The sequence below is a fragment of the Macrobrachium rosenbergii genome, chromosome 53 (assembly GCF_040412425.1).
Source record: "Macrobrachium rosenbergii isolate ZJJX-2024 chromosome 53, ASM4041242v1, whole genome shotgun sequence".
NCBI lineage: Eukaryota > Metazoa > Arthropoda > Malacostraca > Decapoda > Palaemonidae > Macrobrachium > Macrobrachium rosenbergii.
The window spans coordinates 32108750-32180838 of record NC_089793.1 but is presented as its reverse complement, the minus strand read 5'-3'; the positions used below and the strand labels follow the sequence as shown (position 1 = coordinate 32180838).

At 37.5% G+C, this 72089-nt stretch overlaps 1 protein-coding gene and 1 pseudogene across 1 annotated transcript in view; one reads left to right on the top strand and one right to left on the bottom strand.

The window, feature by feature from the left end:
* The window catches only part of LOC136834401 (serine-rich adhesin for platelets-like), a 79830-nt gene extending 70855 nt beyond the window's left edge, over window positions 1–8975 (top strand). Inside the window, 4 exon segments of the mRNA XM_067096962.1 lie at window positions 2059–4195; window positions 4197–4575; window positions 7441–7539; window positions 8715–8975. Of these exon segments, the coding sequence (XP_066953063.1) occupies window positions 2079–4195; window positions 4197–4575; window positions 7441–7539; window positions 8715–8906 (2787 nt within the window). The 5' untranslated portion in view covers window positions 2059–2078 and the 3' untranslated portion in view covers window positions 8907–8975.
* An 11306-nt stretch (window positions 8976–20281) lies between these two features.
* LOC136834105 (F-box only protein 30-like) lies at window positions 20282–62286 on the bottom strand (annotated as a pseudogene).
* Between the last annotated feature and the right edge of the window lie 9803 nt (window positions 62287–72089).

The following is a 72089-nucleotide window of genomic DNA, read 5'->3' as shown; positions in this document are numbered from 1 at the left end:
CTGGGTCTCTGTTGCATTGGCCTATATTTCTACAATTCGGCCGTTTAATCCTGAGGCTGTAGATGAACGACGCTGAGGATGAATAGTAATAATAATAATAATAATATTCATCATCATCAATATCTCTAGTGCCAATCGATGCCAAGGGCTTCAAAATAATAATAATAATAATAAGAAGAAGAAGAAGAAGAAGAAGACGCTAATTTATTCTAACCTAGATCGCTATATGATTTCAAATGATGTTCATCATCCATTTACCAACTGTTTTTACCACTTTCAGGACTTATTCCGTTGATTTTACTCAGTATCACCGGTTAACAGCAAAGTATATGAAGTAGTCAGGACATATGTATTGTGATATCAGTAGCAGGCATTTACAGGAATGAATTACAGTGATAATGAAACAGTATTCTGTTGGCAATCCGTGTAGGAAAACTGGTTTTGCAAGTCAGTGGCCATTTAGGCCTGTTCCATTTGAGTGTTTGTTTATTCAGAATAATAATAATAATAACTCAGTTGTGATTCTGAAGCAGTTAATTTTATTTATTTTTGCTAGATGTGGGAATTTTATTCCTTTAAAAACCTATCAAGGTAATATCCATTAATAATAATAATAATAATAATAATAATAATAATAATAATAATAATAATAATAATAATAATATTTACCTATCATGATTCCATACATATATTGTATGGTTGTATAGAAAGTTTAATTAGTCATTGTGACCACAGACATATTAAGAGATATCATCACTAAAATACCAGAAAATGTACGGGGTTGTTTAGGGTTCTCAATATTCCCTCCTCGTAAGTTCTACAAGATTGAATGGCCCATCTACGCTACTAGTAGTGGCAGATGAGCGATCTTACACGCCAAATTTAGCTGCTTTATGCTGGATGATGACAGTAAAACCCTGTTCTGAAACCTTATGTTGTGTTATGGACTTCCAATGTCGTGGGTAGACCTAAAAGTTCCCTTGTTTTGAAGGTACACTCTAGCTCGCTTTGCTTTTTCCGGCATACTCCTGTTTTTTGAAGCGTCACATGGGCTTATTTGAGAGCAAGTATTGCTTGTTAGAGCATTAGGACATTGCGTTCTGTAGTGAATCAGATGCAAAGTCAGTCATTATTTTCTTACTACAGTTGCAACATTTTTCGAAGGTATGTTTTACCTTGAATGGTGTACACCGGCGCTACCAAACTGAACTACTGGAATTTTTAGATTGCACTACGGGTTGGTTTTGTTTACTCTGCTAATTTGACATTGAATACTTTTATTTTGTATTATATAGTTTTTATGATTCAGCCACTCTCCAGCAATACTGAATTGAACCCTTGGTCAAGCGACGCCTTTAACAGAGAAATCTGTAAAAATCACAAGTTAGAGGTTTTGTTTTACCGCGTAGGGAATGGTTTTTTCTTTTGTTAGAATTGTTTTTCAAAGAATAGTTTACACTCTCCAAAAATGGGAATTGAGATTTATACTATGGATAGAAGATATCCTGTTTGGGCATCTTCCATATGCTGCATTTCAGCATTAGCACCTGTAGTGCTTGCAAGATATGTTTATTAAAGATAGTGAGCATGTATGCTAACTTCCCAAATCTCCCCACCTATGTAAGGCCTGGGTAAGCAAGGCAGTGGCTGTTGACGAGTCAGTGAGTAAGTCTATATGCTCCCCTAAAATCCCCATCCCGAGCTCACAGGGACAGTGAGATCTTGATCCCCAGGGATTAGTGTGTGTTCCATGGTTTGCAGAACATTTATTGTCGTTTCTGTTAAGCTGCCTTTGTTTATTTGCCATTTCTGTGTTTTTCACATAGAGAATTCTAGTCTGTAGAAGTTCTCTTTGCAGGTTAATACCCTTTTAGGTTCGTTTCATATAAGTGTTTGCTAATTCTGAGTTATAATAGGAATAAGTACTTGATTTTGAAGCAATGTTTATTTCGATATTGTCAACCACACTCATGTTTAATCTCGAAATGCCATATCATTTATTATAACCAAGCAGATTCTTTTGCATTGAAGAATTATAATTTGATCATTTGTCCACAGGTCATTGATTCTTCTCCAAGATGGAGGTGGAGTCTCGTGTCAGCGTCCAGGCTATGAGAGGGAAGTTTGAGCAGACGCCAGAGGCGATAAAGCTATGTTCGCGCACGCCCGGGTCCAAAACAGTCACATCCCCAGGAAGAGCAAGGGCTTCCTCTCTGATCATCAGTGATAAAGACAAGAGTTTTCATAATGGTGTGACAGGAGAAAGACTAGCGAATTCTGTAGACAAAGAGAATGAATGCTTTAGCAAAGCGAGGAAACTTTCTCCAAATGGTAGTGTTTCAAAGACAAAGTCTATCTTCTCAGAGATTGTATCTCCCATGCTATCAGGATCAAAGGTCACAAAGGCTCTGTCACCCAAAAAACTTTCAGTAGACAACATTAAAAGCAGGAAAATAAGTTCTGAGAAATCAGAGGTGTCTGAAGACTCACTGAAAGTAACACCAAGCAGGAAGGTTTCCGATAACTTCACCAGTGACTCAAAGCCTAGTGTTGTCAGGCGAATTCCAGTTTTTAAGTCATTCAATGGGGGAATAGGTCCTGAAGAAAGGACTATTAAAACTGAGACTGCAGAAAGTGTAGTGGATAGCCCTAGCAGGAGAGAAAAATTTCTAGGCCATATCCGCTCAAGATCTCATGGGAATGTTATGATCAGCAGAGATCCGAGTATTGAAAGAAATGAAAGCCTATCAAATAATGCAGGAAATATTGCTAAACCTGAAAATGGGAGGGTAAATTTTTTTGATAGAATGAGTCGGCAGAAAAGTAGTGACAATCTTTATGGTCATAGAGACCCAAAAAGCTCATCTCCTTTTGAAGGAAAGCAAAAAATTGTGGCGAATGTTGTTAAGAATATGAAAAATAAAGAAAAACCCAAGGTGCTCAGAAAATTCAGCTTCTCGTCAAAGCATGACAAGGAAATTAAGACTAAGAAAGAAAAGGCCTCATCAGATAAGGACCAAGATAAGCAGAGTGCACGTGTGGATCCATGTACTGCAAAGATGGAAGCTATAGCAAAATTGCCAGTAAATGAGAAACTGTCCTCTGTTACAGGCTTTCCTGTTGGAGGGTCAGGTACCGTTTCAATGGCAAAAGCTGTTGCTGACATTGCTTTAGTTAAGAGTTCTACACGGTCATCAGAGTCTAGCAGCAATGCTGCTTTAGTAAAAGAATCTTCAAGGTCACCAGAAACTAAAAGCAATGGGGAACCTACTCCTGAAGAAACTAGTCCACCTGCTCGTCCACCAAGGCGGCGATCTGCAACTACAGGCTTGATATCTCACAAAAAGGGCATTGCTCCCTCACCGCCTGGTCCTCCAGTCCTGCAGGATTCAGGTAAAAACACTACCTCGCCAGAAGATCACAGCCGAGATATGTCGGTCACTCCAACATCATCCTTTGATAATGAGGGAAGAAGAAGTCACATTTCTTTGGGTTTACACAAATCCATGGATCCATTGTTGTCACCTCAGTCATCAGATGTTTCACTGGAAAATTCACCAGCCAGTGGTTCTGTAAGGTCCCCGTTGCTAAAGAAACAAAAATCAAAGTCTAGCATTACTGTTGATAAGTTACATTCTGAAGACTACAATATCTGTGATGAACTAGACAGCAAAGGCTGTTTTACCAAACCTCCAAGTGGTAAGAGGCCAGAAAATATAGAGCATCTAGAAACCGATTCTTTGCCCATGGGGCCTCCCCCTAGAAAGCCCCCTAGAACTTTTGCCTATGATATATATAAAAGTAGTAAAGAGAACAGAAGTGAAGATGTAACACCAAGTGAAAATGGGGACTCTAATGAAAAACTGGAAATGCCAAGTCCATCAGCTGTTCCAGTATATGCAGTGCCACTGAAGAAGAAGAAATCAGAAAACAAACTGACCCCAAAGCCTCCAGTCAGAAGCAACAGTGACTTATCAAAAAGGGATCTGATTAAGCCATCTGTTGCCCCTAAGCCTCCTCATATACTTAATAAAGTCAAGCGAACATCTGTGGTTGATCCTCTTTCTTGCAATGAGAAAGGTGAAGAAGCAGCCATGACATCTGAGTTTCAGCGTCAGGCTCATATCCGATACAGTCTGCGCAGACCCAAAAAGCCCCCGCCAGCTCCTCCTCCAAACTCAGAGTCAGAAGGCAGGTCTGAACGATGCGCTTAGTAACTCAGGGGACACCAGGGGCTTGGCCAAAAGTTATACAGGACTCAACAATAACTGTGATTTTTCAGACGACGATTGCGGATCTGGCAGTAGTCCTCACTTACCTAATGACAGCAGAAGCAGCCCAACAAATTCCATGGACATGACTGCTAGTTCGAGATGTTCACCAGATTCTGTATACAGCGATGGAGATGCCAATCCTCCCACCATTCGAATAACTTCTCGATCATCTTATAACTTACATGTCCCTGGAGGTTTTAATGGTAATGAGCCATTGTCACTCGGCCACTGCCCGACAGACACTTCTGAACTTACAGGCCTGTACCGCAAAAGAAGTATGAGTGATGAAACACTTTATAAGGTAAGAATATTATTTTGTATTTCTTCGTGCCTCCTTTTTTAGTATTAATTGAAGTAATACAGTGTGCTCTGGAACATTCTCTCTCTCTCTCTCTCTCTCTCTCTCTCTCTCTCTCTCTCTCTCTCTCTCTCTCTCTCTCTCTCTCTCTCTTATGCTTTCGTCGGCGAAATCATCACTGCCTACTTCATTTTCCTGTACTAAAGATAACTTTGTCTTTGCTTTGTTGTGCACACAAATTTTTCCTATCTCCCGTTTTTGGGGTCACTCTTCCACGTGTCCTCCAATAAGAATGTTCTTTCATAATTAATACAGTAAAACTGTCGCTGTTAGTTACCTTTATCCACGGGAGATTCCATATCTTATATCTTTTTTCATCAAAAGGCGTGTTATTATATATCTTTGACCAATCACGGAAGGAAAGACTTTATTTCTTAATCATTTTTTTTTGTAAGACTATAGGACAAAATAGTCTCTCTGTTACCATATCATCTTTGACTTTCTGAAGAAAGATAGACGTCTTCCTTATTTCTTTCTTTATTTAAATCTGCAGCTGAAAACTCTAGTGGATAGAGTAAGCAGACTATAAACCCAAGAGAGCTCCAAGGGGAAGTCAACCTGCAGAGAGAAACAAGTTACAGGAAAAGATGATAAATGAATATGAGGGATTAGAAGATGAGACCAATACACCGAATTCCAGAGACGTCAGTAAAAAGCAGGAATGAGTTTGCATCTCACTTAAACATTTGAAGGTCAGAAGACTCCACAGCTGCACTGGACAAACTATTCTACGTTTTAGATGCAGCCAAACTAAAAATCCCAGCAAATTGAGTAGTAATAAACCTGATACTAGAAAATGACAGTGTTTGGAGCAGCAAGCAGCCTAGCATTGCGAGCAAAAACAGCAGAGTCAGGTGAAGAAGAGTGCAGAAGATGTTTGTGTTGTAGTACATTTTATGCAACAAACATAATGAACTCACTTTACGTCTATACCACAGGTCAACACCAAGAGTTAGCAAAAAACTTGACTGATGACATAACTCTGTCCAAGAGTTTGAGATGAGAGTCAGCACCGGAAGACCACACTGAGAACAGTACCCCAGATAAGGAAAAAGAAACACTTAGATATAGCTTCATCACGAAACATTAGAAAACATTTCTGCGAGATACCAGGTTTTTGAGAAACAGAGGAAGTAATATTTTACATACATGCTTCTCAAAAGTTAATTTCTTGTCAAAAGTTACACCTGAAATCTTAAGAGTCACGTTAAAACCATACCATTTAAATGTAAATCAGGATGCAAAGGCAGAAGTGTTTTCTAGATCGACTGATTATCATAATTTTATTTTTAGAAGAGTTAAGATTATGCTAGTCCGCTCATAAAACACATCCCAAATCTGTATTCAAGGATTCTGCAACCATAGACCTAAGGTGCAGAGAAGAAACAACAGCTAGAAGGGTAGCATCTTTGGCATATGCTATAAGTTTATTCTCCAGACCTTGCCACATGTCACTAGTATAGGTAATAAATAGCAAAGGTCCCCGAGCACTACCCTGAGGAATAATTGAAATGCCTTACCTTGAGGAATACTTTGAATGACATTACTAAACTATTATACAGGCCATCAACCCAGACCTTTTGAGTTATGCCTATTAAAAATTCATATAGAATATTAATAAAAGATCCACCAATTCCCAATAATCTAAGCTTGTAGATAAGTGCTTTGTATTTCACACGGTCAAAGGCTGCACTAAAATTTAAGCCAGCCATGTGTGCCATTGTTCCCTCATCAAGAAAACTTTGCAAGACGGTAGATATTGACAAGATCGCATAACAAGTATTAAGGCATTTGCGAAACCCCACTGTAATGCTGTTAGCAGGTTATTATCTTCAACAAACCTACAAAGGCTCCTAGAGAGCAGATTCTCAAAAACTTGAGATAAAACAGGGGTAATTGAAATAGGCCTGTATCCTGATGGGCATGAGGACAGACTTAGTCCCTTTGATGATGCAGCAATGTTGCCCGTTCTCCAAACAAGAAAAAGTTGCAAGTTCGGCTAACTCTCTGAAAATAGCAGTAATCTTAGGAGCAATGAAATGAGCAGTCTGCCAGAAAAATGGAAAAGATCCTGTTAAGATCTATGCTGTCATAACTGTCAATCCCAAGAAGCAAAGTTTTGACTTCCCTAGATCTGAAGATCAATGAACATAACTTAGGTTCTGGAAAGCATGGCTGGGGCAACATAAGAACTCACCACACTATTTTCTCACAGAGACTTGAGCCAAAAGTTGTCTTCTGTTTAGGACAATGAACAGCAGTTCCGTAAGCTACTACAAGGGGAGGAATGCTAGAATCAACTCCAAAGAGTGATGACCCAAGGGTAAACCACCACTTTGGTTACCACTGAGGAGCATAAACTTCACACCCTCATTATAAGCTCTCTCATCTCGCTCACAGACTAATGCAGTTCTAGTTGTTAGTTCATATTATTTTACTGTAGTTATTACCGATCAGTAAAGGAGGAAAGCTTTCATATCCTAATGCACTTGTAGTTATAAGGCTTTTTGCTATCTACGACAAACTAACTTCATGTATTTCTTGTCGGAAGACTGTTACCTTCTCCCAGATATCAGAGGATGGACTTCATATCTGGATGCATTTCTGATTAAAAGACCCCTAACTCCACCCAACTGTCGGATGATAGACTTTGTCTGAACACAGACACTATCTGAACGCATGTCAGGCTAGGAGACTTCCTATTATCTATCTTTGACCACTCATAGAAATAGACTCGACATCTTAATACATTCCTTCACAACTTAATCTCATGTTTATCATATGAATAACGTCTCCCTATTTTGCCAGGGATCCAAATACGGAGAGGAGCCTATATATGCCATGCCTATCTTCACAAACAGCAAGGGCACCCGTGGACATAACAGACAACGAGAACTCCACTACATGGTGAGTTATCTTCGAGACAGTGACCAAGGCTACATGCAGATTGGGGGCATGGAAGCGGGGTGGGGGGGTTGTTACATTCAGATATACTTTCTTTTACGGAACCTATTTATTTATCATCAACTGTTGTTTATTTGTTTCTCTGTTAGTTTGTTCTGTGCCTTGTCTTGTTAAAACACAGGGGCATTTTATTCCCTGGAACCTTTCTAAGCCAAATTGTGAACAATCATGATAATGATAACGGTGTAGTGATGATAATAAAATTACGGTAGTATACTATGTTATATTATTTTTTCTATTCGTCAAACCATTCGATTCACAAAAATATGATAAAAGTTGTCCTTGGTGCCCATAGACTTTGTTGCTATGCCTTATTTAAGTACTTAAATGTTTAAAACGTTTAAATGTTTTTTTTTATTTAATTTTATTTGTCACTAGATATAATGCATATTCCTTTTTCCACTGTGGCATTTTTTTAAACCAGCCATGCAGTTCCTGTAATACTATGCACCTGCTTTAATACTTATGGGTAATACATAGGGATTAGCTTTGCAGGTTCAAAATATGCAGTTGTCAACTGCATTCATAATAAGCAGCATAACTAATTATTTTGGATAAGACAGTAGCCTTCCAGGTTTGGAATACACCAAGTGGCTATTTTGTGTGTGTTTTTAGACAAACTACATAATCCTTATTAACTCGGGTAATAAAGGTGTCTTGCAATGTCACAATATTCTCAGTATTAGTTACATTTGTTGACCAGTATGAAACTCAATCCTTGTCAACTTGAGTAATACAAAGTATGAATATACAACGATATTTTTTGTGTCTGTTGCTTTATAAGCAACATAATTAATCTCTATTAACTTTGGTAACTGTAGGAGACTCACAGTGTTAACTCTATCACGTGCATTTTGCATCAATTAACGGACAAACAGTATAATCCTCCTTAATTAAGACAGCCTTAGGAGTCTCACTGGTTCATAGTATTTGATATTTATCTTTTGCATCAATAAATAAGAAGCATGATCCTTACTTTTAACCGGGTGAAGGATTAATATCACACACACACACACACACACACACACACACTCCTCCCCCATCACTTCAGCAACTGCACTAATGCGCCGACTAACCTAGACGCATTCTCCTTTTCTTTCCATTCGTTCCATTCTTAGTGTTCCGTCCTTTTCACGGATGAGGGAGCAGACGGGGGCCGGGATGGATGCCGGAGGAACGGGAGAGACGGGGAGACGGGTGACGGAACGGCCTGCAAGGCGAAGTCGAGTATCATCTCCGTGTGGAAGAGAGAGTTCCGGCAGAGTTGCAGGCAGATGCAGAACAAGATCAAGAAGACGGTCAACAGATGATGATTCGGCTGCTGGAAACGTTTAATATATATATATATATATATATATATATATATATATATATATATATATATATATATATATATATATATATATATATATATATATATATATATATAAGTGTTTTATATTCCATCATCAGTTTGATAAGGAAAACGCTATGCGATGTGTATATTTCAGTGGTAGTTTGACGATATATATATATATATATATATATATATATATATATATATATATATATATATATATATATATATATATATATACTGTATGTATATATAATTGGAAATTATACTACAATCGTCTTATTGGTAGTCTGTTTCATTAAGTAGTTGGATTATATATATATATATATATATATATATATATATATATATATATATATATATATATATATATATATATATATATATATATATATATATATATATATATATATATATATATATATATAACAATTGACAATCTTTATATATATTTAAATTCCATTTCCAAAGCCTATATGTAAATTTGAATGCAGTTTGACAATAGGAGATATATCTAATCGAGAAGTCGCCAGAATCGTCTTATGTATATGAGTTTTCGTAAACAATTTTAAAAAAATTATATACATTTCCTAATGGAAATTTTGCATAAATTTTTATGTATATGTACATTTCACTTGCTGGCAGTTACCTTGTATATATGTATTTATATTCCAATGGTAAATCGACAAGAAATTCATGTACAGTATATGCAAAAGATGTATGTATGTGTATTCTGCTGGAAAAATATTTAATACACACGCATATTCCACTGGTAAAATGTTATACACAGTATAAACATGTATATTCCGTTGAAAGAAAGAAGAAATAATGTTTTATAGGATGGCATAAACCAACACCACGAGTAGATGGGCTTTTTGATTGAAATGACGCGAAACGAAATACCGCTTCGATGAGACGAAAATTTTGCCTGACCACTTGTTACTCAGACCCCTCAGTGAATCAGTGACAGAAACCTTAGGAAGGTAACTCTGCTCTGCTGCAGACTGTGATTTAGTGCGCGTTCATTCTTCCTCCAGAGAGGTTGCGCATCGAACACGATTACAGACCAAAGTTATTGTTAGTGAATTTTATTTTAGCTTTGACCATATCCATGGCATTGGTAATAGATGAGTACTGTAGATGTACTTACAGTCAAGTTATTTACATGTATTTTCAGATAGACCTAGTCTGTAACAACAATCAGTCATTACTTAGGCTTAGAATTAAGATGCGATTTGTAAAATTTGACCATTAATATATTCAGTTCTCTCATTAAATATTTTGGGATATATCGTGATTGTTTTTTTGTGCCATTCTTGCCTATATAAAAATGTTCATTCAAAATTAACTAATCATTCAATGTATTTTGCAGGATTTGTGAAAAGACATGTTTTCAGATATTACACACTGTGTGTGTGCCTTCATTCACGCTGAATGAATTAGGGAGGATAGCGGTAAATTCCTTATTTTGAGAGCCGGTCAAATTTGGTTAGCCTGTCCTCATATTATCTGTCTTGTAATTAAAAAGAAAAAAAAACAAGTAAAAATATGCGCCGAAGTTTCTTCGGCGCAGTCGAGTTTTCTGTACAGCCGCTACAGCGTATAACCAAAGCCATCGAAGATAGATCTAGCTTTCGGTAGTCTCGGTATGAGCCGCGGCCCATGAAACTTTAATCACGGGCTGGTGGTGGCCCATGCTATATCGTTGCCAGAAGCACGATTATGGCTATTTTTAACCTTAAATAAAATAAAAACTACTGAGGCTAGAGGACTGCAATTTGGTATGTTTGATGATTGGAGGGTGGATGATCAACATACCAATTTGCAGCCCCTAGCCTCAGTAGTTTGTAAGATCTAAGGCGGACAGAAAAAGTGTGGGCGGACAGACAAAGCCGGCACAATAGTATTCTTTTACAGAAAACTAAAACTTATTAATTCCCGAAAACCATCGTTCATGGCAAATCCAGTTCTGTATTTCTGTCGCCATTTGATCAACTGCAAACAAGGTAAATTCATTGTACAGAAAGTGGTGTCATTTTGAGATCATTTTCCTAATTCCCTTTACCTGATTACCTACTAAATCAGAACTTATTGGCTAACAGTATGTTTCTCATTTGGTCCCACCTTGTAGGACCCTAGGTTAGTATTCTGTCGACGACGTTCGCATACACCGTCTTTATGATGGAAAGACTCAGTCGCGCATCCATATGTGTTGCAAGGATGTGCACTAGCATGGTATGTACGTAATTCAACGTCAGCGTCTTTCAGGTGTTGATTTTGGAGTACCTGTTGCTCTTTGGACCAAGTGGGCTCATCTCAGGTCCCTGGGTGTTCTTTGTGGATTAAGATGGCCTTATGCCAGCAAGGACTCTTATTCCAGTCCCTACTGTTGGTTTCAGTTTGCTTTTGAGGAGACATTCCCACATATTATCTTTTCACTGTTTGTTTTAGATAGCATATTATAAATATGAGGCCATTGGTAAACCATTTTAATGTGATAACTGTTCTAGACGTCATAGTATAAATATGAGACTGTTGGTAAATCATTTTAATTGTGATAACTAATTTAGACTGCACATTATAAATATTTGGTAAATCTTTTTAATTGTGATAACTATTTTAGACTGCATATTATAAATATGAGACCACTGGTAAATCATTTTGTGATAACCATTTTAGACTGCATGTTATAAATATGAGACCATTGGTAAATCTTTTTAATTGTGATAACTGTTTTTGACCATATTATAAATATGATACCACTGGTAAATCATTTTAATTGTGATAACTATTTTAGACTGCATATTATACATATGAGACCATTGGTAAATCATTTTAATTGTGATAACTATTTTAGACTGCTATGAGACGATTATTAAGTCATTTTAATTTTGGTAGGTATTTTAGACTGCATATTATAAAAATGAGACCATTTGTAAATCATTTAATTGTGGTAACTATATTTTAGGCTACATATTTATTATAAATATAAAAACAATGGTAAGTAATTTAAATTGTGACGACTCTAAATATCTTTGGAGGTGCCGTTACAGAGGCAATACCGCACACGATGACAATATTGACACTAATTTGACAGCTGAACTCGAAACTTAAAATTGAAATAAATTTCAGTTTGTAATTGGTGTGCTTATTAATAGTGACAGCGTCTCTCTCGGCCTTATTAAAATATCTGATGTCTAATCGGGAAGACTTATGTGGTGGGGAAGCATGTTATATGTAAGTAAAGAGAATTCTGTGACCATTTGTTAGCCTTTCCCAACACGCCCACATTTGTCCGGCAATATTTAGCCTATTTGATAAACCTGATGAACCTGTTAGGCTACAGTTTAGTTTTCCTGGATAACTTGTTTTTCCGTGTTGTAAATCATTTCAGTGCATGTCCTGAATTTTTAATTTGTCTTAGACGAATATCTGTCAAGTTTTCACGTCGTTTTAGTTCCCGGGCCAGTTTTATTGAAGTGTGGGTACTTTAGGTTCAGTGGCATCGTAATTCATTCAAATGCTCGTTTTCCAACAGCTCTTTTTTTTTTGTCTTATTAGACTGTCCGGTATTTCAAAGCAAGAGCTCCGCACGGAATATTACCTTGGAAATTGATTTTTCATATGCTTTTAGTGTTGCTGATGAAGGAGGTGGTGTTGTTTATTGTCGGTCAATTGTTAACCACATATCTACCCAACATGGTTGGTGACCCTTTGGGAACACAGGGTTTTGAAAACGTTGGGAGAAAGACCGGACCGCCATGTTGTTGTTACGGAATGTTTTTGCACATGCGCAAGTCATCAGGGAGCCATATGTTTAAGAAGGGACTGGCTAAGGAAACCTATCATAAAAGGAACTAAAAGGAACTATACTAACCTAACATACCCTAACGTAACCTCGCCTAGAAGGCCATGTTATTTAGTCGGGGAGGCTTCCCCCCCCCTTGAAGGAAACTCCACTTTTTACTTATAGCTCCCTTATAATACTATGCATGCGCAGTAGCATCCCAGGATGGCCAACATACAACTTCTGAGGCTAATTACAGGTTAATTACAGTTGACGGACAAAAATACTATAGGTAAAATCAATTTCCAAAGTAATACTCAATGCAGAGCTCTTGCTTAGTTCTACCAGCTGTCTGATTAGAGAATCTTAGCCCTAGTGGTACACCTTGAGCAAGAGAAAAGAGTTTAAACATATCCTAACTTAAATAGCAATGTTAATTTGACTAGGGTAGTTAAACCACATTATTTCTTTTTAGGTTGTCATAATTGTAACAAAAAACATAAAGGTTAGATTATGACGAAATGAACTGCGTATCAGGAACATGAACATATGTGCCTAAATTTGTCTCACTGCTTCCCCTGTGGTCTGTGTGATTTTTGCTGTCAATGTTTGGGCTAGCCTACTAATTTTTGTTTCTTCAGTACTAAAGAAAATGTATAGGACTATTGTATATATACCTGAAAGAGTTTAGCAATGGAACTGCACAGGATACACCCTTAACTGGGCCTAACTTAATGTAGGGGTGCAGTGTCCTGCCTGGTCAGGAGTATTTTACTCCCCTTTGGATTTCAGGAATCATAGCCATAATAAAAAAATTTAACAATGGAGATCTGCCATAAAATGTGCTGCTTAAATCAAGTTTTGGAGGTCAAAGGTATGGTAGTAACCCAGTACTGTATGTATCCACCCATGGTAGAAGCTCCTTGGGACGCCATATTTAGTAATAGCCCCTCGGGGATCAAAGTATTATATACACCCATTTCTATATTGTGTGGTCGACAAGTTACTGATATATTAATAATAGAAATGGGTGTATACAATACTTTGATCCCCAAGGGGCTAGTACTAAAAAAGTGCCCCAAGGAGCTTCCGCCATGGGTGGATACATACCAGGTTAATACCCAAAGGTACGTCAGTGCTAGTTGGATGTTCTGTGACATTGCAAAGTAAGGGTTGGGGTTACAGTTTGCTTGGAGTTGGCATGAGTGTTCCCTCAATCAAGCTATATCACTTTCTGTGTTTTATCCATCGCCTTCAGACTCTTCATACCCAACTGTCCAGTTTCATTTTGATAATTTAAAAGCTTTTTTTATTTTAATATTGCCAAAACACTTCTTAGACTTATATCTTATCTGGTACATTTTATGTAGCAGTAATATTGTTAATCTTCATTTTGAAAGGATAGTTAACTTCGTTTTAAATCATAAAGTACCACAGTTTATCAGATTGTGAAACTGTATAATGTTGACAGCAATATAAGCTGTAAAAATTTCAAACTTTTTAAATGTTTTTGAAGTAGTATAGGCCATGCAGTTTTCAGTAAGAGAAGAGAGGAAATATTTTTAGTAATTAGGAACAAGAGAAAAATTTTAAAAGCCAGGAAGAGCATTTAAATTGAAAATGGAGGAAATAAAGTCAAGAAGAAAACATTACTGTACAAGGTAATAGAATGATAGAGGCAGTACCTTAATAATCTGTGGAATGAAAGAGAATGAATAAGAAATGGAAGTCGTTGATATGGCAAATGCTAAGATTCCCAGTTGGATTGGATATAAAGATTGTAATACTATACAAATAGAGTTAACTGAAATCTCAAAGATTGAGATGGTTTGGACATATGACAAGAATCGGTGAGAGGCAAACAGTCATAAAAGATGTAACATGACAAAGACTAGTAAGAAAGGTCAGAAAATAATTGAAAAAGGCATAGATGCAGACATAGATAAACCACGTATGGGAAAATCTGACATAAAACAGAGATAATGACATTGTTATGGCTCTTGAACCAATAGGGAATGTGACATTTAAAGATGCTTGGAGTGCCCAACAAAAAAGGAAAAGTTGAGAAGCTCCATCCATATCTGTTAGGAATAATATTCAGTTTACTTGAAGAACTTGGAGACTTGGTTAGTGATGAGTTGACCAAAATACATATATGAAAACAGGATACAGGAAGAAATAGGACAAGAAAAGTAGGAAAAGCGAACGCAGTCCAACAATAATAAACAAAGGAAAGAGTTTGCAGTGTAGAAAAGGCATAGGGGAGGAAGATTGCATGGCATGCCATGAATCTATTGGAAAAGATTCTGAAGGAGCAGCTAAACAGAATTTTAAAATTGGCAGCTGTCGTTTTACTTCATGGCAGAGAAAACTACATATGTAAAATTGATTAGGAAACTACTGTACAAAAGTACAATACAGTACTATAAAAATAGCAAGAGGTATACTTAATATTTGTGAATCTTGAGAAAGCATTTGAAAGAGTAAGAAGATAAAGCAGAGGTTACCAGAAAGTAAGCTACAGATGTTAGTAAAAAACTAGAGTGAGGACAGTGGCAAGTATAACAGAAGTTGGGACAAATGTTGGTACCATCAAGAATCAGGACTGAACTCTTTATTGTTTACCAGCAATGGATAAAGCTAAGAGAAGTTATTACTGTGTTATTATTATTATTATTATTATTATATTATTATTATTATTATTATTATTATTATTATTATTCATAAGATGAAACCTATTCATATGGAACAAGCCCACAGGGCCCATTGACTTAAAATTCAAGGCTTCCAAAGAATATAGTCTTCATTAGGAAATAAGAGGAGGTAAAGGGAAATACATAAAGAGATCCCACTTATTAAAAAAGACAAAATAAGTTAGTAAATTAATAAATAGATAAAAATGTATTAAAATGCATGACATCCTCTGGGAGGCTGTTCCACAGTCCAAATGTGAGGAATAAAGACCTCTGGAACTGAGAAGTTCATCAGCGGACATTTACTGCATATTGGTGCTGCTGTTCCACAAATATGGTTGCTCTTGCAGGTAAAGGGGATCAGGGATCAATTGTGAATGTGAAAGATCTCTGTTGATATACACCTTATGAAAAAGTGACAAACAAGAGACCATCCATCGATGGTCCAAGTCATAATTGCTACTATTAGGAAACAGAAACATACCACCACAAACCACTATCTAAAAGAGATAAATCTCTGGCAGAAGCAGACATCCACACCAGGAAATGGTTTTAAACATAAGAGGCCTTAAAAATAATACCTAACTTTCGTGTGGCATTTACTGAAACTTTCATTAGATGTTTCTCAGAAGTTAGATATGAGTCAAAAGTCACACGTAGAATAATTAAAACTTCAGACTCATTCAGCAAAGTTCCATCCACCTAACGGGGAGGATGGGGTGGGAAATCTGTACAAGATCTGCAAGTCAATATTGTTTTCCTTTTACTGGAGTTCAGCCTCATACTCCACCAACTACACCATTCATTGACCTGGTCCATGTCCCAGTTGAGGCTGAGGGCAGCCTCATTTCTCCTAAGTGGAGAGTACTACACCCACAAGAGTTGCATCAGCGTCGTACTGAATAATCTTGTTTTCCAAGCCAACAACCATATCACTTGTATACACTAAAAATAACAGTGGACCAAGAACACTACCCTGTGGAACTCCATACAAAATAGGTCTTGGACCACTAACGATCCCGTCCACAGCAACTTGCTGCTGCCTACCTGTAAGGAAGTCTTGAAGTGATCCTAAAACTTATCCACCTACTCCAAGATTCTGAAGTTTATAAACAAGTGACTTGTGCTTTACTAAATCGAAAGCAGCACTAAAATCTGTTTCTGTTTGAATTATTCTGCACTCAAAACCCCTATCAAGAGCATCGCAGTTACCTAACTGCTTCCCATATGCATTTTGACTATCGGCTAACAGTCCTTTAGATTCTGCATACTTATATTGTGGGATAAAAATAAGTTTTTCAGCAACTTTGGAAAGCACAGGGAGAATAGACATTGACCTGTAGTTACTGCAGTCTGCAGATATGCCACTCTTTGGAACAGGCACTGTATTACTAACTTGCATTCATCCTCAAAGATACTACGTCGACATAAAAATCTATACTGTAGAATCTACTTATCATGGGAGACAACACACTAGAAACTTTCCTAAATAACAAAGGGAAGAAACCATCAGGATCTTTTCCACCCCAGTTATCAAGATTATCCAGAATTTTCTTAACATCCCTGGAGCAAAATGCAATTATTTTAAGAATAGGTTCAGGATGACAAGTATCAGGGAGATGGACATCCTCAGCTGATTGCTTAGCTTCAAAAGCTCGATGAAGCAGTTCAGATTTTTCCCTAGGGCCAGTAACCAAACTACCATCATCTGTTAGTAATGGTGGAATGGAAGACGACCTTGACCCAAAGATGATGCCAATTTGGTCCACCGCAGATGAGGTTGAGTAATTCCTTCAAGTGTCCTCTTCAAGGAATTATTGTAATTTCTTTTGGCTGTATGATAACTTCTATTCGCAGCGTGGGGAGACTCAACAAAACTGGTGTAATTTTCATTTGAACAATTTCATTCCCATGTGTTGAATATGGTCTGTTAGTCATGGTAGTCTCGTCTAAACGTATCATCATACCATGGCTGGTCATTTTTCCTAAATTTGATGACCTTTCTAGGGACATATCATATTAAAATAGCCATCAGCATTTCATTTAACTTCTTCCTGGGATCAGGATCTAATATAGCATCTGAAATATTAAGTGCCTGACAAGCTTCAATAATGCGATCCCAATTGGCTCTGGATTTCAGGCACACTGTTTTTCCAATACTGGAATTAGGAATACTGTATACTGATCGACAGACATGTCCATCTCACTAGTGCAGTGATCAGAAGTGCCTATATATTCATAGACCTTGGACTTGACAAGAACTGTAACATCTGTAAATATGAGGTCTAATCTATTACAAGAAATGTGGGTGGGTTCCTCAGTTAGCTGGACAAAATCCGAGGGTACACAGAACTTAAGAGCAAACCGGCCATGTTGATCTGTGGAACTTGAATTTAGCCACTCACTGTGCTTTGCATTACAGCCTCCACAAATAACAAATGAAGCTTTTGAATTCTGTGACTGAACCATACTAATCCTCTCCAAGAGACAGTCATATATGAAATCATCAATATTTGGATTGTGGTAAACAGCAAACATATGCATTGCCAAAAATTTTAAAACGAAGAACTTCATGGCAAGTACACTCCAAATTTTTCTGATGATAAATAGGTCGTCCGGACTTAGTGCATACAGCCATACCTTGCCCATGTGGGATGTTACGACGATAAATAAAGTTAGTGCATACAGCCATACCTTGCCCATGTGGGATGTTATGACGATAAATAAAGTCGGGGTTAAAAACTCAACCTTTGACTTGTTGCTACTTGCAATAGTCTAAGATAAAAACATCAAATTGTAGTTACAGGCACAACTCTGAAGATCAAGAAAATTTAACCTTAAGCCCCAAACATTTGAGAAGATCAAGAAAATTTAACCTTAAGCCCCAAACATTTGAGTACCAAAAAGTATGCTACAGTTTTTCTTACTGTAATGAGAAACAGGCCCAGGGTCTTACTGTAATGAGTAACAGGCCCAGGTTTCAGCTCGGTGTCTCCTGAAAGAATTAAAATTAACAACATAAAATTAGTATCAAACTTATTAATAGACTCATAACAACAGTAACACTGTAAAAGTCAACAGAACAATAAACAACAATGCCATCAACAACAGCAGTATTTATATTATTTACAAAAGTTTTGTTGAAAGTATAAATAAACATGTCCATATGCCATTGAAAAAAGCGCTGGAAGCAACTGGTCGACAAGGCGGGGCTGGCACACCTTGTAACGTAAATGAAATCTGCCAGGTTTGCCAACAACTGGGGGAGGACAGTCAGGTTGGATTTAGAAATAGAATGCTTAGTAGGAATAGATAGGTAAAGGTGAAGGCACTTTCCTGATAATCTACCAAGTAACTTTTGCTGTCATCAGCCTGTCCTACACACTTTTTGAAAAAACAGTTTAAGTGTGAGATAAAGAGGATAAAATGCCTGATTGTACCCTCAGGCAAGGGAACCCAAACCCAAGACCATGGAAGGCCATGGTACAATGGCTATGGCACAGTCCAAGGTTGGAGGACAAGGTTTGAATGCAGAGTAACCTTTCTTAGAAGGTCGCTAAAGAGTCTCTCCTACCCTAACTCGTGTTGGGAGGGACATCACACCCTGAAGTGAATGTTGCTAAGAAAAGTCTCAGTAGCCCACTACCACTAAAGTAGAGAAAAGCAACCTCTAGATGCTAGAAATGCTACCAAAGTTATGGTGACCCAAAAGGCAGCTAAGGAAACAGCTCAGTCAGGAAAAGGATGGTTGTGTGGATATTGCGGGAGTAATGTAGGAGTGATCTCATACTATGTTTTAAACATAGCAAACGGCCTTACAAGAATTGGGTAGAAAAATTTCCAAAAAAAGGCTTCACATAAGTAGAGTAAGATATTGTCCATACAGTACAGTACTGGTAAAAAAAAATATCCATAAGCAAACACAGAAAATAGAAAGGCTGGGAAAATAGTCCGAGATCACAAAGATGAAGAGGGAAGAGGAGCAGTCAGTAAGAAAAGTAGCATAGCAATAATAGGAGAAAGACCAGTAGGAAGCCCAGAAAATCATGGAGAAAGGTTGTGGATAGGGACCTGGACCAGATGGGAATTCAGGCAGAAATTGCACAATACAGAAAGTTTAAATGTCACCAATGAGCAGTAGAGGCAAGGAATAGATTATTGCACTTCCACTTAATGCTCCAGACAGAGCATCACCACAAGTAAGTTAAGAACCTGAGCTCCCTCTCTACCCATGGGAGACCTGAGTAAAGCCAAGGCATTCACTACTAATGACTCAGCAGATAGACCTAGGTGCTTCCCTAACCCCACCCTCCCTTGATAACAGAGACATTCAAGATCTCAATCAGTAAAAATCTGTCAGGTTATGAGCAGCAGTCAAATTATGCCCCTCCACAGTGAAATGTCATTGGTGAAACCATTGAGCTACCATGAGAATTGAGAGAATTCATTTGGTGTCCAGCCCCATAAAGGGAAAATTTTATCTAAAAATTATGATTAAAAATTTCTACTTTTTAATCAGAACAAAAAAAAAATAAATGAAAACAGTAGGCTTGAGAAAACACTATTCCCACATATGAAGAGATCCCATTCTCTTCTTGTAATTGTTGGAATGAAGTAATAAATAGAATCATTCAGCATCTCAACATAATACATTTAACATTTACAGGTAGATAGTCAGTACATATGCAGGTGTGGTAGCTACAGGCCAAAGTGAAACTTGATATATCATAACCTACAGTGTGTGTATAGAGTAAAAATGAAAAAACCAACCATCAACATGGAAGACAGTCATGGTATGACAAAATGTCATAAGCACTAATTTATACCTTAATTTGTCCTCTGTAATGCAGTGGATAAAAAAACACAAACATATTTTTATGTTTATTGATAAAAGTCTTCCAAAATTACTGGAGTTGTCAACTCCAGTACTCAAGACACGACAAATTTTGGAAATAAACATGTTTTATATAATGTAAGAGCAAAATATTTTATTACTTACAATGTGCTATTATCACAGTTTACATAAAATATATTTTCTAGGCACCTTCCATATTGAGATAAGCAATATCAACACAAGCATTTGGTATACATGTCCACAAGAGAAACAAATTGCAATGTACAGGCAGTCCCCAGCTGGGAGTTGCTAACTGAAAATCACCGCTAACCGAAAATCTGCAATGAAAGCACTGATAAACCGCTTAACGGCACCGTTAACTGAATATCGGCGCCGCTAACCAGAGATTGGTGCCAATAAACCACTTACTGACACCAGTAAATTGCTTACCAACGCCAATAAACTGCTTACCGGCGCCAAAAATCCAGTTAACAGTGTCGCGAGACAAGCGCCGTAAAACCGGATCACAGTTAACTGTTGCTGCCAGTAAGTGGGGACTGCCTGTTATGTACAGCAGTTACAACAGTGGAATACCTTTATCTTCTTAACAGTCAAGAATAACACAATTTTCCCTAGTAATGCAATCCAGCTAACTGAAGCACAGAGCAAACACAGGACAAACATTTGCAAGCACAGTCCTTTAATACACTTCCAATGTTTTTTTCTGTTGCACTGTGCAAAAAATTGTTTAAACTGTGTGGAGAAAATATACTGACTTGCAAATACAAATGTTAAATACAATATTGTTGCAAATACAAATGTTAAATACAATATTGTTGCAAATACAAATGTTAAATACAATATTGTATATCAATAATTCATGTTCCTTTAATCCTTATATTTGGCATATGTGATATCTGAGCAATATGCAAAACCAGTGGTGGAAAGATGCGGTTTTCAGAATGTGGGAAATAGAGGTGGTCTATCTTGCAATAAGAGATGAGGAGCAGTTACTTGAAGCATTAGCCATGAAATTGACTGGATATCCACCAATTAGAAAACCCAGAAGACTGTGGAGAAAGAGCATTGAAGAAGAAGTGAACCTGAAGAGAATTAAGGCAGAAAGGCCACAAGAAAGAGGAAAGGGAAAGATAAAGTCATCACATGTCTTTAATAGAAACCTGACAAGAACTATTCTGAACTAGATGATGATGATGGCAATGACCACTAGTACACTGTACTATGTCAGCTCTGTGCTAGCAATATGTGGACAGTTTACATTCAACATGAAGAGATGCCCCATGAAACTGACAAGAAAAATATCATTAGTTCAGTTGACAATGTTATAAAGCTATACATTTTCTTTTAGCATATTCTTCATCACAAAGGTTTTATTAAATTTTAGAAAAATCATCCCAACAACAGGATTATTGTCCATTTAGAAAAAACTTAAAGCACCCAAATATTGTAAAACCTATTCCAAAAATGCCTTAACACTACATTTTCCATAGCATTAATGACAAGGTAAAAAAAAAAATTATTGCAAACTGGAGGCCATAAGAGAGAATGTTGTCAAATTATAAATAAGGTTATTCACGAATGGAGTTAAAGCAATTCTTTGGGAATAGTTCAAGTAACCCTTCCTTTATAGGCCACACTCTTCAGCACAGTAATATATTGACACTCAGTGTTCTTACAATGTTTGGAAACATATGAAATCAAAGTTTTCTTACAGGGACAAACCTCTTATTTAACTTATGCATTTTGCCTAGTGAATGACTAATAGCCAAGTGATGGGGCTCTTCATGAAAGAAGCAGTGGTAGACTGGCAGTCTTTCACTACAGGGAATGCTTGATTTACACAAAAGAATACTACTGTACTGTCAGAAAATAGGATTTTTCTAATACAGTACAAATTTTTTTTCTGGTTAGAACTAGGACAATAGGAAGATATTTTCTGCAAAACTATTGTCCCAGGTAGCTGTGGAAAAGAAATATGATTTTACCTTACAACTTCAACATTGAGTTTTACAACTTCAACATTGAGTTTTACAACTTCAACACTGAGTCTTTTAGAACAGAGATCTGAAGGAAATAAGGACAATGGTAGCAGAAGCCCTTGCCTAGTTTTGTGCCGTCTTTAGTTAGTGATTTTAGCAGCTTGAGCTATGTACAGTATTAGCCATGGGAGACAAGACTGACTTTGTCACCACAAACAATGATAACAACATGCAAAATGTTAACTCTCTAGCATTGGAATCAAGCCATACACCAAAATAAACCATTTGATCTCAGCATGTTATACTGGTAGAATGTACCAGTAGACTGGTCATCTTCAACTGATTGTAACTACTTATCACCTCAGAACATATGAACAATTGCTGCAATATGTTCATCAAATAACAGGCACTGACTCATACAGGGACCCAGCATTTGACTATGACCCATCTGTCTTCTGGCAACAACCAACACTGGAACACTATAATTCACTGACCACCTATCATGGGTATTACAGTTTGAATAATCAGTAATGACTGACTCTTGGTTCACGATGGATAGACATTGACAACAGATGTGACAAAATAATGAGGCACTTCCTCTGGTTGAATGTGACGCAGAGACATTCAGATAGATCAAACATAGGATCAACAGACAGTCAAAACAACAGAATACTGGAATTAAGCTCAACTAGTACACACCCTTTTCTAATTCAGATCCCCTGAAACAAACAAGAAAAATCATGGAGGGAACCAGTTCACCAAAAAGACAAGCACCATAGGAGACAATGATGAGCCACAGAATCAGACATGTCTCTTCTCATGCCAACCAAGAATAAGGCTTAATGAAACACCCAAAGTTACTTATCTAAAACTCCAGTGTCATAAGAACTGGAGATGTTTTCAATAAAGTCCACGAGCAACATACAATTGTGGGCAGCTGTTATAAGTTCAGGATCCATGGAGGATGACTTGTGACAATCACACTAAAGGAAAATGTGTCAAGCCAGGAGGATTATAAAAACTATTGCCCAATCAACAACTTTGCAATAAAGGCTGACCATGACTTAAGAATACACCCCCATGCTGAAGAGCTAAGACATAGACCTTAAATAGGTAAAGTCCCTATTATTGATGGATTGAGTTAAGAGCCAGTTACCAGAACCTTTAAACCTTTACTTTCTTTGACCAAACTATCATAAAGTTGTTGGTTATTTTCAGGTTACTGGAGTTCTCATTACACCAAAGGGCCATGGAATCTTTTTTTATCCACACAGTGCAGAGAAGATTGTCTGAAACCCAAACTAAGTTCAACCCAACACATCTGTTGCATATACTTATTAACCTCACACAAGCACTAACACCCCATCTTAATCAGTTAATTATTCCATAACAAGTGAGGCTTGTTTGTTAGCAGCTAGGGGTTGGCAGACACGCAGTGTGGAACCATGTGTTAGTTCAGGTTTACCAGTAGGGCTTCAAAATATAGTTATGGGCAGATTCCTCCAGTATGACCATTTCATGTTAAAAAAAGAAAACCATAGAGCAGTGCTAACAACTCGCCATAATCCCCTAGCTCATATTCATAGTCCTCTGAATTCATTGAAGGATGGCTGGAATTTCGAGTGCCTAAAAGAAAAGTTTGCACCACCTTGCAGAAATCATGGTGAACAAGATGATCACACCCATGATGGACTGCTTTACCAAAGCCCTCAGGAAACACTGTGGGCAGAAGAAATGTCAACCTGATAACCATCCTTGTTCACAGAAAAAAGCATGATGTCCAACTCCTTGAACAGGAAGAATCTAGTGATACATATGCAATGGTTGATGTGCACAGAAGTATGCAAGCAATTCCGGAGGCTGCTGTGAACACCAATGATAGACATAACCTGCTAGCATTGTCACTCATCAAGAAGCCATAAACATAATTCTTCCATTCCCAGATCCATTGGGAGACAGATGCCCTGATCCACAATTGAGACAACTTGCAAGCACTTGTCTTCCCATTATTCTCCTTCATGAGGCCCCCACCCCTACCCACAACTAAATACATGCTTCTAGAGGACTGACACTGACCCTGATAACATCATACTAGGAACAACAGGAGTGGTTCCAAGATTTGTTACATATGTTACCAGACATCTCAGGCAAAGTAGGCACTTTTACATAGGTGGTGCAGAGCAAGACATTTATTTTATCTCCTCTCTACCTCTTTTCCAGTAATCACACACTTCTTCCCCTCCCTAAGGGAGGCCAAGATCTGATCTTATCACAATTCAAGAGGTTTGCCTACATGAAGCACCAATTTAACTAACTCATCAGAGACAGGAGTTGTTTTGAGTAATCCTGAAAAAGAGATGTCAAAGTGGGACCTTATGCTAGTTCTCAGAACCTTAAAAGGGAATTTTTCCAAAGTCCCAAACCAAGTGGCTTTCAGAATACAGTATGCTGGTTATACAGACTTTTCGCCAGTGTCGCCCACACGAGATTGGTCTTCTACAGGGCAATCATTTGCACTGGAACTTATGACCAAAAACCAGACATTTGACATAACAGAGGGCTGAATTAAAGAACATTTTATGGTTTGCTAAGAACGCTAAAACACTTTTTAAAGACAAGGCCATGTAGACCTAGGTGCAAGACTCAGACTCATGTCTAGCAGTGTTCTATATAGTTGTTAGTACTCAGTGTTCAAGGTGAGTTTTGAAATAACGCTGGTTAAGTGAGCATCTGACAGTGCTGATCAAAGAAGATAATGTATTCTTTTCACAATGGTTTCCTGGTTCTTATAGCGATCTTTCAACCAGATCCTCAGTCAGACAGAATGCAGTAGAAAACCAATAAACCTCCCACCTCAGTGGTGACTGTGCATTCAGAGGTTTTGTCAGTAAATGAACACGAAATTTCTAATACCATTCATGTTTCTTAGGTACAAACATCTTTATTTTAAGTGGACGTCCTTCCTCCCAACCCTACAAATTGTTAAGTCTTGAGCTTAAACTCATAGAGGATTACGAAAAAAACTTCAGAACATTTGGCTGAGTGGGGGAGAGGTTCCCCCTAGTTCAAGAATGCCAAGCTAACTCTTCTTTCAAGAATATCTCCATCACTCAGTTTAGCTGTTATAAGGCAAGTGATAAGCATAAGTGAAGTAAGAACTTTGTTCTCATGAAATATGAAAACTGTTTCCATCTTATTATGTATGAAGTTTTCGAGGCTGGAAGTACAAATAACATCATTCTCTTCGTGTACTGGAAACTTGAAAATACAGCAATATACTATGCTCACCATTCATCGCAGGGGCAAATAAATACTTTTCAAGCTCAAGAAGATTGTAATTCATTAGCCATGATTTATTATTACATGGTGTATTACAACCCCAACGGATATGTAAAAGAAAAAAAAGGAAATGTTTTCATTAACACCCGTACAATTCTCTGTCAGATTTTAAAAATTCATAATAGTTATTAATTCCTTTCAAGAATTTAAATTACACTACTTCAAGCAACAGTTGTTACGCAATATGTAATACAAATTCATGTTATTTCATTTCTAAAGCAAGCCTATTTGTACTGAAATTAATGTGAATTCCTAATGCTTTGTAATAAATCTATTTCTTAACTCTGGGTTAGGTTCACTACCATTTGTAACTAAAAGCTGAGACTAAGTGATTAAGTTGTTGTTAAACAATTTTGTCTTATTGCACATACCATAAAATCCACAAAAACATGAAACAAGAGCTAAATATTGCAACATTTGTTCTCAGTTTTAAGTCATTATGTCTAGTTTAAAACTTCCTTGGCACTGAAAAGGTATGAAAACAGAAAATCACAACTAGGAGTCTATAGTTAGGCATTTTTGCTACATATTATATTCCTTTTTGTATTCCTACAGTACAGCAACTACTATACCATGATGATGGGCCTTGGGCTCTGATATATTAAAAATAAATTCATAGTACAGTATGAGGCATCTATGAGACAATGACTAATTCCATCCTAACTGTTATTAGCTTCAGCTTACATACAAAGCTCCCCTTTCCATTCCCCTTCTCCTCAATATTCTTGTTTTCTCAGACCTAAGCTGGACAAAAAAAACTTGGTTGCTTTTCCCATTGGCCTTTGCATACAAAGGATAAGGCTTTTCAGAAAATTCTAACAAAAACAGTGATTTAAAACTAGAAAGGCACAGGAAATTATAAAGAATGACTAAGTACAGTCCTGGACAGAATGGATACTGAGCCAGGTAACCCCAACATGAAAATATTTTTGGTGATAAGGAAAACCGAAACACTGTGGTTTCTCAACACATCCTGAGATTCCATGTTGCAGCAGTGTTGCTGGCTATTCACAAGGTAAGACACTGGGTCCATCACCTGTCCACCTCATCTTTGTTTAAAATTCACCTAAACTTCTTAAACTTTAATCAAACGAAACAATATTTCTAGTGATTCATTTTAATATGAATCAGTACTCAAATTACTGTATACCGAAAAACAATGAGTTGTAGACTATCCTATTCAGAATTCAAAGGGAAATCGAGTATCAAGTTTGATCTTTATTTTTTGAAAACCACATGTTGATACCCAAGGCCTTTGTAAGACATTTGTTCCAGTAACAGCCATTAATCCAGTACGCAATGACTCCCATCCTAACTCCAGAGAATATGCTGAAATGCAATTACCTTCAGCATTATTTTTGACACTTTGGATATTGGCCTAGAATATTTCCGATGTGTAAATGAATACTTAAATTGCAGTCTGGTGTCTCCTAATACACCTTGAATTGTCTCATATAAAATCTTATCAATTTCACTGAATTCTAGCACTAATTAATAAAATGGAACTGTACTCGTCAAAAACCTTTTCCATTGATGTGGCTGGACCAACATGTAGCAACCCCCAATATGGCATCATGGGTTATTTTATTTTCAGATTTAACTAAGTGGCCCTTAACTATATTTCCAACAGAATACTTGAATCTTTGTTGCAAGTCCTCACAAGTTCCATAAGCTGAAGGTGTAATACAAAACCTGGTACAACACTGTTCAGAACACAGAGCTTAGTGTAAAACAGAAGTGATTCACTTTACTACTTCCTTTTGGATATTCTTCTACTTGGATTAATCCCAAGTCAGGGTCGATGATTCACAGTTTCTGTGGCAGCTGGTCGCTAGTTAAGGCATTCAGACCACTGTGCAGGAATAACATCACTTCATCATTCAGAAAAAAAATAATGGATGAAAGCTAAACTGAGGCTAAAATCAAATTCATTGCCCAGAATCTTATTCAGGAAAGGAACTTTCCTTACAAACCCTAGAAGAGTTTGCTACTCTGCCACATCAGGCACATTAACATACTTCATGAGCCTTCATTTGTGTGCTTTCTTTATTCAGGTACAGCACATGATTTAATATATCATACCCACTTGACAGATAAGTAATATGCAAAAATCAAAATATCAAGATGATTAAGTACTACATACGGTACACTTAAAGAAAAATCACATCATTAGAAACATGACAAAATAGTTTAAGGTGGGGAAAAGAAGTTCTGCCCAGAAACAAAAATGTATGGATGGTAAACGTCAGACTTAAGTGGAACTGAATCTTTCTCTTATTATGAATATAAACATGTATTATGCCTTTTGGAATATCTAAGCTGCAATAAGGAATCCTGTTAATGTGCAAGATTTTATGTTATGGTGAAAAGTGCATACTGAGGATATCATAAGAAAATAAACATCCTAATGCTAACAAATGCAATTTTGGTGTTCTTTATGTAAAAAAGACTACTGTATATAATATTCATATGTGCATGCAAATGCCACAACAAACTCAATACTTCATGTTTTCCTAATAATTCCTGTTTTTACTCTGCAAACCTTGAAAGCTGAAAAGGAAATAAAAGTTTTCCTCTGATGGCAGACTTAAAACCCATGTTATGGAAAGTCAACTTTATCGCTTTAACCACTTCCCAAGCAATGACAAAAATTTATCTCAGCTCATTTATATGCATATCTGATAAAGTCAGATGTTACTAAGAGAAATGTTAGTTCAATGACAAGTGATTTTGATTTTATGAGTTCTGCCCAAACATCAGTACTGTAAACCCACCATAATTACACTGTGAATAAATAATCACAGCTATAAAATCTGACAAACAGACATCTCAAGAACACAAAAGTCCTTTTAATACATCACCTAAAATAAGTGTTAATTATTTAAAGAGAAAATTTACTACAAAAATAAGTTTCTAAAACATTTTTTCAAGAAAACATTAGTAATGGTATTGTCATAAAATGTATTGCACTAGTAGAAACTTGGAAGTCTGTCAACTCCTAAAGAAAATGGTTTCATACCATCAACCTATAAAGTATACAAAATACATTTTCAAGTCTTACAACTGAGTGAACTTACTGTACAGTATAAGGTCCTAGCCAACTATCTAAAGGTTTTAGGCACTTCTGAAATGGGAAAGATGACGTGTTGTTTCCACAAAACTCACAAAGAGTTCCATGTTACCTAGTGAACAACGGCAAACAGATGCAATGGGTATCAAAGCTTTTACGTGGCTGGCTTGCGAGGTCTCTTGAAATGACCATACGTGAATTTGTTTTCGGCAACGTGCCTGTGAAAGAGTTAATACCTTGTTAGTACTGTAAAATCAAATCTTATATTGTAATAGTTACTACTGTGTTATCTCCCTTCCTCCCCCGAAAAAATCTTACTTGTATGTATTACTGTACAAGACAAAATACTTACCGAACATTAAAAGGACACACTTTCAAGTGGTTGGCCATATGAGATACAGACTTGAAACCCCATTGATCTATGGGTTCAAAAGCCTTGCTGAAGAAACATCTCTGTAAAGGAAATACAGTATAATAAATAGGCTTGGTAGTGGATACTATACTGAAAAGGTCAACATCTTTTATTCTAATAACTAATATTTGATGCAACACAAAGCAAGATATATTTTACCATCAAGAGTAGTTTTACCTTACCACCAAGTCACATTAATTTGAACGGAATGGAATATAAAATTTAGGCCATGGCCAAGCACTGGGACCTGTGAGATCATTCAGCACTGAAATGGAAACTCAGAGTATAAAGATTTTAAATGTGTAACAGGAGGAAAATCTCACAGTTGCACTATGAAACAACCGTTAGGACAGGGTGAAAAGTAAGATGGAAGAAAAAAAATATGAACAGGTACAGTAAGAGGAATGGAAGGGGTTGCAGACAAGGGAGTCACATTTATAGACGTTCATAGGACTGCCCAAAAGATTTCCTTTTTACTATTGTTTACAAACAACAAAGTGTCATACAGCAAGCCTAAAAGGAATTGAGATATGAAAATTCCTCCTAGCTCACAATTTCTGCCCAAATTCCAATCTAGTTTAGAACTTCATCTACATACATCCTTTTTCAGTTGTTTTAGTATGCCCATACTTGAAAAAGAAGATAAAAAGAAAAACCCAAAGAATATGGGTAAATAAAAAACTTGACATGCAAAACCCATAAGTCAGGAAAACTAAGGTAGTGGTGCATGGCACTGTAACTGCTCTCCTTTACAGCCTATGAGTCTACTGAAAAGTACATAACATCATTGCCTCCAATGCCATATGAGACAAAGATAAGTCAAGAACAAAGAAAAGTAAATGAGTTTAAAGCTACACAACCTGGTGCCAAGCATCTGCACAATGTGCAAAATCCTAATTTCAAAATACATCTCTGATACTTCATACAGCACTTAGTTCATGACGCCATGAAAACAACACTTACAACATTATCACCTTAATACCACTAACCCATAAAGAAAATTTAAACCACCAATTATCACCTCTGGTAACGATCGGTAAACAGCGCCACGCCCCTCTCCCGCTCAGCTGATCATCAGTTGCGCCGTCGAGAGTGGTTCTTCTCTTTGCTTCACTTTCAACTTTTTGGATTTTATTCCTGTTTTGTCACCTGCTTCTTATTCCCAATATGGACTCCGAAGGATTATCGCCACAGGATTTTGACAAGGGGGAATGTGACCAGACGAGCTGTAAAATTGCAAGACTCGGATGAGTAGCCCTAATGATAGACATTCTATTTGTAATTCTTGTAGAGGGGGCATTATGCGGAGAGTAAGAAATGTGCCGATTGTGAACAATGGTCATCTGATGAGTTTGCCAGATATGTCAAACATCAAAATCTCTAGTGCAAAAACGAAAATCTAAAGCTAAGACGGCTGCTATTCAGGGGTTATCGAGGAGCCCTTAACCGAACCTTCTCCGGTAATAGCAATGATGTTGTTAATGTTGCAGATGCTTCCGTGAGCACCTGTCAAAATCTGATATAATTGATCTTATTAATAAATCAGTCAGTCAATTTTCTGCATCTTTTCGGATCAGACTGCTGAATCGATGCAGATGTCTTTTATTGAATTAGGCAATCTTTTTAGATAGAAGATTAGGGACTGAAGATGATGTTGTTTGTACCACTAACCCTTCTTTTTTCAGACATTCCCCGACTGCCTCGGTCTGCCATTCCTCTAATAAAGGAATTAATGATCCGCCTCTGCTTAACCCCGAGAAGTGTCATGTCGGGGGGGAGAACCAGTTGGCCCGGTGCAGTCGGGTATTTCTTTTTCCCCTGATATTATTAATTGTATTGATTTTGTTAAAGCTAGGCAATTAGGTTTAAATATTCCTGAGCAAGTAGCTCAACTTGTTTATTCTCAGCGATCTGACGTGCGTCATGGTTCAGGTGTCGCATCTCAGGGTTTGCCGTGCAGTATAGATGCGAATCTTGATGGGTCAGTTTCTCAGGGTCATGGTGATGGTGTTTTTCCTCCCAAAGGTGTTGGGTCGTCGAGGTTTCTCCTGCACCTGTGGTTTCGCAGGTTCGTCCTGTCATTAGGGTTGTCGCAAGATATTCTTGCTTCTGGGAGTTCGCAGGTTCCACCTGTGTCCGGTTGTTGCAGGCTCTCCTGCGCTGGGTTGTTCGCAGGCTTTGCCTTCGTCTGGGAGTGTGAAGAGTCAGTCCACCTCTGCGATTTCGTGTCGGGTTCATTGTGTGGGTCTTCGCAAGGTGTTCCTGCTTCAGATATTTTACAGTCTCACTCTTCCGCTTCTTTTTCGCAGAGTTCAGCTGCTCCTTGTCATTCGCAGCTTCATCCCTCGTCTGGTGAGAGTAGTTCGCAGTTTCCTTCTGCTTCTATTTCTGTCCCTTTGTCTTCGCTGGGTTCTTCACTTTCTTCTCAGGCTCCTGGGTGTTCGCAGGATTCGTCCTTTCCTCCTCCTCCTCAGAAGTCGGTTAGGTTTGATTTTTCTAATTTTCAGTCTGTTTCTAATGAGGATGATGCTTTGTCTATTGGGGATTCTGGTTCTGATTCCCCACTCAACGAGGTTTTTAAGCTTATTTGGGCTTTCCATCCAGAATCCATTCCGAACCTTCCAATCCTCCGAAAGGTTGCGCCTTAGAGAAGATTTATTCCTCCAAGGTTAAGGAGGGTAAATCAGAGCATAGAGTCAATCTTTACGATAGAATTTCGGAGGTTATCCAAGATGTTAGAAATAGATTTCAATCCTAACTATCGGAAGGTAAGGTTTCACTTTGTCCTCTTCCTCATAAGAAGAAATTATATTTAGCTCCGATTCGCCTGATCTTGCGGGTTCTCCCAAACCTAATGTAGCTTTAGGTAGGCTTTCGCCCGTTTCGCAGAAGAGGTCTTTGAGCATCTCAGTATGATGAATGTTCCCGATTAGAATCTTTAGGTCGTCACCAGCTGGAAAATAATTCCTTTTCTTTCTGGCTCCTTTCCACTCTCCTTAACTTCATTAAAGAATCGATTCATCCCTCCGATCCCTCGATCTTTGAGGCTCTCATTCAGTCTTTTTCCATTTCTCTAGTTAATTCCTCCAATATTAAGTTGCCTCTATCGCTACCTTCCTTCAAGTCAAGAGAAGGGAAGGTATCTTACTCATTTGCCTCCGCATGTACAACAATTCCAAAGACCCAATTATTGTCCTCCTTAGCAGGACACAGGATTTATTTGAGCAAGAGACTCTAGAAAGAGTCATTAGTGGAAGTTAAAGATGACTCCAATTACCAGCCCAGTTATTATTTCTAAGGCGGTCAAACTGCCCTCTTTTTCTTCAGCCAGGCGCTCCTCCGAAGGCCTCTGGTGGTTCTGGGGTTAATATCAGCGCCTACTTGGCCCGGTAGAGGTAGGGGCTCTTATCGAGGCGGAAAATCTAATTTTGTCAATAATAAGCGGCGCTCCAGCGCCGCAGGCTCCCTCCTGCGAATCTCCCGTGGGCGATCTCCCAGAGGACGGGCTTTCGCCGCTAGAGTCATTCCTGTCCGGTTCAGATTACGTGGTCTGTCCCTTCACTGGATCTTGAGGGACAAAGGTGTAGACTGCGGGTGGTGGGAAGTCCCCAGGGAGGGGTATGCCATTCCTTTCCACACCCTCCCCTCTCTGGGACTCCCATCACCCTTGATTCGTATTCTCTTCATCAGAGGATAGCGCTGGAGGAGGAGATCCGAGCTCTTCAGCAGAAGGGTGCTATCGAGCCCATGTCCTCCGCTTCCCAGGCTATTACAGCCGATGTTCGTGGTGCCTACAAGTAACCGGGAGGGTGGAGACCCATTATCGATCTCTCCATCCTAAACACCTTTATTGTAAAGACCAAATTTCATATGGAGACTACCCAGTCTGTCCTTCAGTCCATTCGAGGGACGCCCACTGGATGGTCTCCATAGATCTGAAGGACGCCTACCTTCAGATTCCTATTCGTCCATCGTCACGCCAGTTCCTCCCCGCTTCTCGTAGCTGGAGGCAGGGCTGGTGCACCAAAAGTCCTGTGTTTTGGTCTTACTACTGCACCTCAGGTGTTCACGAGGATAATGGCTCCTGTATTCGCTTTTTCACCAGGCCGGAGTAAGATACTCCGTACCTGACGATTGGTTGGTTCTCTGGCTTCTTTCTGAAGGAAGCAATGATCCGGGCAAGGGACCTGGTAATAGACTCCGTGTCAGACTCGGAATTGTTATAAATTTCTGAGAAGTCCAATCTGACACCTCTCAATCTATGACTTACCTGGGGATCAGGTTGGAGTCCTCGATTTTGAGGGGCTTTTTTCGACTCCCCCTTGAGGGTAGAAAGGTTCCTCTCAATAGCAGAAGAATTTCTATCCTCAAGGGAGCAATCATGCATTTTGGAGGGTTCTCTTGGGCCATCTGTCTTCTGGCTCATTTAGTTCCTGGAGCTCAGCTCGCATGAGGGCACCCAACTGGCTCAGGAGGAGCTGCACTCTGACGACGACTCTGTCCTGATCCTTGGGACTCTGGCTTGTCACGACGACCTTCTCTGGTGGATGGAAGAGATCGTCTTGCATCAGGAATCTCTCTCGTGACCTCCCACCAGAGCTTTGTTTTGGTCCGACGCCGACGTGGGTTGGGGCAAATCTGACGAACCACTCCGCCTCAGGGATTTGGTCCAGCGAGGAATCCGTCCCTATCCATCAATGCAAGGGAGCTTGGATTGGCGTGTGGAGAGGGGTCTTCACATTTTTCAAGATTTGCTCAAGAGCCGAACGGTGGCTGTCTTCGGATAACACAACAGCAATCTCGTATTTGAGACGTCAGGGGTCCGTCAATGCTCTCAACGATATAGCTCAGAGAATCTTGAGATGGACAGAGACCTGCAGATTCTCCTCGCTCAGTTTGTTAGGGTCACAACGTGATTGCAGATGCTCTCAAGACCCAACCAAATCATAGGGTCAGAATGGACGCTGGATATGGAAGTTTTCAACAAAGCTAAGGAGGAGATGGCCAGTGAACATAGACCTGTTTGCAACATCGCTAAATCACCGCTATGAGCAAGCTTATATTGCGCCAACCTCGGACCCTATGGCTGTGGGAGGATGCTGATGCTATACCCGGGGACAATCTTCAGGCTTTCTACGCTTTTCCCTCTTTTGCAATGATCCGCCAGGTGATCAACAAGCTGAAGTCTTCCACCAACTGTCACTAACTTTAATTGTTCCACTATGCTTCAAAGGGAGTGGTTCCAGATTTGATGGAACTCCTTCTGAACCACCCTGTTCCTCTTCCACCCAGACGAACCTTCTTCGCCAACCTCATGTGCACACAGGTTCCACAGAAACCCGAATGCTTGCTCATGCGTGTTTCCATCTTCAGCGATTTCGCCAGCCTCAGGGTTCTTTCTAGAGTGCATAAGGTCCTTAGCCACTGCAGAAGAAAATCTTCTTTAGCCTCTAACAATCTAAGTGGAAAGTCTATAGAGGTTGGTGCACGAGGCACATTCTATTTCATAGTCCTTCCATTCCTATGGTTACGGAATTTTTCTGTGGTTATGGGGAGCATCGGTCATTTCTCTGTCCCTACCATTAAGGCTTACAGGTCTATGCTTTCAGCAGTTTTTAGATTTAAGCTACCTCCATCAGCTCAGACCTGGCCATCAGAGATCTCATTAAAGCCTTCGAGATACAAGCCCTAGAAGGCTTCCTCCTTTCCTTCTTTGGGATCTTAATGTGGTTTTGCAAGACCTCATGTCTTTAAATATGAACCCTGGCATCAAAGGACCCAAGATCATGACGAAGAAGGTCCTCTTTAGTAGCCTTAGCCACAGCTAAAAGGGTCGGTGAGCTCCAAGCCCTTTCCTCTTTTCGGGTCCCTTCCTCAGGAGAGGATTTAGTTCTCTTATGCCCCACTTCATGGCAAAGACGGAATCGCTAGTAAGCCTGTTCCCAGGTCTTTTTATCCTGAAGTCCCCAGAGACTTTATGTGGTGATCTCCTGAGGTTCACTTCTTTGTCCAGTTAGGGCATTGTCTATTTATCTAGACAAGATTAAGGGACCCGTCCCCCGTCCAAGTGTCCTATTTATTTCTCCTAAGACTCCAGGAAGAGCATTTCCAAAATGCCATTTCTTTCTTCCTGAGAGAAGTTATTTCTTGGTGCTGGAGCACTGGGAGGTGTAGGGGTCCTCTCCCAGGGCTCACAGATAGATCTATAGCCACTAGTGTGGCTTTTCTTAAGAAACTGCCTATCTCTAGGGTGCTGGAGGTTGCATCCTGGAGATCCAATTCTGTCTTTTTCTATTTTATTTTAAAGATATTTCATAGTTTAGATGGTTGTTCCTCTTGGGACCTTTTGTTGCTGCGACAGTCATTAATTAATTAACTCATTATTTATTTTATATTTATATGGTTAATATATATTTTAAAAAATTATTATATTTACGTTCTGATTGATTAATAAGCAATTTATTAGGTTAAGACATTAACTTCATTATTGCAATTTCCGCAGTATGTTTGGGTTAAGTTCTCGAGTCCCTGGCAGGCGAGACTAACTTGACATGAATAGACTGTTCTCACATAAGAGCAAAGTGGATGTAGGGCCATGTTGCCTCCACACTCTTATCCCTGAGACTCATATAAGAGCAAAGTGGATGTAGGGCTATGTTGCCTCCACACTCTATCCCTGAGACGTCAGACCTTCTCGCATACCTGACCTCCATGAGTCGGCAGAACTCTGAGTCTAGGTGAGTACGCAGCTTCCTTCTATTCTTACCAAGTCAATGAGTAGAATAGTTGGATAGGTCACTAATTAACCTCAGTAATGATCGATCCCACCTCCAGTAAAATTTTTGGGAATCGTGTTGTATGAAGTATCCAGGAATGTATTTGAAATGGAATTTCATTCTAAAATTAATTTTCTCAATATACTTGTTACCTGATACTTTCATACATCCCACCCACCTCCCACTTCAATGTCGATTACTGATGATCAGCTGAGCGAGAGGGGCGTGGGCGCTACATCGGTCGCACAGAGGTGATAATTGGTGGTTTGAAGTAATTCTTTTTTATGGGTTAGTGGTATTAAGGTGATAATGTTTGGTGTTGTTTTCGCCAGTATGAACTAAGTGCTGTATGAAGTATCCAGGTAAGTATATTGAAATTAATTTTAGAATGAAAATTCCATATCTCTTGTGTAGAAACTGCAACTTGTATGTGGGTGAAGCGTTGCTATAAAAAAAAGTATTCCCACAGATTCCTTTACGATCAAAGAAAATTAAAGGACATATGTTGCCATAGGCCAGATAAGGCTGTTTAGAGAATTTTAAGAAACAGTTTGACCTATATATCTTCAAAATTACACGAGACACACCCTTCAGTGGAGAAGCAGCTAATGAGTTTCTCAACATCCTCGTGAAACTTTCTAAAGAAGAGTGATGCTTACCAGAGCAAGTATTTAATGCCAATGATATTGCTCTTTATGGGGTAAACACCTCAGCAAAGAAAAATGAATAACTGCCTTTAAGGCACCAAGCTAGCTCAACTGTTTTGTACAGACACAGTCGAGCACATAATTAAAATGGCTCTGGTCTACAAAGCTCTTAACTCCAGAGCCTTAGAATACGGTTAATTCAAGTGCTCGGTTTTCTAGATGCATAATAAGAAGACTTGAACATTAAGAACGCTTTTCCCCCTAATGATTTTTAAATGTTTTTTGCTGTTGCTGGTTAGAAAATAATGTGCCAGCAAGGGAATGCCCTTAACCTGTTAAGCGTCCCCCCCCGGATGAGCTCACCGCTAACGTACCGTCACGCTTTTTCTTGCAATTAGCGGTCATATCACTGATGATAGTTTTTCAAAGTTAATATTGATTTTTATGCTTATAATTCGTACTGTAGTTAAGAGTAGGAATTTTATTAAATGATAGGATAAAAACTATTACTTACTACTATTATTTTATTTCATAAGACTACAAAATACTGAATGAAAAGTGTTGTCCATACATGCACTATTATTATTTTGTATGCCAATCTCTAAAGCAGGGGCCACAATCCATCTATGTACTCGTGATCGGGGAGACAAATGTTCTACATTCTCATCTAGAAACTGATTTGCAAATCTGTTTGTCTCTTTCACGAGGTAATCAATGATTTCATCATCAAATTATTTCAAAAATTTTAATGGATTCTCTTTTACCTCAACTGGAAAATTTCACACCGATCAGCAACAAAAGTAAAGGGACCTCTCTCTCTCTCTCTCTCTCTCTCTGAGTCTCTCTCTCTCTCTCTCTCTCTCGTCCGAAAGTCTCTGAGTCCGGTCATCTTCACTTCCGCTATTGGAAGAAAAGTTTGTTTCTTCAATATCCTCATCATGGAGGATTCAGAACTAGAGCTCTCATCATCAAATATGTCTTCAGTATCAGACACCGTCTAGGATTTGATTTATCTCACCTGAAGACATACGCCTCTCTTTGTGACATTCATTGAGAACGACGCCAAAAACCGTGTTGTTCTGAAAACGCCCAAGCGTACTGAAAAAAAAAAAAATAGTCATCTAGGCATCAAGCACTAAATCCGGAAAAGAGTTGCCAGGGGAGGAAATAAGTCAACAATTACAGCTTACGGTTCTGAGAATGTTACCAAATGATGTTCCAACATTTTCCATACGAAAACATATTACGGGCTGACAGCTTGAAAAGCAGAGTTAGAAGTCTGAACGTATATCCCGCGAAGGCGCTACCGAGAGATCGCAGTAAACGATATTACGCAAGTGACGCTAACAGGTTAATGACGCGGCTGATTCTGGATAATGCCCTGGCCACCCAGAATCCAAAGAATGGAAGGAATCAACCCACATTCCTCTAAAACAAGATCTCTCAACCATCCACTCAAGTGGTAAAAGGATGTTCAAGGTACATTACATGATAATCAATGGAGATGATGTTTAAATGATGGAAGACAACCCCCGATAGAGGGAACATCATAAACGTGGAGGGAGTGCATGACTGCTGATTCCATTAATGTCTTAGTAAGGGCAACAAATGCTATCAAGCCTGAGACAGTATGTCAGCAGTTGGACAGATTGTAAATTAAATTTGAATTTGGCTATGACTTGAAGATATAAGAAACAAAAGCTTCATACTTTAATCAACGCCACCAACAATATTAACCAAGGAAGACCTAATGGAGCTAACTCCTCCTAAAGCAGAAGATGCTCAGAACAAGATCTAGAAGCACTGCTAAGAAACAAGATTACATTGGACAAAACTGTAGAGGGTCTATGTAAATGGGAAGCTTGTTGTACTAATTTTATAATATCGAGCTATCTATGATATGAGCTTCAGTGAAGCAACTGGCAGAAAATGCCTTTTAAACATTCTTGAAGAAATGAAAAGGCAAAGCAGCTGCCAATTTCCAGAGGGTGACACTCAGTAATCTTGCTCTCTGCCCATCTCTTCCACTCCTACTGCAGAAGAAGCAAGAACAAACTAGATCTTCTCTGCACCTCCACAGCACCAAGACTCAGCCCCTTTTTTCTTGACCTTCCTCAACATATGGATTGTGTACAAGACAAAATGCTGAAGACCTTAGAGATCCATTCTAAATGACTAATTAAGTGGTAATTGCTGCCAGGCTATTCATAAACATGGTTGTTAGTAGATAATCAATGTTTCAGACAGTTGCTTGTGTGTATATTGTCAGTGTGTAAGCCTCATAGAAGAATAAGTAGAAGGTATGTTTGTGTATATCAGACATGTTTGTTACATCACCATCATCATTATGTGAAAACATTAGCTCTAGCCTCATATAAGGATCATGAGATGAGTTGATTGGTATTTTAGACCAAAAAAAATTCCAATTTAATGTTATGTATGGTTTTGTAACTAGTATTTATCTACTTTGCACTATTTTATTAATTTGCACATGTACAGTATTTACAAGGTTTATGATAGAAGACAGAAGGTTTTGGGGTAAAACTTAAGATTTTGTCAGACCAAAATTATACATGGATTTAGTGCATTAGCCAACAAATCCATGCACAATGTAAGTCCTAATGATTTTGTGCCTGTTTCTTTCGTTGTCTTGAGTGTCTGGACATGCTGCCTCCACAACACATAAAAGTTCAATGCTGACAGATGGTCCTAGTATGAACTTTTTCAATAGAAATACATTTGTTTCCAAAATACAAATCAACTCAAAGCTAATCAAAGAAAATATGTCAAGACATGGATATATTCTCCTTGAGGTGCAATAACTGAAAAATACAAAGATACCCATGACTAGGTAGGGTATGTGTGTAATACATACTAACAATCTTTTTTCACCTTTAGTCTGATGGATTAAATTATGGAATGTGTTCAAACCATTTGCTGTGCAAAAACATATAAGACAAAGCAACAAGGCTGGGGCCAATGAGATTTAGCACTGAGAGCAGTTGGTATTTTCCTATGGGGTTCACTACACAAAAAAATTATTTTCATACATTTTCTAATATAATAGATATAAAATTACTGACCTTTTTCCCTTGTCTCCATCGATTGACCATCTTCAATATATCAGATCCATTCTAAAACAATAAGTCCACGCCATTTAGCAAAGAAAAGCATATGTCTCATCAATCGGCATGATAATGATAAGTTGTTCAAGCTGAAAAGGAGAGAGAACTCTTGATGATCATTGACACAGTGCTTACACTTACCCATAAATTTTAGCTAATCTCTGATTACTGCAACCATGACTGAAGTGCCAATACAAGGAGAAACATTAACACTATGCTGACTTCTTAATATGATTTCAAATTATGATCAAGCTTCTGGCCATTCCTTTTAATACAAAATAAAGAGGAAAAGTAATATACAGCTAATAAAAGAAAAAGGAAAACTTACCTTAAAACCATCTAAGAAGCTGGCAAATTTAGCAATACCTCGAACGCAAATACGCCAAATGTAAACTAGATGCATAATAATGTTCTACCTGTAGTGACTGTGCCCATGACCTCTGGTATGGGTTTTAATGTTCTTTCGATGGTGTTAGACTCATTTGACTGAAGCTGCTGGAAGTTTTTTCAACACTTGAGACCGGGATCTAGGAAGGCCTCCTGAAGTAAATTTGTAAAGTAGTTTAACATGAACAATAAGTCAGCTCTTGATACTTGATAGGTTGGACTGCAGGACTTGTTTTGTGACAGGTGATAACTAGATTAAAGGTAAAGCTAAAGAAGCTTGACAGTTAAATGGACAGACCTGAAGGAACAAATGAATATGAAGCTCTTCATTGAACCCAAGATCAGCAAATATTTAAGATAGTGATAGCAACAAGTGATTAACTTATCTCATGTTAGCAATTCTTTTGGGCAAATAAATTAAACTTACCGCATGATGCAGGTTCAAAAGCTAACTTTGGTCTAACACCAAATGCTTTGAGGAATCACAATATTTACATTACCGTCCTGTAATGAGATTCATTTTTTGTAAATAAAGACACTTCCATAATTATAACTATCATAAAACATAATGGCAAATGAGATCATATTATGATGCAGAAGATTTGTCTTTCAAATAAACAAATATACTATGATGATGTAATAAACAGCCATCCCACTTCTCCATGGGTCAAAAAGTATAAACAGTATTGTAATTTGTTAGTATAAAATAGGAAGACAGAAAACATATCAATAGCATAATTTTTCTTTTGTGAGCCAACTTCAAAACCTCAAGCTGTGCTCTCTATAACTACAAAAGGTAGGAATAATTTCAAAATGTACAAGAAAAAGTTTATATGGTCTACCTAGAACTGCTCACTTGAAGAATGATAAGTCTTGTCTTAGGTGGTCTAGCTTTGAAAATTTTCATTTGCTAGATCTAGATTAAAGGAAAAAGGTTTTGGTATTTACAAAATGACAGGGTGGAATAGGTAACTCCTCAACTTGTAAAAAAATATATAGTATGTATCATCAAAAGAGAACTTTAAGGAAAAGAATTAGTTACGCTTACAAGTACACATGCTGGCTCTACACACTACATAAGTAATTGGAATGTAACTGGCCAATTGCCTGATGTCCTTCACAACAATCTTGGTATGTTTCTGACTCATGTACCACCTGAGCCCATAATACATGGACTTTGAGAATTTAAATAGCTTGATGTCCTTCACAACAATCTTGGTATGTTTCTGACTCATACCACAACACAGCCCATAATACATGGACTTTGAGAATTTAAACAGCTTATGTTTCTCACAACAATCTTGGACTATGTTTAAACAGACTGATGTCCCACCTCTTGGTATTGTTTCAGCCCATAATACATGGACTTTGAGAATTCTAAATAGCTATGTCACACTGTTGAAAGAACCAATTCCACTAGCTGAGAGTACCATATGCCACCCAGACCTCAAGTATACCTATCCTGAAACTATCAAAAGGTGTTAAAAACAAGGAAGGTTATGTTTCTATGCTAAACTGAGGACTATCCACAAATATATAGATTTGTATTTGCAGTTCTCTCTGTTTTCTATATTCAGAGATGACTACATCTAACAGACAAGAGCAGATCATTCAAGCTTGGAAACAAGTGAAATGAAGATGAAAAAGACCAACAAAATATCTGAAATAAAATCTTCATGCCAAAAATAAAATGGAAATTAAAGAGAAATTACCAAAAACCAATATAGAAAACTAGGAAAACAACTGTTTTCAGAGAGGTATGGTTAGTGTTTTTAACGTTGATCAAAAATTTTACACAATCTAAAGTTTGAGTGTTGAAGAAAATCATTATACCTTACAGCAGACCTCATGAAAATGAACTGATAATATACTGTAATAAAAATCCTAAGGATGAACCAACTCAATCACACTAATAATTTGATGTTAGTACATACTTGAAACTGCTTTTAATTTTTTAGATTTTTGCCTTATTCTGATTCTCAACAAATTCTGTTGGACAGTCTAAGCACACATTAATGAAGTAATTAATCTTCCTCAATATGACTTGAATTTGAGTTAACTATAATAAGGTGGGGGAGACATACGACCTAAGTTCTTTGGCATTGTAAAAGGATGTTAATGTTCAAGACTGCTAAAACTAACAAAGTCAGTGCACAGTAGATGCAAGTGGTCAATATAGAAACAAAGCAGAACAAAAATTCTGACTCAATCATACATAGAACTACATAGTCATACTTCCATACCAACAGAGAAACTGCTGCCCTGGCTCATGAAAATTTAATGTTTCTCTACATGTCTACCATACCATTACAAACTGGTAGAAAACAAATGTAACTAAATGGACACTTTGCCATAAAAATCATCATTTTCTAAACAGAAAACTTAGAAAAAGTTCAATTAATCACTAACCTTCCTCCCAGGATGGAGCATGACACAGGAATACGGACATCCAATCATGTAAAGGACACCTGTGGAGTAGCCATCCTTCTAGACCCTCCTGAATCTTCACTATGAACATTCTGATAATGACTACTAAATTCGAACGACAACTTCCTGTAACAAAATGACATATTTAATTAAAGTCTAGAAAAATACTAAGGTTATGTTATAGGAAATGTCTGGAACATCGTCTGTTATACAGTATAGCAAAAATACCTGAATAATACCAGAAACTGCCTCCATCAACAGAAAAGGAACTGAATAATAATGAGAATGGCAAAATAATTAACCCCACAAAATATTTTCATCCAAATGCCTACTTTTTGCAATGATTCACACTGGCTGATTGTAGCTAGAGGGACTTTAAATTGTTTTACAACTTTTCTAGGTTAGAATGTCAGCTTAACTACTTGCTGAGCATACTGATAAACAACCTGGCAATTTACAAATAAAATCCATCATCTTCAACATCCTCTGGACAATTCAGTGAATCTAGAAATGTTTGGTATGATTAAAATACTTTATACTATTGGTAATAAAATAGTTTAACCAGACAACCAAGTTGCACTTAGAAAAGATCACTTAATTACTAGCCCGAAAGATTTGTTCTTTGCTGAAGAGGTGAAAATAGAAGACAATCAAGTGAGAGCAGTTGGACAGCAGGGTGGAAAAAGAGAATTGAGGGAAGCTTGGTTGAAAAGAACTTTTAATATCGACTACAGTTTGTTCACAGCATACGAAGGTAGTTTTCCCTATAGGTGGCAATAGCTATTGGTATAACCATGAGATTATACCAATTTCAGTTAGAAGTTCAGTCTACACTAAAATTTAGATGCTTGTACTTTGGCAAAATCATTTATAATTCTGTCCTATACACAATCAGAATAAACATTGCTGATTAAAACGAGCATTACAAAGAGTAAGATTAAATAACTGATTATGTAAATTATGTCTACACCATTATGGTTACTCCTAACTTAAATTTCAACTTTTATAATATATAACACATTAAGTGCCTACATGCACTTCAGTATACTGTTTATAAAAAACATTTTTAACCACTGTACCTGTAAACACTGGAAAGTAAACATTGCTCTTGGCTTTGTCTGGTGTCTAGAATAATGCTTGATACCAAGCTCCATGGTCAGCCCTTTTGAAGTCAGTGGTGCGGGAGGAGGAGTTTTAAACCTCTCTCGAGTTCCAACTGGTTTACCATGCTCATCTACAATGAGGTTCATCTTGTCAAGTGATTTCATACTTTCCTCTTCCTCCTCCTCCTCTTCGTCTGATTCGTATTTCTTGTACGAATATACACCAAACGGATTTCGCTTCCTTACCTGCAAATAAAATAGAAAATCATACTCTGATTATAAAACAGAGAAACACAAGTATGTTAACACTGAAATAAAAATGTTAGCATGACAGTACTTTACTGAGAAATTCATCAGTTAAAGCACAAACCTTTTATTAACAGCCATCAAATTAAACAAAAACAAAATTACTAATAATTAAAACAATGTGTAAAAACAGCTTGTGCACATACCTCTCAATGAACCAACTGAGTATTAAAAATGAATATTACTGTACTTTGGCAAGTGACCAACAACTAAGCATTTGGTTAATAGCTTTCAGCTATTTAGGCAGAGGATACAGAGATTTCTTTGGTAAATTAAAAATGTACAATGAAGCAAGAGTCAATGAAAGTGTGCACAGTGAATATCGAAACAATGGGAAAATGAGGAAGGCAATGGTGACGATATTTGCTAGAAGAATTATAGATACAGAGCACTAGATTTAGGTAAAAGAGAAGTAGGAAGAACCAGTGTTGACATAGAAATGTAAATTACAGTAGAATCATGCTATGCAATTATATGACAGAAGACAGGACAGCCATGAGGGTGATAAGGAGAATAAAAATTTAAGTTATTTTAGAAAGGCAATACATGTCCTCCATATATGCACCAGAGGAAAAGCAGTACTACTATTCAGAAAGATTATCAAATGCAATGATAGTGGTGCCAGTCATCAGGCAATACTGTACTTTTCGTCCATCCTTTTTGGTCTCTTCCCATTTAGCTTTCCAACTTCTTCAACTTTACACTGCTCATAATTTTATATCTCCCTTATGAACAAGCCCTCCAGCCAAGCTTTATGCACGGGGAGAGATAAGACAATACAGTACTGGTCATTTTCCAATTACTGTATTTCAAAATAATAAAGTAAAAAGGACATGATGATGATGAATAAAAAGGAGATCTATAGGAGCATGTTTTGAATTACCATAATTGGTTTTGAAGGTGTTACAGGTGGATCTGGCTTCAGAGAGAGAACCATTTAGGAAATCTGCATTAATTTCAAATGCTGAACAAAAAGTTTGTCACCCTGGTAAAAGCTTTTGACTAATAGTGAGGAGGATAAGACATATTTATTTCAGTATGATGAAAAGTATTACTGACGCTGGAGAGAAGGACTGGACTGTTAAGCAATTCACGGCATGCTGAAAACAACATGGACTGATGCAAGATGAATTTATGGAGAAGGCAAGAGAGATCATGTAGAAAGACAGTTGAAAAACTAACAACAAAAATGTTATATAGAAGTATGATAAAGGCAAAACATCCATAAATGTGAAATAAAGGAGTCCTAAAGGCAGGTGGCAGGGGCAAAGAGGAAGAAAGAAAAGGCGTGGAATAGCAAATGTAAGAGTATTCAATTAGTAAGCAGAGCAAATACCTTTGACTCAAAGTGCAACAACTGTACTTCTTTTTGTAGCAGAGACAGGACCTCTTACAAAAGAAAACAGACTGAATATGCATGGCAACAAAATGCTGATTCATGTCTTGGAAAATCATATTAAAAATTAAAATTAGACGAAAGATCTCAAAGAACATCATGGTTTGGTTGAGATGTGAAGTTGAGAGAAGCAGTTGGTTAGAGAATTAGGAAATATGGAATAAGCAGTAGAGACCAGTAGGAAGGACCAGGACACCATAGACAATTGGCATACCTAAGGTATTCAGACAGAATGAGACAGGAGAGTTGAGAGATCTCATTTAACATCCAATCCTATAAAGGGAAACCTGTTGAGGATGATTGCTAATAACCTTGGAAATGGACTACAAAGTATTTTGCTCCAAAATAAAAATTGTTTGTGAAATGTTCAATGTGCTGTGAAGCTTGACTGAGATGACTAACGACTGAGTGGTGGAATACAACAAAATTTAAAGACTTTTGATATTTTCGCCAGTTATTACGACTGAATTAATCATTTAGCGGAATTTCCTCTAGTGACTGACAAGAATTTTGGAATTCTGATTTGTCAGAAATACTCAAGCAACCATACACCATTCTGGGTTCCAAAGGCAGTCAGTCACTACAAAATGCACTATAAATGCACAGTTTTCTCTCATCTTGCCATTTCTCTTACAGCACTCGACAGAGGGACTAAAGTCTCAATGTCATAAGACAACCATTACCTCATGAATGCCATTCTGCCTAACATCATTACTACGTATACTAAAGACACTAGCTTTACCTTTTCTATACATGATTCAACGGTCCACTTTATTTCACCTGGCTTTTTACAGGTTACACGTTCTCTCCACACCTTCCCCATTTTATAATGAGGATCTTCAGGATCATCCCGGCAAAACATGCATATGTTCTTGAGAATTCCATGGACGCAGCACATCACAGAAACGTCATCATTACGAGCTTGTCTCCTGATTTCTGTAAGGGCAAAAGTTAAAATAGAGTAATGGACAGGGTTGTTTTGATGGTCGTGGGTATAGCATTACTTTAGAACATTCCAACTGATACCTAACACAGGCCCTATAAAAAATTTACGTAACTGCAAGTAGCTTCAGTACTCTATCTACATTTCCTTTTTTTAATAGAATAGTTTTTGAGACCCTTTTTTTTTAACAGCCACTACTGTACTGCATTAGAATTCAATTTTTACAGGGATAAGACAGTTTCCCATATTATATAAAAATGAGGTAGCAAAATTATCAGTATTAAATATACATCACAAGTCAAATCATGAAGTAAAATCAACTAGTTCTGCATTCAGTTTAGTCATGTATAATTTTTGAAATATTTTACAAAAATACTACAATAGACAGCAGTTCAACTTCCAGTATTCAAGACAATGTTAGTGATGCCATAACCAAGCACTATGTAGTACTGAAATCCTTAGATGCTCAAGCAATGAGTGGTCCAATATGCTTGGTTGCTTAAGCACCATGTACAGAGCTTCCATAATACGTACATGTACTTTGTTATATAAGTAATTTACCTAGACCAGGGAGTCAAATTTATAGCATCTACTAGAAGTGTCTGGAAGAATTTACTCTTAAATGAGGGGAAAATGAGAGAGAGAGAGAGAGAGAGAGAGAGAGAGAGAGAGAGAGAGAGAGAGAGAGAGAGAGAGAGAGCACAGTAAATTTTTCTATACAGAATTTGATTTTGTAAGAACTGTGTACTGAAGGTTTATTGCAGCATCCATTTAAGCCCCAGCTGCATTGTTTTCTACTTTTTAAAATCTTTCATCCATTTCCTTTGGTCTCTTTTTGCTTAGCTCTCCACCCCATATGGGGGTATACTTACAGTGTGTATTTTGTGATACTGAAGGTTCACAGCCATGTCCTTTTGGCCCTCTGCCTTGTAACTTTTATCCATTCCATTTTGGCACTTCTCACTTTACTGTGCAATTTCCATGAATTTTTATCTCTCATTTAAGAAAAAATCTTGCAGGCAAGCTGTAGGAATCTAGCAAAGGACTCAGTGGTCTCATTAATCTTCTTTGTAAAATAACAATACATCTCTCTAACTTTTGTAAATCTTTCCCTTCCTCCAGTTTTCACCTGTATGAACAAATCCTTTATACAGCACCGCCAAGAATGAGTCTAAAATAATGGAATGTGTCTTTTTTACAGTATACTGTTTTCCTCCAAAGTAATGTACATAAACAAATTTTTAAATTACAATGATTTAACTTACACAAACTCAAAATCAAACAGTTCAAAAATATTCTGCCTTCAGTCAACACATGTTCTGTAATCATTATGATATACCTTATCTCATCATAGCACATTTTCACTCCATGACTTTTGCCGGATTAGCCAATCTAGCTGAAACTCCAGTTAGCACCTCCTCATCTTAGGAATTAAAATATCCCATTTAGACAATTATCAAATACAGGTAGTGCATTATATTTCGAAGCCACGGTTGCAATTAAGCAAATTAAAGAAATAACCAAAATAGACCAGCTTATCTCTTTAGCTGAAAAACTAAAAGAGAATGATAAAAGTGCAGTATTTAAATGCGCACAACAACTGAACAAAATCAAAGATACAACAACTGTTTTGTTTGTATTTCAAAAAAAATATTTTATCAAATGACGTTATACTGTACAATAAAATTTTTACACTAAATTCGTAATCGCAAGGAAATATACTAAGCAAACTATCAAGTTGTAGTTGAAGCAACAATGTCTGTTGCTAATGACTATAAATTATCGCATCGCAAAATGGATGAATCATTAGAGAATGTATATAACGTAAAGTGAAAGAATACATATTATGTTTTCACGCTTGTACTTTTATTTCAATCATAGCAAAACTGCCCCACCTGCATTAGTATAATAACAAAAAAATGGCAAATTACTTCACAACTTTTGTAAAAAACACTGACTACCAACATATTCATTTACGCTTAAGAGTGAAAAAGCGCACTGAACTGAAAGTTTAAACACCGCAGTTGATTCCAAAACAAAACACTGATAATAATAACTATGAGAATATACGAAAACAATGCATGCCAGGTTGAAAAGATGCACATTCGTTATGTTGATGTAAAATGTTTTTTAAACTGTCTATACCATATATGTACCTCTATACGATATTCTATAGTGGAACAGCAAAAGCATGAATGGAGGGAGAGAAAAGAAAATTAGCAAAACATTAGAAATAACTTACAAAATTAAAGTTGCCGATTAGTGATGGTCAAAATTTATTAGTATAATACATCTGTAAAATGTCTACCAACAAAGTTAAGAGTGATAGAAAGTTTAGTACTTAACTAAAATACACAAAAATGTTTTTAAACATCAATAGGGAGGAGAGAAAGACAAGTATTACCAAATTAAAGTTGGGCAAAAATTTACTTGAATCTCATCTAACATAAAATACACAAAAAATTTATCAAGGGCTAACTTTAATTTTAATTAGGCGTTAGACACACTGCTTCATTACTGCTATTATTCTTGCTCGTCTGTTTTATAGACATCCATACAGTATTACCTTCTTTACTGTACTATAGTAATGTCTTTATCCTAAAATAACACACTGTGCTGTACATGAATTAGAGAAGTAAAATACAGAAGCATATGCAAGCAAAAAGACATTGTATTAAAATCAATCATGCAGAAATAGTCATCACTAATGCCTCAGACATCACATGGCACAAAAGGCCTCTGGAAAATTCCACCACTTATGTGTCTCCTGTGCTTTATCTTCCATAAATCTCCACTCATCTCCAGCCTCCCTACTCATAGTTCTCTTCCAAGTAGGTCTAGGTCTTCCAGCTCTCCTGGTGCACATAGGAGCCAAGCTGACACTATTGCCTTGCTATCAGACTACAATATTCTTCTTACAACTATTTTATTCTCAAATCAATGAAATATTGCACAGATAATTTAGCTATTGCTTTCATTCTTATCACAGTACAGAAAATCATCAACTGTTTACCTAAAACATCTGACAAAGGATCAGTTTCATACTGGCCACTAGAGGTATGTGTTTCCTTCCCAGACTCAGTACATGAAAAACATACAGTTGGGTGAAGCATGCATAACTCATGTTATCTGAATGACATTTTCCCTTATTAAACTTCATTTATAAAGAAGTGAGGGACTATAATATAGTAACATTTTAATTTGATAATAAGGCTAAATAACCCTGTAAATACCAGCTATATGAGGGAAATCCTACCTATAGAAGACAAAGTACATTGAAGAATGTAGGTATTATATTTAAACACAGTTTTCCCTTATACAATATGTTGAATAGCATATTGTGATTAGAAGAAATCCAGCAACCCTGCTCATCTAAATGTGGCATTGAAAACAAAGTATGCTCTCAACAACAACTGCTACACCTACAGCTAGATACAACCTAAAGTACCTCCTGCAGCAGGTATTATCAGTTACTGGTACCTGGTACCTAGGACTCAAAACATCTTAGTTAGCCTAGATGGTAGCTGCTACCTATATAAAGTAAGGTATGTGGCAGTGCTTGCTCTTGAAATGAGACCCACAGACAAATCAGGATGAAAAATTCTTATCAATTTCCTGCATTCCTCAAAAGATGACTCTAGGACATGGTGTCACGTGATGATATTGGTCTCTCCCATGTACAAAAAGGATCAAAATGATAATGAAAATTGAACAACTAATCTGTTATTTCAATCAAATCTATCTGCCCCTGGAAGAACATCAAGGTTCAAAAAACCTGCTGCCTGGAGGAGTATAAAGAAAAATGAGACAGATGTAGATGGAAGTACAGATGATATCTTGATTCTGAAGCTGAAGAAATAAGCTTCCCATAAACAAATCCCTTTTAAAGTCCTTACTGGTCTAGAACTTCGTACTCTTACATTTTTTATAGCCAAAATATGTTCAGTACAGATGTTAGAACTTCAGCAGAGAAAGAGATCTTACATCAGATTATTCACCGATACCAGAACAAGGTTAAGACCACTTTTACAATTCTAGATTCATAGGAATTACCCAAAAATATTTGTTATTCAAATTGAGGCTTACATTTCAACAGGCTAAAATTAAAGGAAGGGGAGCAGATGAAGAAATGACTGAAGTGAAAACGTAAAAAGTAGAAGACAGAAAGCTGTGCAGTTACTATCCATTTCAGGGACCGCAAGTCATTGTTTTTCTCAAATATCTTTCAAACTAATTATTTGAACGAAATAGTACTTTAACACAGTGTACAAGACACCTCCTGCTAATTTTTGGTAATACAGTGCACTGTCAAATGGTTTTAGTTAAGGCGTTTACTCTTGACTTACATGGTGTTGCCAAGCACTGCCAAACTATGCATTCCAATGTCCTTTAACCCCATCCTATCCCTCCCTCTCCCTTCCCCTCCTCATCCCATTTTCCTGGCCTCCCCTTCTCTGCTTCCCCCCACCCTTCCTGTCTATGTGGGATAGCGGACATTCGATTGCATAGATTAGTCCTGCTGACGTGTGCGACTTTGCTTTTAAAAGTCAAGAGTCAACACCTTAACTAACACCATTTGACAATGCATTACAAAAATTAGTGGGAGGTGTCTTGTACACTGTGTCAAAGCACCATTTTGATCAAATAATTAGTTTGAAAGATATTTGGGAAAAACAATGACTCGCAGTCTGTGAAATGGATAGTAGGGGCAAAAGAGACACTGTGGAGAACATTTAGTACCATTTACAGTGCACCACATCAGGAATGCTGTAAGTAGTGTCCAATTACTGAGACCAACTTATATTAGGATATACATAACAACATGCAGACTGCTAAAAACTTAAATAAAATAGAAATAAGCAAAGGAAACAAAAAAGTGACCCATGTCAAAACTGTGCCATGTTCACAGAAATGACTGGTAACCAGTAGGAACAAAAGATTTTATCATTATAAATACACCTTAGAAATGGGTCCCATGACATAGGAGGGTACTAAGAATCTCCCAGTTTACAAATACTGTAGTAAGTACAAACTGTAAGTAGAAAATTGGACCATAAGAACCACAAATCACACTGGATGTGAAAATTCAAGAGTAACTGCCACAGAAGTTCAAGTTTTGTCCTTCCTGTTGTTATTGTCATACAGTTACCCTGCAAGTTGTTACTTGATGTATTTCAACTAAATTTAGTGAAAGTCTGTTAACAACACCCAGAAAAAGAAATTAATTTTCTGAAACAACAGTTGGGACTCTCATAGTACTTACTATCCATGAGGGTGGGTACTGCTTACTGTACACTCTGTATGGTATATTTATAAGTAGCCTACTTCCTAAGGTTTCTGTTCAAAATGTTCCTAGCTGTATTGCTTTTTGCCTTTACTTTCAGTTGTCTCCTGTGATTTCTTCCTCTTTATCTGTCCAACTTCTTTAACTTAAGAGGCCTTATCCCAGATTTTACCCTTAATTCAAAATCCAACTTTTTTCCAAGTCCTATGAAATCCTAAAAGTGTGAAACCACTATTACCAAGAAGTTGCATCAAATAGCAAGACTTAACCCTTTAGCAGCTGACTCACCCTAAGGCTGCAGCTGTTTACGGCACATGTAAAATACATTTTGTCTTAAAATTAAAGGAACAGTAATTACATAACTAATTTTTAAAGTTCTTATGAATTTTCCTACTTCATTATAGTTCACATCAATATCAACCCACTCATATATATATATATATATATATATAGCTATATATATATATATATATATATATATATTATATATATATATATATATATATATATATATATATATATATATATATATATATATATATATATAAAATATATATTCAGCTGAAAATGTGTACTGTATGGCCTTGGTTTAGTAAACTTTAACACCTAACCAAATAGTTCAAAAGAAAGTAGCAGAATATTAACGTTACATGATGAACACCAGCATTAGGAATGAATGCTGACGATGTATGAAAACAAGCAGTCTGTGAAATGAAGCAATTACTTTAATTACATGAGCTAAAAACAGAAAAAAAAAAAAAAAATTGCATAAATCATTAAGCTTCCTGGAAATTGGTACAACTATAGAACATTTCACTCACACCAAACTGTAAATTAAAGAACACTATAGTACTTTGAAAACATGACATTACCCCAACACCTACTCAAGAGTAACATATACGATTAGATGTATAAAGAATTAAAACATGTTAGTGAAATACTGTAGTAGGCTAAGGATGCAAGCAATCCACTAATACAACTAACCATGGAAGCTGAAAAAGTAAGGGGCTACTACAATAAAGGAAGATCTAGTTATGAATACTGTAAGAGATTTGAATGTCAGTGCAATACAGTATATAGCAGGTTATGGGTGCAAGCAGTCAACTAATACAACTAACCATGGAAGTTAGAAAGAGTAAGAAACAACTATATCTACTATAAGAAAATCTAGACATGAATCCTCGGCTAACTAAGCTCACTCATCACACATACACTACACCGCTTTAGTTCCATGAAGGAGGGGTTACTTGAGCCAAGAAAGTTAATACTGACAGCGCCACTACCAAAACTGAATATCTATACATATGTACTAAACAAAGATGTTGACCATCATCTGTTGTGGTAGTGGAAGTGTTGACTTCATGAAGGAAGCATGGTACTGTGAGGATCAGTGGGAGTAACAATGGGTGGTCTGTTTTCAGTAGCCATTGGTAAAGCTGCTTTCTTGCCTCGCAAAAGCTCAGTGCATACAGACACAGAAAGACCTGAGGAAGTCAAGTAATGCATCACAGGGTTTCAGTATGGTCATTCGAGACAAAAAAAAAAATAACATAACACTGTACATGATTACAAATTCTCCACACCCACACTGCATGAATGCTATGTTATGTGATACTCAAAACAAAACAAAAATTATTATTGCCCATGGGAATACTTTTAATAACTGATAACCATTTACAAAATGCATAGGTATAAAGCCATAAACACCTTGAAGAGGACTGTGCAACCTGATTCAAAAAAGTCACCTAACTAATTACCTCAAAACAGTGCAGTAATTTTTTTGTTTTCTATGTAGACATTATTTTGTAACGGTATCTCCTAAGAATAAATGGTACAAAGTAATACAAAAAGAAAAGAGGAACAGACTCAAGTAAGAGTAAGTGACAAAACAGAGGCAAATTTAATTTTGAGGAAAGACACAAGCTCTACCTCTCAGAAGGCTTGATTACAATATCTCCTGACACTTAGCTCTCAGAAGGCTTGATTACAATATCTCCTGACACTTGAAAGAGGACAGTAATTATAATCTGGAGATAAGTTAGAAATTATTCATATCTAAGTACTGTAAATAAAAATATCTGATTAAATCAGTAAAGCACAGCTCATGTCTTATCAAGGAATGAATCATGTAAGGACATATGCTATGGCTTCACCTACCACAAAAGTCTCATCATGTCACAAAACCTCCATTTCAAGAGCTGAAAAAATGTTAACATACACAAGTACTGTATTACCAAAAATTGGTGTGATTTTTAAATGCAGAACCTGAGGCATAATTCTATTGTATAAATTCCAAGAATGATATGACATGCTGAAGTGTTGCTGTCAACACAATATCTAGGTATCAATAATTATGTACAAGCTTCACTGCAAAGTTCCCTTACTATCACTATTCAACTACTGCACTCTTCCACCGACACCAAAGGAGTCCCATCATCCAATGAGACAACCTCAAAATACTATACTAGTTGGTTCACCGCAATTACATCTATTATTTGGAATTTTCCACTACTTGAATTATTTGGTTCAGTGGTTTTCTTTCCCTGTATTGGCATTTTTATCCCTTTCATTAGCCTCATATTAAAAATGAGAATTAAAATAACATTCTGAATCAAATTTATCTATAAACCTCCCTGAGTTATGAATGCATAAACTGAAAAAATATCTACTCGTGAGTTCTTGATTTGAGTGTATTTACCATTTCTAAAAATAATATCTCCAAATACATTTCCAGACTTTAACTTTGTTATCTAGATAGACAATTGCATGTAGGAACATTATAAAATTTTAGTCATCAAACAATCTAATTAATTATCATTTCCATCATCAGTCATCATTAATACTTTTTTAGCTACTCGTTCCTCTCTCCTTACCATAAAGTATGCTTAAAGGACATCAGTCTTTGAGATCTGTCAATTTTTTAGTCTCTGGACACTGAATCTCTTGGCAAATTCTTCTCTAATATGATCTTCCTACTACACTCCAGCCAACAATCTCAACATTTTGTTGTGACAATTGAACTTACTATTCAATTTCAATAAAATAAAACTTAGAGAAATAAAAAATAAGGTAATAATATTCACTCAGCAATAAATATGAAGTTAAATTTCACACACCAAGGTAGCTGCAATACACACAACCCCTTCAAAACCAACTCGAAAAATCTCTTTAGTATAACACACATACCTGGGGTTAGTTCCTCCTCCTCATCAGTACTCTTCTGGGGCGTCGGCTGATTGCTAGCATGCCTCGATCCCTTAATTGTAATTGGAAGACAGGGAAACCGACGAGTTATTCCATTACAAAAAGTTGCCCTCACTCTCTTGGGCAATTTATGCATTTCATTAACAAGGTCTTGGTCATGTAGTGCTAGCGCCATGTCTGTAAAATAAAAAGTAAGCCAACCATAAAATGTAATCATTTCTATTACTGTTATCAATCATACTGTATGTTTATATGAAAAAAAAAAGAATTCTATTAACTTGCTGGAGAAAAGCTTCAGATCCAGGTAATAAGATAACTCTAAATGTGGTTGTCTGAAAAAAGAAAAGTGTTGATATTACTTTCTTTTCTTATTGCAACAATCTTCAGAAAAGTGAAAGTCAGTTATTATCCCAGAAATACAGAGGATGAAGGGCTCCACAATCTGTTAGTAAAAGCAAAGGAACGATTAAAATAAATGATAATGATCATGAAATTACCAAAGTTTTAGTAAATTAGCTTGATAGAGGGCACTTAAGACATTCTTCCAAAGAACAAGTGGCCTATATTCTCAAGAGGTTAATTTGGAATTTTAGCATTAGCTGTTGTGCATATTTTATGATATTTTATAATGTCAAAACTTGTCAAAGACATCAACACACAAGTAAACTGGAAAGCCCACAGCTGCTTCAAACTGTAATGCATACTCAAGAACTATGCTACACAAACAGCAAAATATTTCTTCTTAAGTTCTGACATTATAAAATATGCACAATAGGTAAGGCTAAAATTCCAAATTAACCTCTTGAGAATATAGGCCACTTGTTCTTTGGAAGAATGTTTAACCTGCCCCTATCAGAACCAAAGATTTTACTCAAAACTGAGGGTAAATTTCATTACCATTCTCATTTATTTTAATCATTCCTTTGCTTTTGCTAACAGATTGTGGAATCCTTTGCCATCCTCTGTATTTCTGGAATAATTTAACTTTTCACTTTTCATGACGTTGGTTTACAATCATTCAAGAAGAAAAGTATCTCAACACTTTTATTTTTTTTTAGAAGCAGCCTCATTTTAGACAGCCTTGTTACCTGGACGTCCTCACCTTGAGGCGGGACCTACAAATGATGATATCATGCTAAAGATACTTACCAAGATCTTTAGAATCATAGAGAGCTGTTAAACCTTTTGTAATGGCAACTTTTTCTCTTTCCCTAGCTCCAAGTGCCCAGCGGTTCCATTCTGCATTGCAGACAACCACTGAAGCTGGACAATATGGCAAATGATCTGATAAACAACGACGTGGCATCCACTGTGGACATCCATAGATAGCGTTGATGCAGTGGACTCTTTCTTCACTGCACATCTCTTGGTGTTCATCCATTTTACAAATGTGGAACCTGCATAAAAACCATAAGTTATGGTATGACAAGTTTGCTGTCCTACATACCATTATACTTCATATTGCAGTTATCATAACACATTAGGGAAAATCCATTATATTTTGAATTTGAACATTTAAAAAACATGAGACAAAAAAGCAAGAAAATGATGGTCAGAATTTGCAGAAGGAACAAGTCAGTAATGCCTTTACTTGTTTCCACAAAATAGGATGCCCTTAAGTGAAATGAGAACGGCAGACCTAGTAAAAGTCTAATGAAACACAGTACAGATAAAAAACATATATCAATAAATATTTATTCAAACTGTTCCTGAAAATACCAAGTTGAATAAATTTCAAGTTGCATTATGACCTTTTTCACACTTGCTGGCTTCAACATTCTTAAAATGGCCAGACAGAATGTTCCACCGTTTCACAGTAAAGGAGATGAATGATCTGCAGAAATGGATAGAGTTACTAATGCTTAAATATATTTTACCTGAACAACAAGGATAAGTTTCTAGATCCATTAAGCTGGCCAAAAGGATTTGTTCTTAATTAATGGGGAAAAACTGGAACCTGAATGGGTTGAAGAGCAGAAAGGCCAGGAAAAAAAAAATGGTGAAAAGCAAAACAGAAAACAGTGCAGCTAGGAGTTAAAAGTACACTGTGATACACCATGTCTAGTGCAAAAAGATGCTGACACTGTGGGAGTATGGTCTACAAAGGTGCCTTGCTGTTCTTTTTGGTGCTGCTTCACGCCTTAGCCAAACTGCTTTCTGAATTTTATAACTCATCTTTTCCCTATAGTCCCTTCCCAACCATCTGCCCAACTTCTTCAACTTCACTTTGCTCCAGTTTTAGCTGCTAATTCATTAATAAACCATGCTAGTGTCTAGAAATGTGGTTTTTATAAATTACAGTACTGTACTGTGCTTTATAACAAATATAGCTGGAAACTTGCAACTTTAGTTACAGTGTACAATCTGTTAATGATGACCCACCTCTGACCGCAGTCATTAGGACACCACACTACTTCACAGCTCCATCCAGGCTTTGGTGGTTCTCGGCACTTGTTAAGTTTGAAGCAGTGCTCACAATGAAAATGAATATTGATGTCTACTTCAAAGTCAGAGTCATCAGCATTAAATGATAAAGATTCATCTTTACTATCATCTGTGTCTGATTCCACAGGAGCCTCCATTTCTGAAAAAGAAGGAAAAATGAGTTGTAAAAGAAAGATTATAGTCATGAGTTGCCAGTGAAAGATTACCGTCACTCTCGAAACTACTATTTGATATGTGATTTTTGGCCTGTATGATATCTGCTCTGTATGAATACTCTTATTAAATATTATATTCAATAAGATCAGAAATTTGCTAAACAGTCTCCCAAAACCACAAACTTATGAGTCAGCAGTTACAACAGTGTTCTCCCACAGGAACATAGGAAATTAAGTATGATAGGGGACAGCAAGCAGATACATATTCTTTTCAAGGTAATGCATTTTAGAGACAGACTCAATTTTAATGTCTGCTTTTATTTCATACACTTATAAGAATGTCCCCCAAACACCATTAGGCCTAAATACAATCAGTTCAGTCTCTCCATTCCTTTGTTCTTTATTATTCACATTGATTTCTTCTCATTCATTCATTTATTTATCCCATCTTATTTTCCCTCAAACCCTGCTTTTCTTTTGAGTCTGTTTTTGGGTTAGTCATAGCAGGTGTTGCTTACGTCTCCAGGTGTTCTTTCCGTCACAATCAGTCCCAGTTAATACACACACCTTAGTGCAGTTGTATAAAAAACAGAAAATTTTAAATAAGGGTATATGCCAATAAAGGGGGGAAGAGGAGAGAAAAATCTTTTTAAATATTACATTTTAGACAAAGAAATTGAGTGAATTTACTTCTGTACACAGTAAAGAAAAATTTCCCCAAACACCACATAATACAATCAATATCAAACTTTCTCTTTGTTTTTTCATTATTATACATTCTTAATTCCCATATTTTCCTTTCACTAAATTCTTGCCATTTGTTGGTTGTAAGGACTGACGTCAAAGAGAGGAGAGTGATGAATGGATATATTTTTTCATTTTCACTACATTTGTTAATTTGCTTCTATTTTTATTATTTATTTGTCAGTAAAGGGTAAACATAAAACTGTAGTATTGAAAATTTAATGACAACAAGTAATTTCCTCAACTGTTCCAGTCTATGAAACACAAAAAAATTGTTTCCACATAAAAGTCACTTAACAAAATATCTTTGATACCATATGGATTGACTTTGGTGTCCCTTGTGGTTTAAAACAGTATCAAAAGTATCTGTTATGTGAGATTAGATGACCTTTTTAGCCATGCCACAAACTTCAGAGTTTTCCTTAAGCACAGCAATTTCACAAGTTCAAGTGCATTGTCTTCAAACTCAGTCATGTTACTATGGTTATAGTATATCCTATATCTCACTTGTCATTTTAAATTCTTTTGTAAACATGTGCATCATTATTTACCTCTTTAAATATTTGCCTTGAGTCAACATCACCATATTATCATCTGAACTAAAGTTGTAATCTCTGATTTTCTTATGTATTCTGATGTTTCACTGTCCAGAATAACTCACATCACCAGAGGTCACTAGTAGTGTGTTTACAGTTTTATTTCATTGCTAACTTTTGATCCTTGAATGTCAGTTTTTCAAGAGTAGAAAGTCAGTTGTTATTATCAGTTTGTTAATATAGGAGGACTTTAACTTTTTAACTATTGTACTCATGTGGGACATCTTTCAGTGCAGCTAATAATTATATGTGTTATTATAGTAAGTTAAAAATAAGGTTTGTGGTGGTATTTGGTTTTATTCACTGTAGCTCAGATAGCATAGGAGTGATGAGTGAGATCATGAAAAAATATTGATAGGTATGTTGTGCATGCATCAGAATTGTTTATTAATTAAATGTTCTGCTTATGTCTCTCTCCACATTTTACAGCCAAAATTAACACAATATCTTGTGGATCATGTGATTTCCATGCAGTGTGATGCACTACAGTATATTTGACACTTAGCTTGAAGTTAAAAGGTCACAGAGGTGTGATTAGTTTGATAATGCAATGTATGGTTTATTTATATAAGGTCCAAGCTATTTTCTTGCACTTTATTTTTCACAGAAGTTAGTTATTTGTGGAATTCTATACCAGAGATAGCCTTTTTTAGGTTCGGCCTGAAAAACTTTATTAGCCAACTGATATTATCAAACAACCCAAAACACCTAGGAATCTGTGCAAGATTCTGCTGTACGTATAATAATTAACTTATTTCATATGTGCATCAAAAATGGATGCATTATACACCCAAATCATAGTTATTCTCTGACCAATATACCCACAGGTTGGGGTGGAATGGGCCAACTTTAAAATCTCACGACAATATGCCATAACCTTTCACTGGTACATGAAATTTTCTCTGGCTGTCATGATGGAAGATAAATGCAGAGAAGATAATGGAACTCTCACATGTCAACACAAACTTGACACCAAGATTACTTTATGTAAACTTGCACTTCCATGACTATGGTTCATGCCATAATACAACCTGTATGGTTATCAACAATTTGTCATGCCATATTACAACTGTACTAAGCCCTCTTCTATATGCAAAATTTATTTACGCAATCTTTCAATAAAAAAAAATGGACATGTGCACATTGCTAGTTATTTATGGCAAACAAGCCTGGAATGTTACCCTGCTATTAACCTCATCATAATCATTATTCACAGTTTATGTCAGGTTTCCTTTTAAAGCTGATATCTTACGCGAGTTTTCTCAGTAATAGTTAATTCTATCTACATACTGTTTGAATACCCATTTTATCTACAGTATTCCACTTCATCCTCAATCTTCTGAGCCTTTCACCTGGTCAACATCCTGCCATGTACATAATTACCACTAACACTAATTGCTCCCCCTCTTTGCATCACATGCTAAGCCATATCTGCTTACAAGTACTTTTTATCCTCTGAACACCAAAGTTCTCCACTACTTTCTTATAGCATTACACCGAAGTAAAAATCAAGCTCATAACTTGGGAGGCATAAAAGTTAATTATTAGATGCAGTAACTCAAGCCTACCCCCCAAATACCCCAGCTGTAGATCAACCAGAAATGCGAGTGAGAGGCAAGCAACATAAGTAGAAGAAACCCTATCCTCTAGATCATGGGAATCATAACAGCACCTGAGGTACAAGGTTAGATTTGGTTGTGTTAGCTCCAGTATATAGCAGTTATAGCAGTCATCCATTACTGGGATGGGGGTGGGGGGGGCAGTTATTCTACCCATATTCAGGTTAGGTTACACTTTTCCATTTTATCTACAATCTTATAAAGTGTTTTGTCTGTGTAAAGCAAAACTCATAGTTTTTGTGTTAAGTGTTTTGAGTAAACCAAAACTCATAATTTTTGTGTTAAGTGTTATGTATGAGTAAACCAAAACTTAATTTTAGTGTCACGTGTTTTGTATGAGTAAACCAAAACTCATTTTTGTGGTAAGTGTTTTGTCTGGTAAACCAAACTCATAATTTTGTATTCTCTGGCAGATGGTAATAGTGTACAGTATTAACTTTTTTTTTTAAGTGTGTACCAATTAATAAACCACTTGAAAAACATGAAATGCCAATACAGTATAATTAAAACTATTTTGTATGTAAGACAAAGAGCCAAATCTATCAGTCAGTATTTATCATAAGTATATAGGCCTATTACTATAGGCTAGGTGTTCCGGAAATCTGAATCACTCAAAATACCAGCACTTTCAGAGTTTCGACAATGTGATTTAAAATTTTGAAGATATAGGCTACTGCTTACTCTTTTCTTTACCCTGGGGTTTCATTCAGCTGAAGGTGCTCTGCGAGACCCCCGAACTTAACTAGTCACATACATAATAATAATGCAGACATATTCTGAGATTCTTATATCAGAATACTCCAAATTAATTGTAAAATTCGCAGTGTCGTAACACTCAGAATGAAAACCTCTTGCACAAAAGCATACTTGAACCAAAATTAGCTTTACACTACAATTCTAGGCTTGTCTAAATGTTGACCGACTTAGGCTACAAAGGCTAGACCCAATTAGGCTCGGTTACCAGATTCCCTGTTTTAACTTGCCTGTCTATGGTAGACAAACAACAAAACTGGGAGTGGATACAGAGCAGGAAGACAGGTAGGCAAGAGAAATCCAACTGTGAAAACGGACCAAACCTAACCTTTCCTAGAATGCCGTGCCCTGACTTAACCAGACCTTCTTGCTAACCTGACTTAGGGTGCCGTGCCCTGACCTGGCAAGTGGGCTTCGCTCTCTCTGGACCTCCCAAGTAACACCATTCAGGTCAACTGGTAACTGGAAAAAGTTACTTTTCATGGAAAAAAATTGTTGATTGGCAAACTGACGGAAATTAACGTTACTTACGGGTGGTTTATAGCACGTGAAGTAACTGTTATTCTATGGAAGGTTTCGCTGGGGCAAAATTAACAGCGCCTACCCGTGTCTCCCTACTCTGCATACTACCCCACAACCGTGTAACCTGGCCTGACCTGTCAAACTGTCAAAACGAAAAAAATAGTAAAGCCTACCGGCAGAGAACTAACAGGACAGGTAAGCTGTGACGGGCCCTGTGAAAGCTTCGTAAAGTGAGACAGGTGTGAAGAGGAGGGAACTCACTCACACCTTACGGCCCAAAGAGGCTGAGGAGGATTATTAGCCTTAGGCCGGGAGAGGAAAGCTGATCCCACTCATTCTCAGACTACTTGAGAACCACTCGTCTGTTCCTACGTTACACTTCTGTAACTTCTAAAGATAGCCTTTGGTTTTTATTCACCCTTTGGGTCTGAAACCCGATATCGCCTCATACATTAGTAAATTTACAAGTTAAAAACGTAGTTGTTCTTTAAAATTAACGAAAGAAATCTGATATTTAACCACTTAAAACCCACTCGTCCATTTACCATCAAGTAGCACTTAAATACCACCCGAACATGTCCTTATTTCTTCATATTTGCACTTCTAACTCAAATTAGAATCGCGTGTAATCTTAATTTCATATAAAATACGTTACCTTTTCGCACAAATTACCGAAAGAGAGACAAAAATCATACAAATAACGGCTCAGTCCATCAACACCCGGATTTGCTCTCAAGTATTGCCTTTACGTCACTGTACGTCAAGATTGCTAATGTTGCAAAACAATGAACCTTCCCCAGCTGGTGAGATGTCTAATATATTTCCCGTATATTTTTTAAATAAATACTAGATACTGTATGACCAAAGATAGCCCTAAATGTACCCAGCTACTCAACTCTCTCTAGATTATTTTTTTTCTGTTAAAAAGTAGATTAGTTTAACAAAAGTAATCATTCCTCACAGATCATAATGTCATCTGTGTGTGTGTATATATACACATACATACACACAGATGACAATGCAACATTTGTCCGTTAACTGCTGAACTGAGGATAAAAACTTGACCTGTGCAGTAAACTTCCACTGCAGCAGCCATTTCATTTACCTATGCAAGACTTGTTAACAGTGCATAGAACCCCCTCAAACGCCCCAGTATTCACCTCTGTCGTCCATGTACTTTCATCAATCGTGTTTCTAGGATACTGAGATCAGTATATACGGTACGTTCCAAAACCTCTGCCAGTACTTTCTCCTTAAGTTTAACCAGTTATACACACTTCATTAGAATGCTGTGCTCCATCATCTGAATGTGATCATAATCCGTCAAAAAGCACTCGACTTATCCTCTCGTGTTTTAAGCCGACCTCTTCCCAGCACGGGCTCTTGCTCCTGTAGCAACTTGTAATTATATCTGTAACTCTCTGCCAACCTTCTTCCCTCACCTCTGTCATATATATATATATATATATATATATATATATATATATATATATATATATATATATATATATATATATATATATTATATATATATATATATATATATATATATATATATATATTAATTTCTTTCTCGTTTTCAACTCTTCCTCTTTACGTGTCATACAAACAATCCATTTTAGAGCTTGACATGTTTTGGATCATACTATTCTTATTGCTTTACATGCAACAAATATTGAAGTGTCAATAAGGAAAAATGAAAAGAAACAAGTTCCACTGAAAGAGCTTAAAGCTGTAATTCAATTTGAACAAGACCAACATCATTTTCGTTACATCATTTCATCAGATCTGTGAGTGAAAAGATGCTTGTCATCCACACAACATAACATTGTCTGCATGAACATAATCGAAGATTTTTGCTGTCATAATCTTAAGATCCTCTTAACATTTTTTATCAATAGTAGTCGAAACATTTTTTCCCCAATACTTTATTCTCAGCACTTTTTAGTGTTTCTCATCTGGAAGATTCTTAAAGAATATAAATGCCTTTTGCCTGCTTGTCAGAGTCACTTAGTTTGTTCTTTTTATTCTGAAGCAGTAGATGTAGGGCCTGGGTCGTAAATTTCTTGACTAGTATGTTCATCTTAAGTCTGTACAACAAGCTGCTTGGTTTGGATTATATTCTTTGTGTTTGTCCACGCATACATATGTTTATTTAATCTTACAAATCGCAGTCGACTTATTTTTCACTGATTCTGGATGATAATGTGTGACATGTGGGAAACGTGGAAGCAGCCATTAAGTGTGAGCTTATCTTAAAAAATTAGGCCCATGCTTCTCATAATGGTTTGGCTATTGCTATATTCTATACAAGTTTGGCGTGTATTGCATATTATGCCACTGACTTCTCTGTTTCAGTAGCGAGGTATTGACAGTGAGCTTTAAAGCAAGAAGATTCATTACTTTAGTTTTTGAGTTACATGCAGACTGTATAAGAAGTATCACAGAAGCAACGTAATATTTACCTTAAATATAATCTGTAAAGATGTGATTAAAAGTATGGGACCAATTCTGTTTCCTTCCTCAGGAGGGACCATTTTAACATCACCCCTCTCACCCCAGATACCGTCATCAAATCCATGCTAATCTACCTTAACCCAGGGTGTTGCACCCTACCTGGCAACCCCTGAACCTTGTATGGAGGGGTTGCAGTCTAACCTAACTTAACCTGGGCACCACATCTTAATGTGGTTGGAGGCTTTATGTTTTACCAGATATTAGTAACTTTGATTCGTATAGGGCCCATTTCCACCCTCAAGTCAACATGAAATTATATGGTATTCAGTATCGTAAAATGCGTAGAGCATTAAAATACCAGTCACCATTTCCGGTTTTTTCATATGTAAACAACAATTATTTTCAATTTCCTTTGAAGTCTCACTTTATGACGAACAGCTTATAACAGTTGTAGGCTGTAACCACGTTCTAGGTGCAACATACAACCTGACAGCGACGGTAACTGATGATTAGAGTATGTGCCTGACTGTCAAAACAGTCTCAAGGTTGCAGTCACAATGCCAGGATGCAATAAGCATGAAGTGTACCATGGCCGAAACTTGATTATGTGAGCTACCAAACTTAGTATTATTGCATGGGAATTATAAAGAATTGTCAGACATCACGGGACACATAAAGGAATGTGCTTTTTATAACTTGATGAGGAAGATGGTGGTAAGTTAGCGGCACTTTCCAAGATGGCCATGTAAGGAGCGCGTTCATGTGTTGATTGTGGAGCTCTAGTTTTATTTTTATTTCAATGTTTACACAACTGGTTGCAGCAGCTGATTCCTCTGGCCATACCGCCTGTCCTAAGGTGGTGTGAAATGCGCGTAATTTAAGATTTTTATAAGTATCTCTATAATTAACTCAATTATTTTGATCGTTATATATACAATTAAAGCGACACCAGTGATGCAAACAAGCAGATCATTGCGATGTGTCTTCGGAATACTGAGAACGAGGAGTGTGGGTGTCAAGGAGGCTCGCGGGGTCACCTGCCCCTCCGGTAAGTTTTTTTCCTAATTAGAGTGACTCCGACGGTTTCCAGTTACTTAGATGTAAGACTTTGCAAGTAAATGGCCGTCAGATCCCAGTGGTCAGTACCCCGTAGGAGGCGATATCTTCGCTACGGTACTTGACTGATTACCGGTACCTACTTTGTTTAAACTACCTATAGCCCAAGCTGCGCAATTTTGGCATTTTTGGAGCCGTATGATTAATGTTGGGAAGAAGAGGAAGAAGTGCACGTATCCTATCAAATATAGTGGTACAGAATTGCCCCCAAAGAACCTACCAGAGGCTGGTTGGACCTAAAATATAGTCTACTGTATCATTAATATATTTGTCATCATTAGCATAGGATAGCCTATCCGGTGCTTTATTGGTTTATAAGAAGATCGAAGCCCTCTCAGAAATGTTTATCTGTTAGCCTAATGCAATAGCTACTAATTGTGGTAGAATGATGAGTGAGGGGTCACGTCTCACCCTGGGTGGTCCAGGAGGGACTTCAGCCTTTAACCCTCTTGAATTGCCTACTACAGAAATGCTTACTTGGCCTACTGTAGTCTTGACCTCTTACTCTGGGTAGAACTGTATAGTAGCTCCGTGCAGCCGACGCAGGCGTTATAACTTGACTTTTTCTACAGTTTTTGGTCAAAGCTACTGTGAATTTACCTTTCATTTTTGGTGCCCAGCCTAATTAACCTGTAATTAACCCCCTGAAGTCCATCCAACAAGGGGTTTCCATGCTGCATCTTCTCAAGACAGAGCACGGTGCATCTGTTTCCGAACGGCTCAGTATTCCGCCTGGCAAGTGTAATAACTTGTTAACGTGACAAGTACCAAGCTCCCGGGCCAGTACTGTAACATGGCGAAGGACATTCCATTTGGCCGACAACAAACAGATGCACTGCCAGTATCAGAACCCTAAAAGTGTAGAAACCAGTTGAAAAGGTAAAACAGGCGTGGCCTGATTAGAATTACCTTACTCTGCACTCACTCCCATCATGGTTCTTATTTGGTCATTAACACTACCTAGACTGTCATTATAAAGCAAAATAATTATTATTACTAATAATCATCTTGATTTTAAGCATCTGTAGTGAGGATAGCACAAGAGAGAGGTAATTTTGGACTGGGGAATCTGAATGCACAATGTTAATTCTTTGCCTTTCTCTTATTAAGTTTATTTAATAGTAATGTAAAGCATATTACTTTGATATGTATTGATACTGCACCACAAAATAAAGATTTGTTATTTGTCTGTTACTGAAGTCAAATTTACTCCACGTATGACTCAAGTAACTAGCCTACTTGAAAAAGAATGGTAGGTAGAAAAGCAAAATCATAGTTAAATCATCCATTTTAGCTCCCTGAGTTCAAATGCTTCTTGCATCCTCAGTGATGCATTTAAAAACTTGGAATCGAATTGCATAAGAGTTTACAGGACTGGAAATTAACAACTGCATGAAAATCAAATTTATTGTAAAACTCACAGAAAAGTTATGATTAAGTAATAGTAAGTAGTTTTTTTATCATAGATTGCAGATGACTGAAATAAAACTCAGTCATGACCATTTACGTTTATTTTTGAGGTAGTTTCAGACCATTTTGATTTTCTTTGCAACCTTTGGTTGATTCAGCAATAGCAGTAGCACAAGTCAGTAGTGAAATGTGTCCTTTTAAACATTACTTCATAGGCTAGGGTGGCTATCTAAAACCATCCCTCAGGAAGGCACACTTCATTAGCCTGCTAGCCTGTCTCTAGTAAAAACTGACAATATATGAGGCATTCTTTTTGTTCTCAGAAACACACTTTTCCCAAACCCTACAAACTAAAAGACACTGACCTGTCATTCTGGAAACCTGCATATCGCAGACTGTTGGAATTTGTTCTTTGGCCCTGGCTTCCTTACTTGTCAGCATGAAGCCATCCAAGCTACACATCCTCAATTTGCTTGCCTAGATGGCACTTGATCCTGGAACCTCTGTTGATAGCCTCATCCCTTGGCAGATTTCTCACTTCATGACCTCTGAGCCCCTTAATGATGTTATTTGTTCAAAAACATTTCTTACAGAACGTATCATCAGATTTTGGCTTGGTATCAGTTGATGTCATCAGACTCTGATAGGATTTAAAGATGACCATACATTATTCGTTGTTAACACCACACCACTCTTTTTAATATAGAATAAGTTAAATAAAGAGATTTGAATCTTAGAACATTTTTGTATCCTTTTTTTTTTTAGCTTTGTTTGAATTGGTATTGTACATAAACTAAATGTAAGCAGTAATTATGAGTAGAATTATATATTAGTAACTGTAGAAGACCAGTATAATAACATTTATTAAGGTTGTAAATTAGTTTTTCTCTCTTTTCGAAGGGCAACTGAAATTCTCGTGTGTAGCAGTTGATGCTGAAACACCATCTTTGGTGTCTGAGGGACTTGGGAAATGGCAGATAGTCGGGGCTGCTTGCATAACAAGACTTCCAGTTATTTGTGCTCCCATGACTCCAATTGAGGAGGAGTATTCAAAGGTAAGAAATATTAGTACTTCACATAATACTTATTGGACATAGAAATAAACTGTCCATTGGCAGAAGGTACTAGATAAGTTTAACGATAGAGGCTAGCCTAGGTACATTATCCCAAGGGAGCCAGGCAGAAAAAAGCTCATTAGAGTTGCTGTCCAATTTACTCCTTCAGACCAGTATTGGCTGTATTAAAGCATAACTTATGAATAGGACTGCAACATGTTGGAACTTTATATCTAGTTTGGTTGTTAAGCTTCTCAAAATGGACTTTGACAAGGCTTTAGCTATGGCTAAATTTAATTTTTGTATAAGTAGCTTACCCAGTAATTTCATAGCTATAGATTCGTCTTGCATGGCACTTGAATTAAAAAATTTGCGGGTAATATTTCACAGTATAGTGCAGGTAACTGGTCCCGCCCACTAACGGGAATACTTGGAACTACTTAGCAAACAACCTCATTCTGTTTCTGCCAGCATTCGAGTAACATCGAGTGTCGATGGCAGCTTGGTTCATAGGTTTGCCGGTCGAAGACTGGATTTCAGTGAAGTATTATCACTGTTTTCGGGTAGCCCTCAAGTTTACAGCTTTCAGGATCAGTATTTTTTGTTTTGTTATTAAGATCTGATTCAAGTTTATTTTTTTGCTACAGTAGCAAATTTGCAATCAATTGGTTGACCACCAGTAGCATAATTTACAATTAGCGTAAATTGAGTTTGCTACCACCTTTACCTATTTGCGTAATAAAATGTAAATATTGCATTCGCTATCGAACCAATATTTTCATTGATGAAATGCTCTGAGTACTTCAACTTTTGTTGGTAAAGGGTAACTTTAATTTTGATATTTTTGGTAATGAAATGCACATCCCAAGTCTCCAATGATGTTTGATAAGAATTGAGATATGTATGTACAGTATGTTGGTGTGCTGTGTACTTCAACTGTTGTCAGTTAATGTTAACTTTCCTTTTCCAAGTAGAATAATAAACTTAAATATTGTGTTCTCCACCGGACTGATATTTTCAGTAATAAAATGTGTATCCCAAGTCTCCAATGATGTTTGATAGGAATTGAGATATGTATGTATGTTGGTGCGCTGTGTACTTCAGCTGTTGTCAGTTAAGGTTAATTCCTTTTCCGAGTAGCATAATAAATGTAAATGTTGTTTTTATATAAATAGCGTTTTTATATAAGTAGCTTACCAAGTAATTACTTAGTTAACGATTATGCTCGCACGGCATCCTAAATTAAAAATTTGTGGTAAGTGTTAGTTGCAAAGGGGGCAGGGGGTGACAGGTCCCGCCCGCTGCAACGGGAGCATGGGAGCGACTCACAGCCGACAGCATCATTCTTATGCCGCACTGCCAACAACACATTTTTCTCTGCAGTCCTGCCTGGTTCACCGGTTGTTGCATGCTTGCTGAAATTGAAGTATTTCACTTTTGTTTAGCCCAAGCTGATGTTTTTTGGTTTCATCAGTGCATTTAGACCTTCTTATTGTTAGCTATGTCTGATTCTAGCTCTTCCAGTCATTGCTATTGTAGCGAAGGCTGTAAGGTTAGATCAACTAAGCTTTGTTATGATGCACATACCATTTGCACTATAAGTTTAGAGGACAGGTTTGTTTTAGGGTGAATGCGTGTGGAGAGTGTAAGGACTGGGAAGAATGTAAGTGGGAGGTGCTTAAATCTCATCATAGTAGACTTGAGAAGAATAGGATAAGGAAGGTGGCCGCTCAGGCCAAAAGTAGGACCTCTGTTAGTAGAGATTCTTCACCTAAGCCTAAGACAGACTCTAGCCTCCTCTTCCTTCAACTCCCGGTCACACTCTTTCTCCTATTCTCAGTCCTCCTTCTATCCCTCCACATACTCCCGTGCTAAGCTCCCATGCTTCTGACCCCGATGCCATTGCCAGCCTTGAGTCTAGAATCGAGTCTGTCCAGGCCCCTGATTCCTACTCATTATCAACCGTCTTCATCTCTTGAGATGAAGATCTGCAAGTTCCCTCAGTTGTCCGCGAGACCGCATAGTAGTCAGCGAATCTGCACGTTCTGCAACGCCCCTTTTTTCTCTTAGAATAGAAGACAAAATTCAGGATAGAGATAAATCAGACAATCCTGTCATCCACTCTCCAATGGCATTTGGATGAAGACCTGAGTTATGCAGGAAGTATCCTTCCATGTCCCTGCCGGACTCTAGGAGTATCTCAAGCCAGCCTGGCAGGACAAAGTCCTCTAGTGCGAGGATCTGTGTTCGGCCTCTCAAAGGCAAGCCTACTCTCGAATCTTCACTCCTCTAGCATTTGACTTCATGTTCTGGGACATTATTCTTTACCTGGACAACTGACTTCTTCAATTACCTTTGAAGGAAAGTGCAAGGATTAGGTCGGACCTACAGTAGTGGCTGTCCAACCATAAACCATTGGAAGAGAAATACCTTCAAACTACAAACCCAGACCTACTTTTCCATTCAAACCTAGGATCTGGGTTGGGGAGCCTGCTTGGGGAACTGGGTAGTTTCTGGGACACAGCCCTCGAAGGAACAGAATCTCAGATAGCTGAAAGCTTTTCACTTATGATTCAACGCTTATCGACCCTACTGGACTCCTAGACTGTGGTAATCTTGTTACAAGACCACAGTCCTGAGTATGTTCTCACCTCTGTCAGATGGCAGAAAGCTTTTCATTTACAGCTTCAGCACTTATCAGCCCTATTTCACTCCTAGGCTGTGGTAATCTTGTCACAAGACCACAGTCCTAAGTATATTCTCATGCCTGTCAGATATCTGGAAGCTTTGCACTCATGACTTCAATGCTTCTCGACCCTTTTTCATACCTTTTTCAGACTCATTGAACGGTCAGAAGCTTGTCCTTCCTGCCAGGTGGACCTTGGATCCCCTGGTCTGGCAGAATCTGTGAAATCTATGGGATAGGTCGATTATGGCCCGATTTGCTGCCTCAAGGAACCGTTGCCTTTCTCATTTCGTTCTCAAATCCTAGACCCTCTTGCATGGGCAGCTGATGCTACGCTGAAGTTAGGTCCAACCTGGACTTTAATGCCCTTATGCATTCCAGTTTGGTCAAGGAAGGGCTGAACAAGTTTTCAGGTTCATCACAACCTAACAATGACACTCTTAGCCCCATTCTGGACCATGAATTGGTTCCCGAACCAGAAGTTGTTGGTGGACTCTTCACGACTCCTTCCACAATCCATATGTACTCAGACAACCTCACTTCAAAAGATACACTAAAGGGTGGACAACTCTTTTCTCAGACAGATTTGCAGACTGTTCGGGAGCTTGCTTGGAAGAAGTGAACTTTTCAGGACCGACTGCAGAGACTATTGCAAGATGCAGACAGCTGTCTTCTTGCAAAGTACTCCAGTCTAAGTAGGCAGTTTTCCGTCATTGGTATAACGGCTATAACATCTCGTCTGCGAATTCCTCTTTAGCTCAGATAGCGGAACTCCTCCTGTACCTGAGGACCACCAAGGGGCCTCTCTTCTTCCACCTTCAAGGGGCATAGAGCAATGCTATGCTTAATATGTAAACACAAAGGTCTAGTTTTATCTTCTAACCAAGATCTTAGTGACCCATGAAGTCTTTCAAGGCTTCCAAGGCAGAGAGGAGTCTACTCCATATGTTGGAATTTGGACGTAGCTCTCGAGTGCTTAATGGGCCCCTCTGTCACGCCTCCCCATTCCACGACTCTCAACTTAACTAGAAAACTCTGTTCCTTGTAGCCATATCAATAACTAGAAAACTCTGTTCCTTGTAGCCATATCAAATGCCAAACAAGTTAGTGAGCTTGTGACTATAACAAACAAAAGGAGATTCTGCTAGAAGACATGTCTGTGAACAGGATCTGTGCTTTCTCCTAGTGATTGCAGAAACATCCTGGCTCTGGGAGAGTGAGAAAAATGTCTAGTTTTGAGCTTTCCAGGTTTTACCTGAAAAAGCTTTTTAATCAGAGGGCCATCCATACCTAAAGTGCCCAGACAAGATCCTGTCTCGCCCTCGGTCTATGAATGCATTGTCCTTCACCCCAATGAACTTTGTTTCTGAGACACACTCAAATTCAGGAGAACAATTTGCCTACCTGTTAAAGGAAACCTAAGATGCCAGAATTGCCTCTACCTCATTAGCTTTCAGGCTCAATATGTCACTCACAGCCATTTGGCAATTGGCCCACTGTAAGTGTAATAGTTCTTCACTTCTAAATTTTTCCTTGAAGTCCAGATGGTGTTTGAAAATTTTGCAGTACCTTGGGACCATTATTAGTAATAGGCATGGCACTGAGGGAGGAAGCAGAGGATTTTCTCCTATCTCTTCACCTTGTAGTAAGGCACAGAATTTTTTGGGAGCGGGCTTGGTACAATGCACCTGGAGTACCCACCACTCTTAGTGGATGGGTAGTTGCTTTATTTCAGAGTAGGTAACAAAGTTATCTGGTTGTTTTTACTTTTTGGTACTGCACCCAGGGCAAGGGCACTTAATGATGCTTTGCCAGCCAACAGAATACTCCTTGGCTGCAAAGCTCCCACTTAAGTAGAGGCAATCC